The sequence below is a fragment of the Hibiscus syriacus genome, unplaced genomic scaffold, assembly GCF_006381635.1.
Source record: "Hibiscus syriacus cultivar Baekdansim isolate YM2019G1 unplaced genomic scaffold, ASM638163v2 tig00110945_pilon, whole genome shotgun sequence".
Classification (NCBI taxonomy): Eukaryota; Viridiplantae; Streptophyta; class Magnoliopsida; order Malvales; family Malvaceae; genus Hibiscus; species Hibiscus syriacus.
In genome coordinates this window covers 2528997-2601085 of record NW_024062926.1, presented here as the reverse complement: position 1 = coordinate 2601085, position 72089 = coordinate 2528997, and the positions used below count along the sequence as shown (strand labels likewise).

General features: G+C 34.6%; 4 protein-coding genes and 1 long non-coding RNA gene across 5 annotated transcripts; 1 reads left to right on the top strand and 4 right to left on the bottom strand.

Annotated features, from left to right (window-relative positions):
• The first annotated feature begins 27772 nt into the window (after positions 1-27772).
• On the top strand, positions 27773-32655 carry LOC120147932. The gene is made up of 3 exons (XR_005518327.1): positions 27773-27856; positions 27948-27983; positions 32490-32655. It is a non-coding gene; the product is annotated as an uncharacterized LOC120147932 (long non-coding RNA).
• A 114-nt stretch (positions 32656-32769) lies between these two features.
• Positions 32770-33833, bottom strand: LOC120147924 (receptor-like protein 9a). The gene is made up of 2 exons (XM_039161157.1): positions 33432-33833; positions 32770-33348 (listed from the first exon to the last, which is right to left on the bottom strand). The coding sequence occupies exons 1-2, from the start codon at positions 33831-33833 to the stop codon at positions 32770-32772; spliced, it is 981 nt and encodes a 326-aa protein (XP_039017088.1).
• Positions 33834-41812: 7979 nt separating this feature from the next.
• On the bottom strand, positions 41813-42732 carry LOC120147923 (receptor-like protein 9a). Its single transcript, XM_039161156.1, has one exon. It carries the CDS (start codon positions 42641-42643, stop codon positions 41813-41815), a length of 831 nt encoding a protein of 276 aa, XP_039017087.1. The 5' UTR covers positions 42644-42732.
• A 66-nt stretch (positions 42733-42798) lies between these two features.
• LOC120147922 (receptor-like protein 52) lies at positions 42799-54823 on the bottom strand. Its single transcript, XM_039161155.1, has 11 exons — positions 54641-54823; positions 54459-54533; positions 54070-54225; positions 53925-53990; positions 53408-53515; positions 53159-53314; positions 45315-45380; positions 44935-45039; positions 44697-44849; positions 42985-43993; positions 42799-42853 (listed from the first exon to the last, which is right to left on the bottom strand). The coding sequence occupies exons 1-11, from the start codon at positions 54777-54779 to the stop codon at positions 42799-42801; spliced, it is 2088 nt and encodes a 695-aa protein (XP_039017086.1). The 5' UTR covers positions 54780-54823.
• A 4434-nt stretch (positions 54824-59257) lies between these two features.
• Positions 59258-60082, bottom strand: LOC120147921 (receptor-like protein 9a). Its single transcript, XM_039161154.1, has 2 exons — positions 59787-60082; positions 59258-59726 (listed from the first exon to the last, which is right to left on the bottom strand). Exons 1-2 carry the CDS (start codon positions 60080-60082, stop codon positions 59258-59260), a joined length of 765 nt encoding a protein of 254 aa, XP_039017085.1.
• Between the last annotated feature and the right edge of the window lie 12007 nt (positions 60083-72089).

Sequence of the window (72089 nt, the reverse complement as noted above, 5' to 3'; positions counted from 1 at the left end):
ATGTCATGGCATAATACTACGCTAATGCTATCATGCATATGTCCTAGCAATAACACTACCTCCCCCAAACTTAAGGGAAGCATTGTCCTCAATGCTTAAAGAGAACTAAATATAAACTAAATGTCATGCAATGAAATGCAAACTAAATGAAAATGAATGCAAGTGAGGTACCTCAATGTTTATGTGGTGGTGTTGCCTTGGAGGTGCTAGCAGCTCCTCGCTTAGTGCGCTTGCGAAGGGGTGCTGGGCTGGATTATGAGGAAGTAGAGTAATAATGCGTAATATTCTTACGTCCAGCCGTGGTCTTGGTGCGTCGACCAGTACGTGGTGCAGGAACGGGACTGGGTGTTTCCTCGACAGGGACAGTGGGCAGATATTCAGGGGTGTCAGAACGGTGCTGATCAGGAGTCGGGTTATCAACTGGAGGATCTTCTTCATCTTGTTCGGGCTCTGGAGATGCCTCGGCATTGAATGCCGGCATAATTTCTTCTGGGAAGCCAGGGAAATTCCGTTGACCGTGGGGAAAAATTTCTTGAAACATCGATTCCACCACAGCATCTCTATGCTTCACATACCCAAAGAAATTGTGGATATCACCGTGTAAAGCATGCATATGATTCTGAGTCTGCATCATAGCTTCCTCGAGAGCAAGTAACTTTGCCTTAACATTAGTTTCATCGTATTGTGAGAAGTAGGCATGAGTTTGTGCTTAAGGAAGTGATTCCATAACTTAGCGTACGGCTGAAGATGCTCTCTGTTGACCGAGTATCTACTTGTTTGGTGCCCATTCCACTCAATGTTTTCGAAGCATAAGTCCTCAAGGATTTCATCGTAGGTGGTGCTATCGGCTTCATCCTCGAACTGGGCATGTCGGTCCACCACATCCTGTAAATGATAATATTGATTAATTGCAGTGGGTGTAAAACGAATTTGTTTACCTCGCACGAAAATGGCATGTTGGTTTAGCTTGGAAATATTTACATAAAATTCCTTAACCAACGAGGCATTTACTGAACCCGGATGGCGTGCGAACTTCTTCCACTTGAGTGGCATAACAATGTCCATTACGTCGGGTCCCAAGCCACCATCGGTCTCCTCGGTAAAAATAAAACCTAACTCAAAGAAGAGTTTTCAGTTCTTAAAGTTTTGGAACCGAGCCTTGGCCTCCTCGTTCTCAAACTGTTGGAACTTGGAACCTTCAGGTGCAGCCGGTCTTGTGCGCACCATTTTCAACAGTTGTGAAGTAAGAAAGATGAAAAATGAAGTAGCTTTCAAAAGCTTTGTAGAGTTTTGGCTATGGAGAGAAGAGTGAAGAAGATGAAGAATATGAGAGATAAAAAGTAAAAGTTAAAAAATGAAATAGAAAAGTTAAGGAAGAAAGAAAAAAGAAAAAGTTAAAAGTTTAGGAGGGAAAAGGGGTGATAGGACGGTTAAGAGAGAAATTAGTGGGTGGATGCGTATATGGGGAAGGAAAAACTGCCAAAAGAAATGATGGTGATGGGACAAAACTGTGGAGAGAGAAAAGAAATGTCAGAAATAAAATAAATTAAAAAGAAACAAAATCAAAGAATATCTCTCCCATTAATGCTCTGTCATTTTCTCCATTTGGGTAACCGCTCCCTGCACGGTTTGCAGCAATGTGGTCCCTACAAATCATATCAAAAATTAATTAAAAAACAAAACAAAATAAAATGAAAGAAAAACTTAAATTTTAAATTTTATTTATGCACAGACACAAATTCAATGCCGTGGCATCGAATTTTAGTTCTCCTCTTAGCACGCTTCAACATCGTGTAGACGTAACACGTCCTTGTTGTGCGGTGGTGGAACTTCATTGTAAGCTTTCAGACGCAGGCCATTGACCTTGAAGATCGTCCCATTGTCTATTCTCTTGATGTCAACAGCTCCATGGGGGTAAACATAATGCACCTCAAACGGCCCTGACCATCGAGATTTGAGCTTCCCAGGGAAGAGTTTGAGTATGGAGTTGTAAAGCAAGACTTGTTGTCCCACATGAAAATGTCGTGGCATCAGTTTCTGGTTATGCCACTTCTTGGTTTTCTCCTTGTAGATATGAGCATTCTCATATGTTTGTGCTCTAAACTCTTTCATTCCATTAAGTTCCAGTAATCTTTGTTCCCCAGTTACTTGAGCATAAATTCAATCGCTTGATGGCCCAATATGCCTTATGCTCGAGTTCAACCGGGAGATGACAAGCTTTACCATACACTAGCTTGAATGGTGACATTCCCAAGGGAGTTTTGAACGTTGTTCTGTACGCCCAAAGTGTTTCATCCAACTTTGGCGACCAATCTTTATGCCTTGGGTTCACCACTTTCTCTAAAATATGCTTGATCTCTCGATTGGATATCTCTGCTTGGCCATTTGTCTGCGGATAATATGCCGTGGCAATCTTGTGTAGAACTCCATATCTCTTCAATGCCTTGGCAATTAACTTGTTATCAAAGTGGGTTCCTTCGTCACTAATAATAGCTCGAGGTACTCCAAACAGAGTGAATATATACTTGTGCAAAAACTTGAGTACGGTCTTGGAGTCATTCCTTGATGTCGCTATTGCTTCTACCCACTTTGACATATAATCCACAGCAAATAAGATATATAATTTTCCTTCAGAAGATGGGAATGGTCCCATGAAATCGATGCCCCACACATCAAACAATTCTATCTCCAAGATATTTTGCAGCGGCATCTCATGTCATCTAGAGATGTTTCCAGTCTGTTGGCATCGATCTCAAGCTTTGTAAAATGCTTGGGCGTCTTTAAACAGAGTTGGCCAGTAAAAGCCTGATTGCAGGACCTTAGCATGAGTACTTGCTCCACTAAAATGACCTCCACTTGGGGCCGAATGAAAATAGTACAAAATGTCGCGCTGTTCCTCTTCAGGTACACATTGTCTACTGAGCTGATCGGCACAATGCTTGAACAAATATGGCTCGTTCCAAAAATAGTGCCTTGCATCGTGCTTGAACTTCATTTTAGCCTGACTATCTAAATTAAAAGGCAAAATTCCACTAACAAGAAAATTAACAAGGTCAGCGTACCGCGGAATTGCCGCGACATATAAAAGTTTCTCATCAGGAAATTCCTCTTGGATATCTACAGTGCCATGGCATTCAGAATTTTTCTCTAGCCTAGATAAGTGATCAACAACTTGATTTTTAGTTCCTTTTCTATCTACCACCTCTAAGTCAAAATTCTTGTAAAAGTAAGATCCACCTAATAAGTCTAGGCTTGGCATCCTTTTTGTTCACTAGGTATTTTATAGTCGAATGATCAGTGTGAACAATAACTCTTGTGCCTATTAGGTAAGGTCTAAATTTATCAAAAGCAAATATCACGGCAAGTAATTCTTTTTCAGTGGTGGTGTAGTTCAATTGTGCTTCATTTAAAGTGCGGCTAAAGTAATAAATAACATGAAAAATTTTACCTCGGTATTGCCCCAAAACAGCTCCTATGGCATAATCGCTTGCATCACACATCAGCTCAAATGGTGATGTCTAATCGGGAGGAACTACAATGGGTGCCGAGATCAGTTGTCTTTTTAGCTCAGTAAATGCGCCGAGGCATAACTCATCAAACACAAAGGGTTGGTTTTGTTGAAGCAATGTGCACAAGGGATTAGAAATCTTGGAGAAGTCTTTGATAAACCTTTTATAGAATCCAGCATGTCCAAGAAAACTTCTTATCCCCTTGACTGAAGTTGGTGGTGGCAACTTTTCAATCACCTTAATCTTCACCTTATCCACCTCAATACCCTTGTATGAAATTTTGTGGCCTAATACAATGCCTTCAGTCACCATGAAGTGACATTTCTCCCAATTTAAGACCAACTCAGCCTCTTCGCATCTTTTGATAACTTTTGCTAGATTGCCGAGACATCATTCAAAATCATCCCCACAAACAGAAAAGTCATCCATGAAGTTCTACAGAAAATCCTCAACCATGTCGGAAAATATAGCTTGCATACAGCGCTGAAATGTTACCGGGGCATTACAGAGTCCAAAGAGCATCCTCCTAAAGGAAAAAGTGTCATAGGGACAAGTGAATGTAGTCTTTTCTTGGTCCTCTAGTACGATGGCAATTTGATTGTACCCCGAGTACCCATCCAAAAAGCAATAGAATGCTTTGCCGACCAATCGATCCAAAATTTGTTCGATGAAAGGTAGAGGAAAATAGTCCTTCTTCGTAGCTTTGTTGAGCTTTCTATAGTCCATGTATATCCTCTATCCGGTAACAGTGCGAGTAGGTAATAGCTCATTATCCTCATTAGTAACCACAGTCGTGCCTCCTTTCTTTGGAATACACTAGACAGGGCTCACCCATGAGCTATTGGAGATAGGGTAAATCACTCCAGCATCAAGCCATTTCAGAATTTCTTTCATCACCACTTTCTTTATAACAGGGTGGAGTCTTCTTTGTGGTTCAATTGAATTGTCGTGGCAATCTTCAAGCAGAATCTTGTGCATGCAGATCGTGGGACTAATGCCTTTCAAGTCAGCCATAGTCCAACCAATTGCTTTCTTATGCTGCATCAAAACACTTAACAAACTTTGTTCTTGATTAGAGTAAGGTTAGCGGAAATAATCACCGGTAAAGTCTCATCGGTACCTAAGTAAACATATTTAAGATGCTCCGGCAAAGTCTTAATCTCTAAAGTTGGTGCATGCAATAATGAAGGCTTAGGATGAATAAATTCATCAAAATTCAGATGGTCAAAATTCATACATGGTCTAGCTTTTAGTAAGCTAGATTACTCCTCCAAAATTGGAAAGTCGTCGGACTCCACTAAGCTTTCATCATCCACCAAATATTCCTTTTCTGCTAGCTGAATGAAATTGTTCTGGCAAAGATGTTCAATTTCTTCTTCAATCACTGATTTCAGTTCAGAAATGCCTTGGCATTCTTCATTGTCATCAACATATTTGAGCATTCGAAACACATTGACAGTCACACACTGATCATCCACTCTTATGGTGAGTTCACCTTTTTCACAGTCTATCAATATACGTCCAGTGGCTAGGAAAGGTCTTCCAAAAATAATTTGTGCCTTGGCATCAACTTCGCAATCCAGAATTAAGAATTCGACTGGACACAAACTTATCCACCCTCACTATGACATCCTCGACTCTCCTTTCAGGTTTAACATGAGATCTATCGGCAAGTTGTAAAATAACCGAGGTGGGTCTTATATCTCCTATGCCAAGCTTCAAGAATATAGATTTTGGCATTAAGTTGACACTTGAGCCAAGATCACATAATGCCTTTCCAACGAAATTAGTTCCAATCGAACAAGGAATAATAAAGCTGCCCGGATCATTTTTCTTTGGCGGCAACTTACTCAATGAAGAACAAAATTCTGTTGTTGTGGCAACAATCTCTACTTTCCTCTTCTTGGTACAGATTTCCTTCAGAAATTTGGCATACATCGGCATCTGTTCAATATTTTCCAAGAGAGGTACATTGATATGGAGCTGATCAAGAATGTCCACGAACTTTTTGAACTGAACTTCATCATTATGCTTCTTCAATCTTTGAGGGAAAGGTGGTGGAGGTCAATCTTCCTTAACTGCAGTAGTAGGAATAGCTTTTGTCGTGGCATCAGAATCTGGTGCCTTAGTAGAATCATCCTCCTTGTCCTTCTCAGAAATATTATCATCATGTAATTCAGCTTCACCATTTTCATTAGTGGGAGTAGATTCATCATGTTGTGCCCCACTAGCTTTAACTTGTTGATTGATTTGTATTCTACTCCTAAGAGTTAACATATTACAATGCTCCATTCCATGCCCTTTAGTGACTTCAGTATCACTTGGCAATCATCCTTGCTGTCGCTCTTGCAATGTCGTAGCAATCTGACCAACTTGAACTTCCAAAGCTCTTAAAGACAAGCTATGGCTTTGAAGTAAGGCGCCTTGATTATGAAGTAAAGCTCCTTGATTCTTAATTGAAGTAGAATGGTCTTGCAGCATTGTCTTCGTAGTAGATATGAACTCTTGAATTGTAGCTTCCAAGGAACTCATGCTTACTGAAGTTGAAGCTCATTTGTTAGTATTATGACATGGCATAGAATTCTGGTAACTTTGAGACTCATTGTGATTCTGCTACCGAGTAGAGTGATTAGCATTGTGGGCTTCTTAATTTCCCCAAAAGAAATTGGGTGTTGACACCATCCAGCATTATAAGTGTTAGAGTAAGGATTGTTGTTGCCTCGATTATAATTGCCTACAAAGTTGATGGACTCGTGATTGCTCGGGCATTCGCTCTCATGATGATTGCCTTGGCATAACAGACATACCAAGCTAGTTGCTTTCACTTCCTTTACCTCAGTAAAGCGTTGTAAGTTTTTCAGCATATTAGTGATAGTTGAGAGTTGAGCGGATATCGAATCCTTGGTATCTAACTCAAATGCTCCAAGTGCTCTTCTCCCACTCCCAAGTCTTGAGGAAGGAAATTGATAATCATTGTTAGCAATTTTGTCCAAGATAGCAAACGCCTCAGCAGGTGATTTATCCAGCAATGTCCCATTTACCGAGGCATCCAGTAACATCCTCGTGGGTGTATTTACTCCATTATAGAACATGACTACTTGAGTCTAATCGTGAAAACCATGATTTGAACACTTTCAAAGCAAACTCTTATAACGATCCCAACACTCATACATGGATTCGTCGTCGCCCTGGCGAAAAGATGATATATCATTCCTTAGTTGGGTATTCATATTTAGTGGGTTGTACCTCAATAAGAAACTCTTGCAAAGATCAGTCCATGATTTCATCGAACCGGCTGGTACACCACTCAACCAAGCCCTTGATCGGTCATGCAATGAATACGGGAACAACTTTAACTTCAGAAAATCCTCATGTACTCCCTCTTGGCGAAAAGAATCACAAACTTCTAGAAAATTATGAATGTGTTGTCTGTCATCTTCATTTGGCATAGCCCCAAACTGCCCAATAGAATTCAACATGTTGAACATGACTGGTTTCAGCTCGAAATGTGCAGCTTGAATTTCGGGTGCCACGATTCCAGGATTCAGATCATCCAGCATCGGATTTAAGTGATCACGAATAACGCGTGACCTAACAGCAGGATCATCATTGTCTAATACCGCAACATTCTAATTTCCGTCATCCTGACCAATGCCTTGGTTTCCAATCTGATACATGTTTCCTCTAGCGCGTTGAGCACGTCTCCTTTGTCTAAAGAGTCTTTCAATTTTAGGTTCTATCGGTTCCAAAGGCTCTTCAGAATTTCTTCTAGGCATACACTAAATAAACCTGAAAAATAAAACAAAAATATGAAGTAAACTATACAAAAAATAAAAATTCAAAACAAAATAAAATGCTCTGGCAAAACTAAATAACTTCAGGCTGCCAATCCCCGACAACGACGCCAAAAACTTGTTCGCGTGTGTGAGTACTATAAAATATGCGCAGATAATGTGAAAGTATACACAATCGTTCAAGTAATATAATGATGAGTGAGTATCGTCTCCACAGGGATTGGGCGAAATTACAAAAGTCTGACCAAAGCTAAGTTTTAATCTATCTATGTATAGTTAGTCTTTATATATACAAGTGTCACGTCAAATGAAAATATGTATGAAGGTGGATGCAGATGAATGGTTTGATGGTGTAGCATATGGAAATGCAGTGGCAAGATAAGATGTTTAGTGTTGAAAATGGTGCAATGTCAAGGAAATGGAAGATGATAAATAAACAGTAAACAGACAGCAAGTGAAATGAAAAGAAGATAATCCTCACGTGACAAGCTTCCAATGGAATGAATGATAAGGATTGATTTAAGGATGCTAAACTTATTTCTCATGCATATTTAAGCTATTTAATCTTTACTTGCTCGTCAGGGCTTTCCTGAAATGTTCTCAAATGAACCTAACAGAATAGGATGCCAAGGCATCTGCTCTCACTCAACGATGTTGGCCAGCCTACCCTATTGATAAAAACACCCTTTTTAGTCGTTGAAATCCTATCCTAGTCTCTCCCGGGATCTAAGGGATTAGGTTATAATATCTCTAGGCCGGTTCAAAGCCCCTTGAAAATATTATAACCCATTGCTTATGAGGATATTGTCTTGCGGTTCTCTCGAATACTTACAAGTTTTTTTAGCTTAGATTTCTCCCGAATACCTAAACTTCATCTAAGAAATAGATATTTCCATGCCTCTTACAAGCCTAGATGGTGAAGCATTCATAAGCAAAGCAAATAAAAACCAAGATAAACTTAAATATACCATTAAAATAAAGTCTAAACATCCATTAAACCAACCACCACCAAATAAGTTAGTTCATGGTGGGGTTCGAAATATCCAAACACAAAGTCATGCAAATATTCGTTCCAACAACCCACAAATAAATATAAAAATAGTAGAAAAAAGAGAAGTGAGAAGTAGCCTTCGACACGCCACTAGAGGTCTCCTCGGCCACCACGAACCACCTTATCTTGCTAGCTCCTCTCGGCACCTAGCTCGCCACTCCTTGGAGCTTAATCAATGGAGAAAACCCCAAGGAAGAAGAAGGAAAAAGAAAATAAAAATCTTATTTTTTTTTCTGCTCTATGCATATGCCTCTTCACGTTCTCTCCCTTATTGTCTCCCTTGAGGTCTAATATATAATAAAAATATCTAGGGGTAATGATGAGGTTGTTGGGTGCAAAATACCCCTCATACCCCTAGAATCACATGTAGTGCGTGAGCCTTATCCTCCAGGTGGCAGTGGTCCCATAGCAGCTCTGGCAGGCGGTTACAGCAATCATTTCACGTACAGAGCCAGCTATCCTTGTACAGCTGTATCTTTTTATCATTTTCAGCACCAAAAATGCCAAGGCATTTTAACCTGCTTCAGCAACATGTGATGTCGCGACATTACTTCCCATCTAGTCCTTTTTGCTTGCTATTCCCTGCACACTACAGACAAATTGCACATTTCCTTCAAGCAACATCATTAAGAAATAAAATAGCACTACCACCACAAATGCAACTATATGCAACTACATGATCCTAAAATGCCTAAAATGAGCTTTTAAACAAACAATAACTTAACTGAAAAAGGCCTTAAAAGTAGCCTTTTTTAGGAAGTTAACACTAAGGACACCAGGTGAGTGCATATTTAATTTGTATTTATGTTATCGAATAAACATTGGCTTGTGATGAGCCAGTGACAGAGTTTCTATGGTAATAAGTGACTTTTTATTTATGCATATATGTGTGTTTGGTGAGCTAATAGAGTTAGTGAATAAGCTGAAAATGCAAATTGGTGAAATCTGCCTAGATTTGTGATCTAAACAGTAAGTTTAGAAAATCACCATAAATTCTAAAGAAATTATTAGAGGATGATTTTTATACCTTTGGATTCTTATATCAGTCTAGTTTTGTTTAAAACAAACGGCTATTGATTTCGAGGAGTTTACCAAAAGATATGAATTTTTAATCGAGGATAGGTCAAAAAAATAAGTTTAGATTTGTATTCGAGTCTAGTTTCTATTGGTATAAACGGAATAATTTTTTAGCTTGTGGATTAATAGATAATAATATTTCTTTGATGGTAGTGCAAATTGCCAAAATATGAAATTGTGATAAATTTTGGGATCGAACCAAATTGAAAGCAACGAATCAAGTTAAAGCTTAGTGAGGCTTATAATTTGACTTGTATATAAAGTGTCAAAGTGAGCGCAATGTATGCATGATATTATACATGGATATTTTATACATCATTAGGAATACTCGCGACGAGTCTACTTGTTCGTATTGACATGATATTTATGTCATTTGTCATATGATTAACATATTCTAAATATGTCAAAGGTTGAATATAAAATGCATTGATCACTGGTTGTTATATATAATGTTTATCATGAATATATATAATGATTATTATGAAAGTTATTTCAGATATGAATTGCCTAATGCGAAACTATACAAATATACTTTGCCATGAATAGATTAAATAAATATAGACTATATGTCTAAGTAAGTCATTAAGGGACAGGGTATAGTTGGCATGCCATAGAGTCCCAGTAGCTGCAGATGGTGGGCACGATCTTATGTGTCATATCCGAATCAGTACTAGAGTGTAAACTTAGTGCAGGTGGTGGGAATGACCTTATGTGTCATATCCGGGTCAACACTAGAGTGTAAACATAGTGCATGAGGTGAGGACGACCTTATGTGCAAGCACTTCGGTGCATATTTGACTCGAGTACCCAGGGTCTTCATAGGTTTATATTTGGGCTATGGTTTATTGGTTAATATATGATAAACATTTGAATAAGTTATTAAGCTTATGGTATAAATGGCAAGTATATTGATAAGAAATTTTATATGTGATTCATATCATGTTAATATTAACATCATGATTGAAATTATAGGTAAAGTGATCGTATTACATTAATTGTTGTTACTCATTTAGTAAAATGGTCATAATGCCTTAAACATTGTTACTCAATTTCATTTATGTGTTGCATTGCCTTGAATATTTCTATTGCTTGCCTCACTAAGTGTATATTTAGTGTGTGATGATGTTCACGCGTAGGTAAAAGAAAACAATAGGAGTAAGGAGCTGAGCTTGGCATTAATCACCAAGGAATATTTTTGTGTATTAGTGATGACATCCTACTATTGTTTTGGATTTCTAGTTGGCATGTATACGAGTAGAAGAAGTCTGTAATACTTTTTTATATTACTTTTCGATGTTACGCGATTAAATTATTAATGTTAAATTATCTTATTTCTAAAGAAACAAACTTTTACTAGTTTTCAAATGTAGATTGTTTGTAAATGTTTTGTGACATCCCTGACTCATGTTTGGGGTCGGGTATGGGAAAGGGGTGTTACACCATAAGCCACACCGCCACCACCATTTGAACCACCGTGCTATTTCGATCAAAACCCAACCATTCGACAACGACGATGACGACCGAAGACCGTTTGGGTTAATAAATTGAAATTGGGAATTAGGGATTAGGGATTTGGATATTAGAGATTTTAGATTTAGGAATTTTGGGTGACGGTAAAGAGGACGATTGATTAATGGGTGGGTGGCGACCGGTGGGTGACCGTTCAGCGATGACGATGGTGGCCAAAGATTGCCGGCGACGATTGGTAATGGGGGGTGAGATGAGAGATTTTAGTTTTTAGGGTTTTTTTATAATTTCAGTAAAAAAACTGAGTTTTTATAAATAAATTAAGCTTTTTTAATTAAATTTTTTTATTATTAAAAATTAAAAAATAAACGATAGACACCTAAAAGTATAACCGAGATACACATATTTTAACGAAAAATTCTTTAGGCAGTAAAATGTTTTTCAAGGCATAATTTGAGCATTTATTTTTGTATTAAGCCTTTTAAAAATGGCTATGAATATATGTCATTATAATTAATATATTGTTGCATGTAATTAGCCAAAACATAGATATGGTTAAATTGAGAAAAATGACATAGTAAAAGCTTGTAAATAAATTATCAAAATGTCTAAAGGAATATGCCAAGTTTGTTAGGATAATATTTCTTGACAGGTAGCTTTTAAGATAAGATCACTAAAAATTTTGTGGGAAAATATAATAATATAAAAATTCATTATTTAGGGGCGGATGCACTAATTCGCTAGGGGGCAAGTGCATCCCTATTATTTAGGAAAAAATGTGAAATTTAATTTAATATGTTAAGGGGAAAAATAAAAAAATTTGCAAACTCATTATTTTTAAGAAATTGATATTAAAATTTTGGATTCTTATTCTTAATTTTCTGGTTCCATCACTAATTTGTATATGTGTAAAATTTAAATGTTTAGTTTAATAATAGTTGCATCTACTTCTTCAAACATGCATGTACCTCGTGCTTAAAGAAATGAAAGCGTCACTTTTAATTTTGGGTTAGAATTGAGAATTTTGGATGATGCACTATATTTTTCTACACACATGTTTAATACTAACATATAGTAGAGTGCTTTTCTTTTCTTTTCTTTTTAAAGGATAAAATATAATATAACAAAATAAAATTAAGGTATTTTACATATTGATCTTCTACATGAAAGTTCTTTTTTTAATAGATAATAATAATAATATTATTATTATTATTATCTCTAGAATTTCAATTTAAATTCAAATATAAATTCTATTTCAAAAATACAATATATTAATGATATTTGTTGATAATTATTTATATTATTTTTAAAAATTACAATGTGTGAAACAATTGACTATTACATTAACTTTTACTTTCACACCCATATTCTAAAAAGACGATCTAAATTGGAAAACAAGCTTGATTTAGTGATTTAATTAAAAATAATCGTCAATAATTATTTTTGTGAACCGAATGCAAACGGAATGGACATTTATCATTGGGAAACTACTTTCCCATTGCAGGGAAATTTCTGAATTGAGCAAAACAAGACAAGGCAATGAAAACGACATCGTGTAACAAAACATATAGCCAATCAACGCAACCTAGTTGTGCCTAGGATTGTGCTTTACCTAAATTCGTGAACAGACTTTTTTATTGTTTTTTTATTTTAAATTTTGACGTGGCAATTAATTATTCGTATAAATCTAGATGGACGTAGTTTACACGCATCGTGTGCATGGTTTTCTTATCGTAAAACCTAAAAACTTTTTATATTAACATTAGATTTTACTATTTTGATAAAAAATATTATTTTAATCTTAATTAATAGTAAATATTAAAATCCACATTTACATCTTTTGTTAAAAATGAAAAAAATGGAAATGATGGGATATATTTGGGATATAAATTTTCTTTTTTATGATTTATTTATTTTTGAATTAAGGTATGAAATTATAAATTGCATTAAGCTATCAATCATATAACATACAAAGAGGTCTATAACCATAAAATAATTCATATGTGGAGAGGATGAGATCTGGACCCTTCACCCAAAGTGGATGGCAGCCTCCTAGCAAACCAGCTCATTTTGTACGAATTTCTATTAATTGAATTTATAAAATCGATACCTAATAATTATATACACAATATGATCATATGATGCAAATGCCAAATATGTCAATGTATTAAAAATTATGTCGTAAACTATTAAAAATATTAAAATTGATATATAAATATGGAGCATTTTTTAATAGTTTAGAGATATTACAACGTAGTATATGTACAAAAAAAATTTAGTCATTAATAACACATATAACTATAAACGCGACTGCTTAAACTTAAAATATCTAAAAAGAATAATATTCTCTTTAATCACTGAAGTCACTTGATGAATTTAAATATGTAACACTTTAAATACAACTACAACATATGAAATGTGATTAAATTTTAAGATAAGATACACAAATGGTCTCCCGACTATAAGGTATTCTATTAAGTCCCTTGACTATGAAAAGTTACAAAATAATCCTTTGACTATAGAGTGTTGCTTTGTTGAGTCTCTCGACTATCAAACATTAAAAAATGGTCAACTGACTATTCATTATGTCCTAAATTTGTCCTTTTACATTAAAAATTGGTGGTTTTTTAAGTTGGATGTTAACATGATGATTGGAATGTGATAGTCGTTTGAGATTATGAGATCATATATTATCATATCACAATCAACAAGTTAAAGTTTAGCTTAGAATAACGTCAATTTTTAATGGAAAATGACTTGGACCATAATAAATAATGGGGGTGCCCATTTTGTAACATTTGATAGTTGAGGGACTCAACAAAGCAACACTCTATAGCCGAAAGATTATTTTATAACTTTTAACAGTCAATGGACTTAATAAAGTAGTACCCTATAGTCAAGGGACCATTTTGTTCTTTACCCTAAGTTTTAAACCTTTAATATTTAAGGGTTAATTGAAATTTTTATGAATCTTTGATGATTATCCGTGAATTCTCGAAAAATGTAGGGATAAACTAAATAATTAACTCTAAATTTAGGATATTAATAAATTTTGGCAAAAGGGTACGTAGGACCTTCTACTTAAAAAAACCAATGTAGCCGTCGTACTTTTTACACCGAAAATGACACTCAAACTTAGCAACATATCCAATGTTATCCTTTGATCAATAGTTTTTGTCGTTGACAGTTACAATGTTGATGTGGCACTTCATGGTGCTGACGTGGCAATTCACGATGGCTTGTGACATAGTTGATGATATGACAAATGGGCTAAATCGGTTTTTTTTAATAAAAAAACATTCAAGGACTTATTTATTTTTTAGAAAAATAAAAATATTTCCAATTTAAAATACAAAATTATTCAAAAAATTAAATAAAAAATATAAAAAAATTAAATTACTAAAAGTTAAAAATATATTATTATATTTTACCTCGAACTTAACCTGATTTTTATTTATATAAACATGAAATTGTCCATCCTATACAATTTTTATTCTATTTTAAACATTTATCTATAATTATCTTAAACTCTAAATGGTTTTCTAATTTGATTTCACTATTTTTTTTTATAAAATTGAACTAAATAAATATTATAAAGTCTTATAAAAAGTAAAATTTAAAAGTTAAAAAATTAAAATTTATGTATAAATATTTATAGAATTAAAAAAGTATTTTAGTGAATATAACATGATAAAGGAAAATAAAATTCATTAAATATGTAATCCACGTATTTGAGATTTTTTCGTTATCCTAATGTTTTTTCAATTTTTCAAGGAATAGAAAACTCATCTCTATAAAATAAAAATAAAATAAAACTCACATTAAAATTGACATGTATGAACATAATAATATAATTATATTGTTAAATAAAATAAAATTCATATTAAAATTTATCTTTTGATTGAACTAATCATTTAACAATATTTCAATCACTCTGGTTAATATATATATATATATATATATTTAATAATTTAATTTTTATTTTAATATTTAATATTAATTTTTTTTCAATATTTATATTGCTTAAATTAAAATTTTAATTTTTAAAATAATTTTTTAGATAATGAAATAAGCCCTTGAATTTTTAAGAAATCAATTTGACTTTAGAATTCAACCAAAAAAAATCAATTTAGTCAATCTTCCACATCACCAATTACCTCATCAGTCACCGTGGATTGTCACATCAATATCATGAAGTGTCACGTTAATATTGTAACGGTCAATAATAAAAATTATTAGTCAAATAACCACATTAGATTAGATGTAAAAAAATTATGAGGACGGAGGGCCACATTAACTTTTATAAAATACTGAGGGCCTCGCACTCCCTTTTTCCATATATTATTCATTTTCTCATTTTTTTTCCCTTCTTTTCAAATACATATAATCTTTTGCTCTTTTTCCCTATTCAGAATTTTTTTTCTGGATTTGTCGTCGTTTGTCTTCGTACCGGCATGCTCTCCACGTTGTCCGTATACAATTGAACCTTGCACCGCATCCAATGTCGTCGTCATTTGCAGAATGTGGAAGGGAAACCTTTCGACCATCTTCAAACTCTTCTTTGCCACTCTACACCGTGAAATAATGTTGGTATGAGACTGCTCATCCCCTAAATTACAAATGTGGAGATCCACGTTGAATTTTGGGCTATTAAGGGCACCCTATATGCCGCACTCGTTGCATGTGTGAATGGGAATGTATTTCCTACTAATCCGGTTAAATCAATTTTATTTTTAAATTAGTTTAACTTGAACCAGACTTGATCCGTGATCGATTCATTGATAGTTGATCATTTACTTTTTCTATTAACCTCTGATTTATATTTTTGACTTGTTAAATCCACTTTTGTAGTTTATTTCTCCAAATTCGGACCCCAAAAGTCCCATTTTGCATCTTGTGATGCATTAAATGAAATTTATGTCAAGTATATTATGAAATTAAAGGTTTTATTCTTTGATTTTATGTTACGAAGGTGACCAGATGTCTTGTATCGCTTCTCAACAATTTAGGACCATTCTCATTTAATCCAGCTCAACTTTTGTTCATTTAACTCGGGTTACATTTAAGTATTATTAATTGAATTAGTGGATTTCTTTCATTTAAGTATAGTGTTTTAGTGATAAAGTATTATGTTACCGTAGGTTTCCACACCACATGACTTAGTATTATTGATCGTGGGAAGTTTATTATTAGTCTCGAAATGTTAGCTGATAAAGGTATGTTTAATTTTTTTCGCTTTTTGAGTGTGTTTTGTGGAAAATCAATCATAGGAGAAGAAAGAGGAGTGAAAAACAAATGTTTTGGAACTGATCTTACCACAGAATGTGACTGATAACGGGTAATGTTTGGCTACCAGTGACGTTCGAAAAGTGCAGTGCTAAAAAGGAAAATTATTTAAAATTTAGTAGTAAAATCGACACACTCCTAAAATTTAGTGTCTAAAATGACGTCATTTTAGGCATCCGAATGGTAGAACCAAAATGAAATTGTTTTGGTGTGGTAAGCGACTTCAACAACTGTTACCCATGTCATCTTCTGATTACTGACTTAACTAACGGGTTCGTATAATTAAATGTAAAACTAAAGTTCAGTATTATAACTGATAAACTTGAAAGTTCAATGGTACAAACAAGTCAGCAAATAAAGTTCAGTGATATTTAAAGTAATTTTTCCATAAATTTACTTTAAATATAATAATCTATATTCATATTTATTATGATTATCACCAACAACAGATATAGGATTTTATGTTTAGGGACAAACTTCCAAAATTTGAAAGGGATATGAACTTATAAAATTCTAAAAGACGAAAGCATGTTATCAATAAAAATTACAAAGAAAATATCTAAAATATATTACATTTTGACATTTTCAATAGGAGCGATTATTTCCATACACTTTTTCATCCAGTGGCGGATCTAGAAATTTAAGAATGGAGGTCCAAAATTTTAATAATCTTTTCTTACAAATAATGGATATGTAAAATTTTTATTTTTTTATTAACATATTAAATTAAATTTCACAATTTTCCCAAAATAATGGGATACACTTAACCCCTATAGGACTTAATGCATCATCCCATTGGTACATCCCTTAAGTATCAATCAATACGATAATACTTTGAAACACAATTACGACATTTAGAGCACTTATAATAAAACATGCTAAAGTAACGACAAACACAAACAAATTAAGTCCTCAAATCCCGGGAAGTTAAGCGCCACCGCACCACCTTCACACTTCTCCCAAGCATTGGATGCTTAAATATTCTTTTTTTGAGGATTAAAGTTTCCCGGCACATAACTTTTATTTGTAAATTTAAATCTCTTTCCATTTTATTAAAAATAATGGGTGTACAAAATTTTTTATTTTTCCTATTTTTTAAATATATTATATTAAATTTTACTTTTTTTCTAAATAATAGAGATATACTTAATCCCTTAAGAGATTTAATGCACCCGCCCCTGCTTTCCCCTTTGAAATAATTTAAACTTAAACTTGCATATTTATTTTCTTTAACGATCCAAATTAAACGATTCAGCATTTTATGAAGAAATGAAAATGGTTCATATTTATTAAATAATTTTAATGATTATCTTTAAACTTTACCGTGTCTCTATATATAGATGACATGTACTCCAATAGAAGAAGAAAACACCATAGATGATTGACAAATACTATTGGACAATTGATCTTATTTTTCAGATCACTGAATCTCATGAAAGGTAGCAAGAACATGGCACAAACTCATTGAGCAAATGTCGCATTCACCTTTAATAAAAAACTATATTATATATATTCTGAAACGACGCTCCAAATCCATGCCAGATAACCAATCACAGATTCATCGATTTTTAAAATTAAAATATGTACAAAATTCAGATTTGTTAAATTGTCATTCTGTTTTGGATCCAATCAGGAAAAACATTAAAAATGAAAAAAAAGAAAATCTATGAATTTTTAAGGTGTAGCGGGCACCAAATGACAATGATATATTTTAAAATAAACACCAATAACAAGAAAGGATCAAAGATGGGGTTTGCTACCCATTTTAACAATGTTTTGTTTTAAACATTGATGTCGGCAATTACATCCATAATTTTCAGGTAACTTGATTATAACATGGTGATTTGTTGAGTTCTTCGATTATTAAAACTTAAGAAATAGTCATCTGACTATAGAATATATTTTTTGTTAAGTTATTCGACTATTAAAAGTTACAAAATGGTCACTTGACTATTCATTATGTTCCAAACTCATCATTTTCTGTTAAAAAATAATAGTAGTATGAGCTGGACGTTAACCTACTGACTGAGATATAATAAAATCTAATCTCATAGTCTCAAACGACTATCATATCTCAGTTAACATGTTAACGTATAGCTCAGACGACAGATAATTTTTAACAGAAAATGATGGGTTTGGAACATAATGAATAGTCAGATGATCATTTTGTAACTTTTAATAGTTAAGGAACTCAACAAAACAATGACATATAATCGGATGATCATTTTGTAACAATTAATAGTTAAGATACTCAACAAAATAATATTTTATAGGCAAGAGATCATTTTTGTACTCTATCCTAATTTTTGTAACAATCGGATGACCACAAATGTACTGTTTTGGCTTGTTTTGGCTCAAGCCTTGCCTGCTCCAGATGTCATACTTTTGACTGTTGAGTTAATATATGTATGAAAAGAGAGATATTTTGTACCAAAAAGAGATGAGTATTAAGCTTTAGATTAGGCTTAAACTCGTCAGCATGAAAAATAATATGACTTTCGAAAGATAATTTTGATATATTATATATTTTACAAAAAAGCTATTCATTCAATAGAAAACATTATTATTAATAATAATTTAAATATAATATACTTTTTGACAAGATGCAAAGCAAAAATACCAATATCTTTTTGAGGTAAAGCGAGACAAGATCAATCCTAAAGTATAAGGATGAATTTGTTTAATACAAGTGCAAATTTGTTGAAAAGCAAACTGAAATAATTTATGCAAACCATCTAAACTAAAAGGGTTAGCTCACCCCCGGATATTGATATTTTATATTTCGAGTTATTGTTTATTTAATATTTTACTAATTTAATAAAAAAAATATACATATTATTTTTAAATATTTCTAATAATATAAATATAAATTTATGAATACTTGCTATAATATCGCATTTCTATAATTTTTCAATTAGGTCCTTAATTTATGTCGGGTCGGGTCGGTTTTATGCTCTAAAAATTAGGTTGAGTAGGATTCGGAGAAGTAGTATATATTATTCGAGTTGGATCAGATGAAAGATACATATTTTTCGGGTCAGACAGATTTAGGTAAAAGATATATATTTTTGGGTCGATTGAGTTGACCAAAAATTTGATTGAATCTTATCCTTTGCCATCTCTAGTTTTGATGTATATTGATTATGATTATCATTAAAAAGAGGATGTGAAACTCTGTATGGATTTTAAGTTTTGCTTGTTTATTTTTTTTAATAAACTAATAATCTAAATTAAGGCAAAACTGTTGATAAAATGGAAGGTTTCTAGTTCTACAGCTTTACAGGCCTTTTAAACAACAGAACAGATACTGGGTACCCAAAAAGCAGATCTTGATTTGAAGTCCTACACAAGCAGGTAAAAGTTAGAACTTGAGGCCCAAATCCAATGAATTGTCTTAATTAAAAGGTCTAAAATGAAAATTTGTCAACAGGGTTAGATGAATTGTTCAAGATTTAGTTCGTTGCAACTATCAGTGATTAACTCTTAATTACAATATTAATTGATGGATGATACTCAAGTACCACTTCCACTTGAGGGAGATTATTCTCAAATCTTGTATAAACTAACACGAGTATAGATGATTTTTCATTTTGAAGGAAAATTCTTTAGGCCAGAACTTAGAAATTATGGAGTTGGTGATGTGAGGTAGTTAGTGGCAGGTGTTCGTTTATTCTCTTACAATTTCCTTTCACCTCACGAAGATGTAAGAAACAGGGTCGGAGGTAGGCCAGGGCCCATCCCATGCCAAGAAAAAAAAATATTTTTTTTAATTTTAATTTTAATTATATTTCTATTTAATCAAAATTAAATTAACTAGAGTCCTACTTAATTTCAAAGTTAACTACAATTTTATCTCTAAGAGTTACTTTCTTATAATTTATATAATGTGATACTCTCTTTTTCTTATTTATTTATATTCATTATGTGCTTTTCAAATTTAAAAAATTATTTTTAAAACCTGAAGATAATCGAATATCTTAACTGAAATTTTAATTTTTTGACGTTCTTATGCAGTTTTTTTATTAATTCTTTATTTCTTTTTGAGTTTTCACTAGTTTTATTTTATTCTTTAATTGCTTATGAATTTTTCGTGTTATTAGTCGTTTATTTAGCAAGATTATAATAAAAATTTAAAAGGTACTCCTCGTATCTTATTTTATTCAATCAAAATTATTCAGTATTTTATTTGCCTCGATCATAGATGAATTTGGTTTTATGAAAAAAGAGTTATCTTAATCAATGAAAATATTATATTTCTAACTATGTATTTTTATAAATTTTAAGCTATTTTAGAATATATAATTATACTAATTTTAGTTATTAAATTTTTAAATTGAATGATTATATATATATATATATATATGAGTAATATTAAATAAAATTTTTATTATATTTATATTGACTCAGTCAATAACATTTTTCTGGATTCATCAGAAAACGACACTTCTAAGGAAAACCCAAAACGAAAATTGCAAGTCTCGAGAGAAATCTTGCTGACCGTACAGTTCCCGATACTCGAAATATTAAAGCTTCTGAGGTTTGTGTGATATTTTAGGCTGCTTACAAAAGCTCTATCTTTTAGTTTTACCATATTTGTTGTTTCTCTTAATCTCAAGTAATTATAATGGGAAAGAGAAAAATAAGTTCCAAGCATAATGATCTCGACCTTCCTTCTTCTTCGGGTACGTTTCCTTTTCTATTTATTGTTTCAATCAATTTTTTTTTATAGTTTAGGTGCATGAAAAGTGTTGGCTAATTTTGTAACAATTTGGTGCAATATTTCTTGAGCACATGATTAAAATTCTTAATATGTTTGCTGCTCAAGTATAAAGAAATGGCCAAATGGGGTTTCAGGTTTGTTGAAAGTTTTGAAGTTTCCTCTGTGTATTTCGTTTGGATCACTATGTTGTTTTCTATGTTGATTTCTCTTGGTTTTATGGTTCATTGAAGTAACTTTCTGTTACCCATTTGTATTGAGATGTTTCTTATAGATGTTCTTTTGTGACCATTTGACATGGAGTTTTTAATAAATTTGTGGAATTCCATGGATTAAGAGATTTGAAGGGTATAGAAAGTTCATTTTGCTAGTACGTAGGTTTGCCAATCTTATGATTGTATTTCAAGCGAATGCGGCTCCTTGTGCGGTTAGTGTTGTTGATATAGGTCTTTAAGGAGCTATTTGTTGAAATTCAAAGCCACCGGCTGCTTTGAATAAATGGTGGCTTAGAATTAAAATCATGGCCTGTTAAATATTTTATTATTTTGTAATAGATATAATTATAAAATTAAGTCATTGAACTTTAGGGTATTTTCAAAGATTAGTCCCTAAGTTTCAACTATAAATACCCTAGCTCATTTAGCTTTAATATCATCCCAAAAATCATTTCTTTCTCCCAATACTAGAGAGCTTTTTTGTGAGTAGTGAGTGTTTTGTAAACACCTGTAAAATTTCTCTCTTAGTAAAAGATCTGCAGCAGTCCGGAGACGTAAGCACAATTGGCTGAACTCCGTTATCAATTTTCAGGTAATATTTTTCCGTTTTTATTTCGCATTCTCACTAATCTGGTTATAGGGAAATTACTTGTACTCGGTTTATTTCCCAACAACTGGTATCATGAGCTTTTGGTTGTTAATTTTGCCAATTTTTCTGCGAGATTACTATTCACGTGAATAGTGAATTTCGTGAATAGTAAAATTTTGTCGGCGATACGAATTTGTCGACGGAGGTGTTCAAATACACGGTGGTACGCAGAAATTGTCAAAAACGATTCAAAGAAGCCAGATTCGAGTGGGAGCGATGGCTGCAGACGAAGGGAAGGTGAAAATTGAAAAGTTCGATGGTGCGGACTTTGGCTTTTGGAAGATGCAGATCGAAGATTTTCTGTACCAGAAAAATCTATATCAACCCCTCTCAGGAAAGCAACCAGAGGGCATGAAGGATGAAGATTGGGCTCTTCTCGACAGACAAGCCCTCGGAGTTATCCGACTGACGTTATCCCGCAATGTTGCTTTCAACATAGCAAAGGAAAAGACCACGGCGGGTCTTATGGCGGCTCTCTCCAGTATGTATGAGAAGCCATCGGCCTCAAACAAAGTTCATTTGATGAGGCGATTATTCAATTTGCGGATGACGGAAGGGGCATCGGTGGCACAACACCTAAATGAACTAAACACAATCACAACCCAGTTGAGTTTAGTGGAAATTGAGTTCGATGATGAAGTTCGAGCTTTAATTCTCTTATCATCTCTACCAGACAGTTGGAATGCTACTGTTACAACAGTCAGCAGCTCGTCGGGAAACAGCAAATTGAAATTCGACGATGTTCGGGATCTGGTATTGAGTGAAGAAATTCGACGGAGAGAATCGGGTGAAACATCAACTCCTCAGCCTTGCACACGGAGTCTAGAGGAAGAACTTCAGAAAGATATTAAAATCGTGGCAGATCAAAATCCAGATGGGAAAAATCCAGAACGGGAAAGAAAGATTTTACCTGTTATAATTATAGCAAGAAAGGTCACTTTAAAAGAGATTGTCGAGCACTGAAGAAAGATACCGGTGCACAGGAATATGCAAACGTGACAGAGGAGACAGGTGATGCCATGATTCTAAGCGTCAACAGTCCGATTGAATCATGGATCTTGGATTCAGGGGCATCTTTCCACTCCACCCCATGCCAAGAAATCATGGAGAACTATGTTAGTGGTGATTTTGGGAAGGTTCATCTTGCTGATGATGAAACCTTGAAGATCGTCGGAAAAGGAGATATCCGACTAAAGCTGCCAAACCATACCACCTGGAAGCTGACAGGAGTGAGACATATTCCTGGCCTCAAAAGAAATCTGATTTCTGTTGGACAGCTTGATGGAGAAGGATATAGTACAACCTTTTCAGGCTGTGAATGGAAGATTACCAAAGGAGCACTCGTCATTGCTCGTGGTAAGAAGACTGGTACTCTCTATGTAACCTCAAATTTAGAGAATATCATTGCAGTAGCATATGCTGATGGAAAATCAAACCTATGGCACCAAAGGCTTGGCCATATGAGCGAGAAAGGGATGAATACACTTTTGTCAAAAGGGAAGCTGCCGGATCTAAAGAATATAGATGTCGGACTATGCGAGGATTGCATCTTTGGCAAACAAAAGAAAGTCAGTTTTACAAAGATTGGCAAGACACCTAAGGTAGAAAGGTTAGAATTGATTCATAATGATGTATGGGGACCATCCCCAGTTCCATCTCTTGCAGGCTCACTATATTATGTCACATTCATCGATGATTCAACAAGGAAGGTGTGGGTTTATTTTCTGAAGAAGAAATCAGAAGTCTTTGATACCTTCAGAAAATGGAAGGCCATGGTGGAAAATGAGACTGGTTTGAAACTCAAGCGGTTGAGGTCTGACAATGGAGGAGAGTACAGAAACAGTAGATTCAGAGATTTCTGCGCAAACAATGGGATCAAGATGGAGACAACAGTTCCCATAACACCGCAACAGAATGGCGTAGCAGAGCGCATGAACAAAACTCTGAATGAACGTGCCAGAAGCATGAGGATACATGCCGGATTGCCCAAATTTCTATGGGCTGAAGCTATCAACACTGCAGCTTACCTGATCAACCGTGGGCCCTCAGTTCCTTTGGATGGCGGAATACCAGAGGAAGCTTGGAGCAAGAAAGAAATAAACCTTTCACACTTAAGAGTGTTTGGTTGTATTTCTTATGTACACATAAACTCTGCTGAAAGAAGTAAACTTGATGCCAAGTCCAACAAATGCGTCTTTGTTGGTTACGGTAGTGATGAGTTCGGTTACCGGTTTTGGGACTACGAAAATCGAAAGATCATCAGAAGCAGAGACGTCATTTTCAATGAAAATGTGATGTACAAAGACAGGTCAACCGCATAATCAAGTAATACCGAAGCTGAAACAAAGGAATTTACTAAGTTCGAGGAGATTTCTGGAAATGATGTTCAGATCAGTCCTGAAGCAGTTCAAGAGGAAGAACCAGACACACCAGAACTGAGACGCTCCTCCAGAATTCCTAAACCAACCCAACGGTATTCGCCTTCTTTGCACTACTTGTTGCTGACTGACAATGGTGAACCAGAGTGCTATGATGAAGCGATACAGGTGGATGATTCAATCAAGTGGGAGTCTTCCATGAAAGATGAGATGGACTCGCTTATGTCAAATCAGACGTGGGAATTAGCTGAATTAACACCAGGCAAGAAAGCACTCCATAACAAGTGGATTTACAGGATCAAAGAAGAGCACGATGGGAGAAAACGCTACAAAGCAAGATTGGTTGTCAAAGGTTTTCAGCAAAAAGAAGGTATTGACTACAATGAAATTTTCTCTCCAGTCGTAAAACTGTCTACAATCAGACTGGTGTTGAAAATTGTAGCTGCAGAGAATTTACATCTTGAGCAGTTAGATGTAAATACAGCTTTCCTTCATGGTGATTTGGAGGAAGAAATCTATATGAGGCAACCAGAAGGCTTCATAGAAGCAGGCAGGAAAAACCTGGTATGCAGGTTAAAGAAAAGCTTGTATGGTTTAAAACAAGCTCCTAGACAGTGGTACAAGAAGTTCGATAGCTTCATGAGTAGCAGTGGTTTTACCAGATGCCAAGCAGATCATTGTTGTTACATCAAGAGGTTCAACAACAGCTTCATTATTTTATTATTGTACGTTGATGACATGCTCATTGCAGGCTCAGACATGCAAGAGATTATACACTTGAAGCAAAAATTGTCGAAGCAGTTTGCTATGAAGGATCTGGGCGTTGCAAAGCAGATTCTTGGGATGAGGATCAAGAGAGACACAAAGTCGGGGACTTTGATGTTATCACAGGCTGAGTACATCAACAAAGTACTCTCCAGGTTCAACATGCAAGATGCTAAACCAGTAAGTACACCTTTAGGTGTTCATTTCAGACTCTCCAAAGAACAGTCACCAAAGACGGAGGAAGAACGTGCACACATGGTGAAGGTGCCGTATGCCTCAGCAAGTGGAAGTCTGATGTATGCCATGGTTTGTACTAGACCATATATTGCTCAAGCAGTGGGAGCTGTTAGCAGGTACATGAATAATCCAGGCAAAGTACACTGGGAAGCAGTCAAATGGATCCTCAGATATCTGCGAGGTACCACAAACAAAGCACTTTGTTTCAAAGGTGGAGATACGATACTGACAGGCTATGTAGATGCTGACTTAGCCGGAAATGTCGACATCAGAAGAAGCACTACAGTGTATGTCTATACTTTAGGAGGAACTGCAGTGAGTTGGGTTTCTCAACTACAGAAGATAGTTGCTCTTTCCACAACTGAAGCGGAATATGTCGCTATTACGGAAGCCAGCAATGAGATGGTTTGACTCCAAAGTTTCTTGGAAGAGTTAGGCAAGAAACAAGAAAACAATGTCTTGTACTGCGACAGTCAAAGTGTTATTCATCTAGCAAAGAATCCGTCTTTTCATTCCAGAACGAAGCACATACAATTGAGATATCATTTTATCCGGTCTTTTCTGGAAGATGGGATTTTGAAACTTGAAAAGATTAGTGGAGCTCAAAATCCGACAGACATGTTGACAAAGACGGTGACCATGGACAAACTGAAGTTGTGCTCAACTTCAGTTGGCATGCTAGAGTAATAAGACCAGAAATGCTGCTGCATTGATCGAGGTGTGAAGACAGATTAAAATCAGTCTTCAAGTGGGAGATTGTTGAAATTCAAAGCCACCGGCTGCTTTGAATAAATGGTGGCTTAGAATTAAAAACATGGGCTGCTAAATATTTTATTATTTTGTAATAGATATAATTACAAAATTGAGTCATTGAACTTTAGGGTATTTTCAAAGATTAGTCCCTAAGTTTCAACTATAAATACCCTAGCTCATTTAGCTTTAATATCATCCCAAAAATCATTTTTTTCTCTCAATACTAGAGAGATTTCTTGTGAGTAGTGAGTGTTTTGTAAACACCTGTAAATTTTCTCTCTTAGTAAAAGATCTGCAGCAATCCGGAGATGTAAGCACAATTGGCTGAACTCCGTTATCAATTTTCGAGTATTATTTTTCCGCTTTTATTTCGCATTCTCACTAATCTGGTTATAGGGAAATTACTTGTACTCGGTTTATTTCCCAACACTATTGTTTAGGGAGCTATGGTTATTAACACTTGATACCAGAAGAAAAAAGGCAAAAGTCTCAGTTGAAATTGGAAAAACCGAAATATGTTACAGAAGGCATGTTTATTAATTGCAGGTTACCATCTTTCAGACCTTTTTCTAATATTCTTATAGTGAATGTTGTGTCGTCAAGATGTTACATTGTATTTCAATCGAACAATCCTATTTCGGCTTTACTCTTTTATGACGTGTTGTGTTACATTGTATTTCCATCGTACAATCCTATTTTGGCTTGCTATTGTGGAACTCAGAGAATGATGTTGATGAATGTTGCAAAGTTTGTATGTCATTGTAGCTATGAATAACAAAACTTAGCATTTATGTTGAAATGATGATTGATCTAATACATTACAATAGACATATGTAGTGTTCATTATGACTTATGAGCTTTCGGTAACCCTCTTGGTTTCAGACTGTCGCTAGAAGTATGTTTCATGCAATAGATTGTTTTTGTAGGTTAGCTTTATATATAATCTGATATTGTGAAATAGCATGTGAATGCATATTTTGTTCCACTACAAATTTCCAATAAGAAACCGTCTGGGTAGAACATTGTCAAGCACAAAATAGTAACAGGAAGTGGTGACGGTTTTTGCATGATAGAACCAAGCTCGTCTCCAATAGGGATTCATGTACAACACAACAGGAACAACCAACAACATCACTGTGTAAGACACGATGAAAGTCACACGAAACACCCATATGTCGATTAAACTATAGGCTTCGTCATTGTCAATGAATTTATCTTTGGTGGTGATGATCCAATATCTTGTTATGGTTTTAGGTGAGTAGAAGAGAAATCGAGAAATAGGGAATAAGAATAGAGAAGAATTGAGAGTTTTCAGAGAAGAAATGGTTGTTCATTCATAACATGAGGAAAATACATCATCACAGTTTGTTTTATTTAGTTACAATACCAGAATCCTAAGGATGCCAGATGGCAATCCTTTGTAACAGAATCTAATAAATTCTTTCTTTCTCATTTATTTTGCAGATATGGGCTATTGGGCTGCTCTTGCTGCTTCAGATCCGTTCCACTTCTGATCCGCTCCAAAGGTAAATTGTCTTCATTTCCCTCTCGTTCCATAATTCCCAATCTATCATTCTCAATCCCTAACCCTCGTCTCATTTCCCCCAATTCTCCTTCATCCTCTTCGCGTTCACGCCCTTCTCCTCCCACCATGACAATACCCACCCCTCGAGAGGATCCTTGTCCCCAAGTATCAAAAGACGGAAATTGGCCTTGGAGCACTGAATAATCTTCCCAGGTGTCATGCGAGGCGTCCAGATTAGTCCATCGAACGAGTAACTGAGTAACTGGCCTGTTATTTCGATTTATAATTCTCCTTCCCAAAATTTGACTGGTTTCTATGCGAAACTGACCTTCTTCATCGACCACAGGAGGCTCTGTCGAAGATGTTGCGACTGGCCCAATATGCCTCTTCAACATACTGACGTGAAAGACTGGATGCAATCGAGAATTTTCAGGTAATTCTAACTTATACGCGACCTCTCCGATTCGTTCTGTAATTTTGTACGGCCCATAAAACTTGGCTGCTAACTTCAAATTCTTTCGTAGTGCAAGGGATGTTTGACGATAAGGTTGCAACTTCAGGTAAACCTTATCCCCTACTGCAAAACTTCTTTCTGAACGCTTTTTATCTGCCTGTTGCTTCATTCGGTTTGCAGCCTGTTCTAATTGTTGCTTCACCATTTGTCTGGTTTCTTCCCTGCTTTTCATTAGTTCACCCACAGAATAAACTGTAGCATCTGGTTGCCAAACCATTGTAGGAGGCTTATAACCATATAGAGCCTGAAAAGGTGTTAGGTTTAAGGCTGTGTGATAGGTAGTATTATACCACCACTCAGCATGAGCCAACCACTTAGCCCACTGTTTAGGTTGTAAAAAACAGAGGCCTCTTAAATACTGCTCAAGACATTGATTAACCCTTTCTGTCTGACCATATATTTCAGGATGGTAAGCAGTACTGAATAAAGTTGTAGTACCCAACTGCTTCATTAGCTCTCTCCAAAAGAGACTAGTGAATGTTTTATCTCTATCCGAAATAGCCATTTTAGGTTGACCATGGAGCTTGTAGACATTGTCTAGATATAGCTTAGCAACCTCAACTGCAGTGTAGGGATGAGACAATGCCATAAAATGGCTATATTTGGTAAACTTGTCTACTATCACCAATATACAATTTTTCCTTAAGGAAGTAGGTAAGCCTTCAATAAAATCCATAGTAATCACCTCCCAAGCCTATTGAGGAATAGGAAGGGGCTGTAGTAGTCCTGGTTTAGGTATATGCTCCACCTTAATTTGCTGACAAACTGTACAAGATTTAATATAAGTGACTACCATAGCCTTAAGCCTAGGCCAATAAAAATAGGATTTAATCCTTTGATAAGTAGCTTGAGTCCCAGAATGACCTCCATGAGGGGAATCATGTAAAATTTGAAGAATTTGTAGTCTAAGAAACCCAGTAGAACCAATGTAAACTCTGCCTTTAAATCTGAGTATTCCTTTTGAAAATTTCCAATTAGGATCAGCAGTAGGTGTCACAGTCAAAATATTGATCCAGTCAGCAGCTAATTTATCATCCTTATAGCTGTTTTCGACATCATGTACCCAGCTAGGAATAAGCAAAGTAGTTCCAATAGCTAGACATTTACCAGCATCTTCCCATTGCCTTGACAAAGCATCTGCTACAGTATTTGACTTACCTTTTCTGTACTGTATAGAATAGTCCAGCCTCAGTAATTTAGTTAACCCTTTCTTTTAGATTGTGGTTGTCAGTTTCTGCTCCAGTAGATACTTGAGAGGCTCATGATTAGTTTTAATAATAAAAGGCTTGCTCTCTAAGTAATGCCTCCACTTAGAAACTGGTAATAAAATAGCAAGATACTCCATTTCATTGATAGAGAGGGCAGTGTGTCTAGGACTTAGAGCCTTACTTAGATAAGCAATAGGTCTTCCCTCTTGAGATAGCACATCACCAATTCCTCCTGAACTCGCATCTGTTTCCAAACAGAAACTTTTACTGAAATCAGGTAAAGCTAAAACAGGAGCAACACACATAGCCTGTTTTAAATTCTCAAAAGCAGTCAAAGCTGTAGTAGTCCACTGAAAATTGTCCTTAGTAAGCAATTGAGTCAAAGGCTTACTTATGGACCCATAATTTTCAATAAACCTCCTGTAGTAACCCGTTAACCCCAAAAATCCACGCAGGGATTTTAAAGATTTAGGAAGAGGCCAATTCCTCATAGCTTCTACTTTTGTAGGATCTGTAGCTACTCCAACTGCTGAAATAATATGCCCCAAATATTCCACCTGAGTCTGTCCAAAGAAACATTTGGACAGCTTTGCAAATAACTGATTAACTTGCAAAACCTCCAAAACTAGTTGTAAATGAGTAATATGTTCTGTCATAGAATTGCTGTAAACTAAAATATCATCAAAGAACACCAAAACAAACTTTCTAAGAAATGATTTAAACAAATCATTCATTAATGCTTGAAATGTGGCAGGAGCATTAGTTAGACCAAAAGGCATTACCTTGAATTCATAATGCCATTGATGAGTTCTAAATGTTGTTTTGTAGATATCATCTTCTTTAATTCTGATTTGCCAATAGCCTGACCTTAAGTCAATCTTGGAAAAATAAACTGCACCATGTAGCTCATCCAATAGATCCTCCACAACCGGAATAGGGAACTTATCCTTCACTGTCAGATTATTTAATTGTCTATAATCAACACAAAACCGCCAAGTGCCATCCTTCTTCTTAATTAAAAGACATGGAGAAGCAAAGGGACTCTTGCTAGGTTGGATAATAGAAGAAGATAACATAGCAGCAATTTGTTGTTCCACTTTAGTTTTCTGGTTATGAGGAAATCTGTATGGTCTCAAATTAATGGGACTAGATCCATGTTTGAGAGGAATAGCATGATCATGAGCTCTTCTAGGTGGTAACCCCTTAGGTTCATCAAAAATAGAGTTGTACTTCTTTAAAAGAGGTTTATGAACTTGAGGAATGGTTTTAGGAGTCTCAGTCATACTCAGTAAAACCACATGTCCCAAAATAGGTGTATCTGAAGCTGTCATTTTCAGTAAGGTAGCACCTGAAATCTGCTGCAAAAGCAGTGAAGGTTGCTGCCCTTGTATAACAATATTCTCCCCTTGATGTTTAAAGCTCATTGTCATCTGATTAAAGTCCATCAAAATTGGACTAAATAATTTCATCCAATCCACCCCTAACACCATATCATTTCCTCCCAATTTAAGAAGTCTGAAATCATGTATGAAAGAGTGTCTTTGCATTTGCCATTCTACTTTGTTGCATCTAGCTGAACTAAATAGATGTTGACCATTAGCTACTGTAATAGCCAAAGGGTATGGAGTTAGGACTTGAATGCCAGCATCAGCCCATTGAGGTGTCAAAAAACTGTGTGTACTGCCACTGTAAATCAGTATGTTCAAGGGTTTGCCTTGAATTGTTCCTTGAATCCTCAATGTGTTATGACTAATGCACCCAGTGATTGCATTCATAGAAATTTCTAAGCTTTCCTCTTCTTGCATGATCTGTTGGTCTGAGTCAGGAGGAACAGATTCTGTAGGTATAGGACTTTCCTCTTCAATCATCATATTAAAGTTTCTTGTTTTACATTGATGCCCTGGCTGAAATTTCTCTCCACACTTAAAACAAAGATTATTCTGCCTTCTGTAATCAATAAGATTCTGTTTAGGATTGGAAATTGATGTGGATTTAGTAGGTAGGGGTACTGAAGTTGTCTTGGAAGTAATAATGGGGTTTGGGTAGGGTGGGACCTTAAAGGAAGGTCTCAACTTTCTGTTTTCAAACTCCACAGATAACTCATAGAGCTTAGCTTGTTTGCATGCTTCAGATAAATTTTTAGGATCTAAAGTTTTTACTCTATGTTTGATGTCTTCTCTCAATCCACTTATGAAAAGTGACACAAAGAAATCCTCCCCCAAAGTAGGATTCTGTAATAGCATGTGTGGTTGTAACTCCTCGAACCTTTCTTAATAATCTTCAACAGATCCTTTTTGAGTAAGTTTAGTGAATTCTTCCACAATGTCACAAAAAGACCTGTCACTAAATCTATGGCACAAATCAGCTTCAAACTCATGCCAAGTTACATGATGTTTCTGCATAATATAGCCATCAAACCATATTTCTGCTTTTCCTGTAAGATACATAGTAGCCACTTCTACCCTTTGATCTACAGGAACATTGCATAAGGAAAAATACTTGAGACACTTCTGAAGCCATCCCCTAGGATTTACCCCCTCAAAAAATGGCAACTCTATTTTGGGTCTATGCCACATAGTTCCCGAGCTGCTAAATGACCCCCCTGTTCCCCTGTTTTCAGTTTCCAGTCCCAGCATAACAGGTCTAATATTACTATTTTCACCCATTAAATTCTCATGCCTAGAACTGTTCTTAATGGCTAAACAAGCATCAGGCTTATCCTTCAAGATCCCCGGTTCATCAGTTTTATACGAAAATCTTGATTTATCCTTAACTACCGTCACCAAAACAAGATTTTTCTCCCCATTTTTAGAGTTATTAGGAGAGTATACCTGATCCCCTGCAGGCTGCTCTTGTTCACCATTTCTGCCAGTTAAGATCTTCAATATATCTTCCACATAGCTGTGATTCGTGGTCATTCTTGCCTCCAATGCAGTAATCCTATTTTCCTGAGTCTCCCACCATTTAGGTGGATTAGTCTCATTTTGACATTGTTTCACCAAAGCAGCAAGGTCTTCAATCTGTTTCTAAATCCCGGCCAAATCAGCTTCTGCCATCGATTGGTTCTTCTTTGGCATGCCCTCAAAAATCTTGCCAGAATCGTAGCTCTCGATACCAATTTGTTATGGTTTTAGGTGAGTAGAAGAGAAATCGAGAAATAGGGAATAAGAATAGAGAAGAATTGAGAGTTTTCAGAGAAGAAATGGTTGTTCATTCATAACATGAGGAAAATCCATCATCACAGTTTGTTTTATTTAGTTACAATACCAGAATCCTAAGGATGCCAGCTGGCAATCCTTTGTAACAGAATCTAACAAATTCTTTCTTTCTCATTTATTTTGCAGATATGGGCTATTGGGCTGCTCTTGCTGCTTCAGATCCGTTCCACTTCTGATCCGCTCCAAAGGTAAATTGTCTTCATTTCCCTCTCGTGCCATAATTCCCAATCTATCATTCTCAATCCCTAACCCTCGTCTCATTTCCCCCAATTCTCCTTCATCCTCTTCGCGTTCACGCCATTCTCCTCCCACCATGACATATCTCCACACTTTGGCAATGGTTCACCACAAAGAAAAGGATTTCCCAAGTAGCTGAATTCATTGAATGTTCCAAATTGAAAAACCCTTAATGGTGTCCTTCAGAGAAGTTATTGAACGACACATTGAAAACAACCATGAAACTTAACCCCACAAGTTGAGAAGGGATACTCCCACTCAATTTGTTGTAGGAAAGATCTACACTTTCGATTTTCCTGAGCTTATCAAATGTTGGTGGTATTGGTCCTGTCAAACTATTGTGAGATAGATTCAACCCAAGTATCTTGTGCAAGTTTCCAATTTGAGGAGGAATCTCACCGACCAGTTTGTTGCAAGAGAGATCGATTCCAGACACCAGTGATATGATTCTTCCCTTGTAAGAGTTGTACCCATTTTTCATTGAAAAATCTATCGGTACACTCAACAAGAATTCGCTAGGACCAGTCATAGTGACATTTACAAAGTCTAAATCCCCAAGGGTTGTAATTTTCAGGCAAGGGGGAATCTGACCAGAAAGATTGTTATGAGAAAGATCAATACACTCAAGTGATTCAACTTGCATAACTCCATTGGGATCTCGCCTTGGAAGATGTTGATGCTTAACAGAAGATAACTCAAGTTCGAAAGTCCACCAATCCAACTTGGAATGTTGCCACTTAAGTTCTCTCTGATATCCAATGTCACCAAGATAGAGTTGTTACGAAGTGCGTCTGGTAAAGTTTCTCGCAACCTATTTTTAGCCAAATGGACCTGTATGATTTGAGAAGGGTTGAAACAAGATGGTATACTCCCTAAGATATTATTAACCGAGAAGTCAACAAGTACAAGAAAATCAAGTTGACAAAACTCAATAGGGATTGATCCTTCAAGATGATTATTCGACAGAATAATTCTCTGTAAAGAAGACATATTTCCCATCCACCTTGGGATCCCTCCAGAAAGTGTGTTGTTGCTAACATCTAGTGCTAACAAAGGACTCTTGGACAATAAATCAGGGATCCTTTCAGAGAAGTTATTTCCATCTAATTTTAAGTCTCTCAAATTTAGTAATTTGAAATTTTCGGAGAAAATTTTACCCTCAAGTTTGTTTTTGGATAACTCCAAAACTCTCAATGAAGTCATACAGTTGAAAGATGAGGGAATGGTACCCATAAAGTGATTATTTGACATGCTTAGAAACTTTAATGATGGGTGTTGCTCTCCCGAGGAAATTGTTGGAGATGTCTAAAAATGACAAATGTATATGTGAAGCTAATGGTAGCTGAAGTGATCCCGATAGAGAGCTATTGGTGAGATATAGAGACTCTAATTTTGTGTTGTTTTCCAGCAACCATTTTGGGAATTGATTTCCTTTGAAGAAGATATTAGAGAGATCAAGATACAGCAAGTCCTGTTTATGGTAGAGAAATTCAGGATATGATACGTCTCCACAACACGATAAATCAATGTGTTTCAGTTGGAATCTTGGGGGCGAAGAAGGTATATGGGTTTCAACATATATGATATTGTTGCCTGCATATATGATCTCGAGTTTTGAAAGGTTGAACAAGGGTCCCAATAAGACAGGGATTTCAAAGTGATTATCTGATAGACTCAACTCTCGGAGAGTTAGACTTTTGATAGTATCAATATTTCCGGAAAATTGATTGGAAGAGAGGTCTAATCTTTCAAGAGATGTTAGAGTCTCAATGACATGTATATTTCCAAAGAATTGATTGTAAGAAAGATCCAAGTTATGTAGGGATGTGAGGTTAGAGAAGCACTCGAATTAACTAAATAAATAAAATTTAAACAAATAATTTAAAAAAAGAGTAGAGAAACAATAGTTAAAAAATAAAATGTATCATTTGTTTAAAATGTAGTAAACCATTAATAAACTAATTATATATTATTTTTTATTATAATTTAAGTAAAATAAAACGAATAAGTAGATGAATTTTAGAACTAGATTACCATGAAAGACTAAGAAGAACTTTGAGAAAATAAGCCTCAGAATTAACATTGTTTATTAACAAACCAACAATGTGTTTATATACATTATTCAATAGTTATATTCTACAAGTACTGCTCCTTTTGCATATTACATATATTTTTTTCAAAGATACAAATTATTTTAACTTTTATATAAAAGTTCAAATACTAATGTTCTTTGTCCACTTTTAAATCTTTTTCAAATTTTAAAATAATTTATCATGATTTTATTCTTTATTTTTAACATTAACAACCATGAAACAAGTTCATCAATAAAAAATAAAAATGAAAATTAAATATATACACAATTCTACATCTTAATATTAAATTCTGTAAAAAATATAATTAATAAACTTTGTCGAATGATCAGATTGTAATTTGATATAAGATTTAAATTTAGAGATGGAACAAATAAAATTAATGTTTAAAGTATAGAAAAAATTTGGTTTTATATTTCTTCGGAATATATAATTCAATTAACAGCTGATTTCTACTTTTAGATCCTCTAGCCACACTTCAGTCTTTATCATGTGTTTTAGGTGTTGAATTGTTTGATTTCCCGGTAATGCCTATTATGCATAATAATAATTGATTCTTTTATACTGTAATATTAGCTAGAATTGGAATATGAATTTACGTACAACATATATAATAATATTATTATTTTAAAAGATTGATTCAGATTAAAAGTAGTGTAGTACGGATATGATTAATTTAGTTCCAATTATCGAATAAAGTATGAGTTGAATATGGGATAACTTACGTTTTAGATCACTTCAACTTCAACTTTCATATGGCTTTTAAAATTTTAATTTCATCAAATTATATTATTTTTATTATTAATAATAAATTAAGCCTAGTCTTAAACAATGGCCGCTAATTGTTAGAATTTTATAAAATTATAGAAATCATTGTAGCTTTGGTCAAACACTATGATTGTCCACGAGTGTTGACATAGGTGGTTGAGATTCATGAATTTGAGTTTGTAAGTCTAAGTTTGAATCTTATCACCGTCACTCTTGGTGAGTAGTCTATAAATTTCTATATAAATTAAAATTAGATCTTGGGTATACTTTAACCTTAGACTGAGAGAACTACTCCTGACCTAAACTTTTTGTGACAAAAAACCACTATGATTAATAACAATGACCTCTTCTTTTTCGATGGAGATCATTACTATTTGTATTAATTTTGTTTTAACTATACCTGAGAGTGAAGACCTTCATGATAGCAAAATATTGACAGGTCCTCCAAGTGGGTCAGCATTTAGTTCTGAGTAGAATCACAAATATTTTTTTTAAAAATTAATTTAAATAAAACGTTATTTTCTTGATTTTAATTGAAGATAAACTAATCAAGAGGGAGCGGGCAATTGTACCTGTAAGATCTATTGATCCCTTGAAATTGCGGATTCCAAGATATAAAATCGTGAGATTTGAAAGCCTGCCAAGAGATGCCAATACGCTACTGTTGAACCGGTTGCCTTCCAAATAAAGTGATCTGAGGTTCATCAACCTTAGCTGAGCGTCATTATCTGTACAATAATACATTTCTTACCACTAACCATTGATAGGTTATAGCATTCTTTTGGCTTTTTTTTTGTTTACTGACTAATTAAATAATTAATCGTGTTTAGAATTAATTTGGTGGTAAACACACCATTTATGTGGTGAAAAGTGTCATTTAGATGATCATTACAGCTTCACCCACTTTTTATCTGATTTGGTTAGCTACTGTAACAAAATAAAAATATAAGCTTATTTATTGCATCCTTGTTAGGTGTGATTAACAAGTTGAGCAGTTCGTGAGTAGTTTAAACTCAATTCGGTCAAAACTCGATAAAAACCTCAGCTTGGGTTGGCTCGACTCGAACTCAACTCAAGACCTTAACGAGTTAAGTCGAGCAAAGTCTAACTCGACTCAATAAGTACGCAAACAACTTGTTAATTTTTTTTTATAACTTTTTAGTAGTTATCTTAAAAAAATACTCATTCAAAAAATTATTAATTTACAAACAGATAATAAAAAGATGATAAATTACTAGTATATTAATTTTATAATAAATAATAAAAATATAATTATTACACCCTAAAATTAAACTCTAATTATTATTTTATTATATTTTTGTGGATTACTATTTTGGAGTTTAGACTTCAATTTGTTTTATACAATCTTTTGATAATTTTTTGATTAAATTTATTAATTTATGTTAATATTAAGCTCAATATAATATCAGCAGGTTTTACCTATAGTTAAAAATAAGATAAAAATTTTGTTGAGATTAACGAACAACGAGCCTAACGAGCACAAATCAAACAATAAATTTTTAATAAGCCTAACGAGCAACGAGTCGAGTAACAAATTTTTTTAACGAGCACGAGTCGAGCATTGCCCGACTCGCAATCGACTCGCTCAATAACCACCTCTAATCCTTGTATGGTTTGCGATACCATAACCATTTTTTATAAGAGTAACATGGCTGAACAAAATTTGACTCGATTGATTTGAAAATTTCGAGTCACTTAAAAAATTAAAAATTTAGGTAAATATTTTGACAATTTTATAATTTATTTCTTGACTTCTTTATTCTTTCAATTCTTCTTTCATTTTAAGTTTATTTTTAGCAAATTTGAACCACATGCTCCTGAACTATCTTAGAATACATATGTACATTCCACTTCTCTTTTTGATATCAAGTATTATATATTTTTTAATTTAGCTCTTCAACTTTACATGGTTCCTAATTTCTTCAATTCTTCCTTCATTCTAAGTTCATTTTTTTCACCAAATTTAAATCACATGCTCCCATACCATTATAGAATACCTAGGTAACTTCAATTCTTATTTCTTACTAAAAATGTACTATTTTTTCCAACTTTGTCCATTAACTTTATATTTGATTGAATTTTGTCTTTTGACTGTAGTTTTTTTCCAAATTATTTATTTTCATCAATTCCTTGTTTCGTTTATACTCTCATCAAAACTTTACCCTCAAAATACCTTTAAAATATAATATTGTCAAAATATATATATATATATATATATATATATTGAAATAAGTTTTGTACCTTTTTTATTGAGATAAACATATACAAAACCCTCAAATGCAACCATTGGTCTCGTTAAAAAAATCTCCCTACGCCTAAATGGAGGAGAAAGAGTACACCATGGCTATAATATTGTAAATATATTTTTATAATTTTAAATTTATTTAATTTATTAAAGAGCACACCATGGCCACAGTAAGTGCAAGAGGCATTTCGATGGCTTAAAGGTAGGATGAAGATAGGATCAAGGTAGTGATGTTTAGCGAGAAGCCCAAGAGTCTAAGGATAGTGCTAGCTATTAGGGCACAAAATGATTTCTCTAGCGAAGGTTTTGTGGAGCAACCTTGGGGTTGAGGAAGTAGCTGGTTAGCGTGGAAGAGTATTAAGTTAGAGTAGAGCAGCAGAAGCATAGAGGTCGGCTTTAGTAGAAGTTTTGGCAAGTGCCATAAGGTTTCAGAGTTTTCTATGCCCATTGGATAGAGGAGGTTACCAGGTTGTACTATAAGTTAGCCCAAGTAAATAATGTTAGTAAAGAAAAGTTTTGGTGTTAGTAATGAGTTCGAGAGAGAGTTTCAGCCATTGGTCTTAAGACAGGGGTTAAAAGGTCCAATCTTCAAAGTTAGATGTTTTAGTGGTCGAGGTCTGTCGTAGATGCCCAGTAGAGTTTCAGTGTGACACCTTTCTCTAGGTAAATTTCGGGGATGAAATTTCTTGTAGGAGTGTAGAATTATAATACCCTGAATTTTGGGTCAACCCTGAATTTTGGGTTAACCCGAAACTCATAAGTCGAGCCCATTAGACTTCCCAAGCTAGTTTAGACCAGTTCAAAAGAGTAGTGTGCCTAATGTTGGGCCAAGAGTTAAGACAAGTGATGGTTTTAAGTAAAGGTAAAAAGGAAATGGACAAAAAGAGCAGTTTACCCATGTATGGTTTTAATAGATAAACCCCCCTTTAACCAATTGTTTTTTACGTAAACCTTACAAACCTTTCCTCTTCATTTATCTCTTCTTCTTCCGTCTTAAGAGTAAGATTTTTTTTAGAGATTTTGATATTTCAAGCCTAGATTGAAGAAACCAGGGTAAGAACCTTAATCTCTTTCTCTCAAGCTTTATTTCAAGCCCCAAATCTTAGATTTTGGGTGAGATTTTAGAAAATGGTTTTGAGAGGTTTAAAGGAGTTAAGTGATTTAAGCCTATTTTTAGTGAATTCAAGTTGATTAGAGTGTTTTAAACTTAGTTTCAAGCTCTAAACAAGTTAGTAACTCTTAGATTTTTGTATGATTAGATAAAGAGGTGAAAGAGAGTTTCAAAGCAAATGGTGAATCCTAGTTGATTCAAGACGAGTCTTAGTAGTCAAGGAGTCCAGGTAACACACTCACAACTCTTTTATACCCTTAGTGGGTCATTAGAAATACAAGATAGCTAGGAAGTTGAGTTTAAGCATGTTTAGCAAGTTTTCATGGTAAATTTCATGTTTGATGTTATTAGCATGTATTAAAGCCTTCTTCATGACCCCTAAGATCAAATAAGACTTAATAACTAATTGGGAAACCTCATGGTAGTAAAATTAGAGGGTTTAAGGAGTGAACTCATGCCTAAATAAGGCATGTTCAAGGTTGAGTATCGATACCGCAAGAAACAGTATCGATACGATTCATGTTTCATGCAGAAAATTAAGAGTTTTGAGGAGCAATATTGATACCACTTCAAGGAGTATTGATAATGAAGGTCTGGTATCTAGACCAGGGTGCTCGATATCGAGATCGGGATTCCAATAGCCATTTTTGGTATCGGTACTCAAGGGTGTATCGATACCCAAGGTCTCAAGTATCGATACTCCCTTAAGAGTATTGATACTTCCCCATTTAGTTTTAAAGAGAGAAAAAAAGTTACATGGGTTGGGCCCTGTAGACTGTAACCGGTGTGAGCCCTAAGGTAAAATCCTATTCAATGATCGGTTTAAATTAAGACAGAAGCTTTAGCCCAAGGTTGATTTTATTAATTGATTTTTTGTCTCTTAATTTCATCATACTCTTTCTTTTATTTGCTTAAATCTTTAATTGTTTTCATTTCCCATCGAACATTTCCCTCATTTTTGTTCTATTTGCACATCACGCCAAAATCAAAATCAAGAGCGAGGAATTCACCAGTCTCTTATTCCCTATGGATCGACCATTATTCTCACTATTTTACTTAATTCATTTCTTTTATTTAAGATTAAAGAACATTTTATTTTGACATCAAAACGATACGCTGTCAGGCAGTGATGAAGATGATTGGACAATTATGCATGAAATTCTTTTGGAAGGGTACGAATACCCCTGTGATCGGTACAAAGGTGAGTTGGAGCAAAATGTGTTCTCTCAAAGCTGAGGGTGGCCTTGGACTAAAGGACCTATCATTAGCTGGGCCTTTTCTTTTCGTCGGACGTGGAGATTGAATGTGGGCATTGTTCACACCTCAATTTATTTTTCATTTTAGGTATGAAGTTATTCCCACTGTTTTTATTTTCTTATTTCTGCAATTCAATGTATCCCCTTCAATTCATATTATAATATTTGTTCCAATTGAATTTTTCTTGTAATTTTGTCTTATAGAAATTTTAAATTTACTAAAATGGGCTCATAATTTTTAAAAATTTAGTTGGAAATGAGTATTTTTCTTTTTCTAATTCCAGCTTGTAATTTATGGTGATAATTTTTCTTACTATTATCAGCCAGTGGGGAATGTATGGAACTCTTTTCGAATTCGAATTTCTTTACGTTAATTGTACTCATGGTGTCCATTCTAAAACTTTATTAGTGCCCAGCCCCATATAAAATATTTTTGTTATTAATACACATGTGCCGACTCTAAAAAATATTTCTATATCTGCCATCGGCATATAATGGAAATTGTATTGGCATGAGGCCTAGCTTATAAATTATTAGCTGAGCTCTTTTTGGTGAAATTTCAGGAATGATGGAAGGTATTAGGGACTGGGTTTTCACTCAAGTTTGGGCTTCTTATAAACCACTGTCCGGCGGCACTGGTTTCTTTCCTGAAGCTCCTTTGTCTCAAGAATTCGAATCAGAAAATCAAGGTACTAGCTTTTCCACTTTCCTACATATATTTGGTAGTACTTTTTGACCCTCTTAGTCGAATTTACTTATTTCACTCACCAAAATTTCGTGAAGTGGAAGTGTGGGTGAGTTTGCAGATAAAATTGTGATTTAATATCTGAATGATGTTCTGATTTCAAGGGGTACTCTTAATTACATGACTAAATGCTCGACCTTGGTACTTGAATGGAGATGCATATTTGAATAAATTAAACCTTGAGAAAAGAAAGCTTGCTTATCTAACTGCAACAAACACAAATGCAACATTATATACTGTGGAGCTGCCTATTTCACGTATTACTTGGCAGTTGGCAGATTAATAGCTAGGAGTTTCTCTGCTTATAATCGAATCTTTATTGTAACTGTTCGGTAGCATTGTCGGTGCCACCTGATATATCTTTCTTTTCTGGTAATCTTCTGGTGAATATCCTGTTGTGGCGGTTCTAGTTTGCTGGCATTTATATCATGCAGATTGTTTGGAAGAGATAATAAACATCGAGTATAGGCATGACCCGCCTTGCCCTTTATGTTCAAGTCCATTACCACTGTTGATGGAAAGCAGTGGTTGCACATTCAAATAGGAGAAATCGACAAAACTAATCTTCAAGAAGCATAGGGAATACTTAAATTAGGGCATATAAATGTAGGTTGTATGTTAGGATGTAAGCTGAAGTTCTTGTAGGTTAGGATATTGACAATGCATTTGTATATGGACCCTTTGTTTTGTAAATTAGTTTAAACTTCCAGGCAATGAAGACCTCCCTTCAACTCGTACTATGTTTTGCTCTTTTGCTAAATGGAGCTGTTTCTCTCAAATGATTCTGCTAAAGATCATATTCAAAATAGAACTAAAGAACTTCAACTACAATCCCTTGAATGGGTGTAAAGATTATTGAATACATAATAATACAACAAAGCATTTTATTCGAATTTCCAACATAAAACTCAAGACACCAAAAAGGAAAAACCCCAACTTTATTTGGATACATGTGAAAGCGTATTTTGTTACACTACTAATTTCTACAATGAAACTGTCTGGGCAGAACATTGTCAAGCACAAAATAGTAGCAGGAAGTGGCGACCGTCTTTGCATAATAGAACCAGGCTCGTCTCCAATAGGGATTTATGTACAGCACAATAGGAACAACCAAAAACATCACTGTGTAAGACGCGATGACAGTCACACGAAACGCCCCCATGTCGATTAAACCATAGTCATCATCATTTTCAGTTGTTGAATTTGGCTTTGGTGGTGGTGATCCAGTATCCGCGCACTTTGCCAATGGTTCACCACAAAGAAAAGGATTTCCCAAGTAGCTGAATACATCGAATGTTCCAAATTGTGCAACTCTTGATGGTATCCTTCCAGATAAGTTGTTGAACGACACATTGAAAGTAGACATGAAAGTTAACCCCACAAGTTGAGAAGGGATATTCCCAGTCAATTTGTTGTAGGAAAGATCTACACTTTCGATTTGCTTCAAATTAGCAAATGTTGGTGGGATTGATCCTGTCAAACTGTTGTGAGATAGATTCAACCCAAGCATCTTGTGAAAGTTTCCAATTTGAGGAGGAATCTCACCAACCAGTTTGTTGCAAGAGAGATCGATTCCAGACACCAGTGGTATGATTCTTCCCTTGTAAGAGTTGTACCCATTTTTCATTAAAAAATCTATTGGTACATTCAAGGAGAATACACTAGATCCAGACATAGTGACAATAACATAGTCTAAATCCCTAAGGGTGGTAAGTTTTAGGCAAGGGGGAATCTGACCAGAAAGATTGTTATGAGAAAGATCAATCACACTTAAGTGTTTCAAGTTGCATAACTCCATTGGGATCATCCCTTGGAAGTTGTTGCTTAACAGAAGATAACTCAAGTTTGAAAGTCCACCAATCCAACTCGGAATACTACCAGTCAATAAGTTCTCTGATATCCAGTGTCACCAAGGTAGAGCTATTACGAAGCTCGTCGGGTAAAGTTCCTCGTAACCTATTTTTAGCCAAATGAACTTGTATGATCTGAGAAGAGTTGAAACAAGATGGTATACTGCCTGAGATATTATTAACCGAGAGGTCAACAAGTACAAGAAAATCAAGTTTACAAAGCTCAACAGGGATTGTGCCTTCTAGATGATTATTGGACAGAATAATTCTCTGTAAAAAGGACATATTTCCTATCCACCTTGGGATCCTACCAGAAAGTGTGTTGTTAACATCTAGTGCTAACAAAAAAGCGCTCTTGGATAATATATCAGGGATCCTTCTAGAGAAGTTGTTTCCATCCAATTTCAACACTCTAAAGTTTGGTAATTTAAGATTTCCGGAGAAAATTTTTCCCTCAAGTTTATTTTTGGATAAGTCCAAGACTCTCAATGAAGTCATATGGCCGAAAGACAAGGGAATGGTACCAATAAAATGAGTTTTTGACATGTTTAGATACTCCAACCATGGTAGTTTCTCTCCAATTTCTGGTGGGATGCTGCCATTGAAGAAATTGTCGGAGATGTCTAAATATGACAAATGTACATGTGAAGCTAATGGTAGCTCAAGTGGTCCCGACAGAGAGCTATTGGAAAGAACTAGCTTCTCTAGTTTTGTGTTGTTGTCCAACAACCAATTTGGGAATTGATTTCCTTTGAAGAAGATATTAGAGAGATCAAGAGACCGCAAATCTTGTTTATGATAGAGAAATTCAGGAAACGATCCAGCTTCTCCACAACACGACAAACTAATATCTTTCAATTGGAACCTTGGGACGGAAGAAAGTATCCGAGTTTCAGCATATATGATATTGTTGCCTGCATTTATGCTCATGAGTTTTGAAAGGTTGGACAAGGGTGCTAATGAGATAGGGATTTCAAAGTGATTGTCGGATAAACTCAATCCTCGGAGAGATGCTAGATTCTTAAGAGCATCTATATTTCCAGAAAATTGATTGGAAGAAAGAAATAATTCTTCAATAGATGTTAAATTCTCAAGAACATGTATATTTTCAGAAAATTGACTGGAAGAGAGATCTATTATTTTAAGAGATGTTAGACCCTCAAGGACAGATATATTCCCAGAAAATTGATTGAAAGAAAGATCCAAGTTGCGAAGGGATGCGAGGTTAGAGAAGCAATCGGGCAGACTACCCTTTAAATTATTAAAATCGAGATCCAACTCTTCAAGATTTGTCATTTCACACAAACCTGTTATATAAAAAAAATAACTAAAGTAAGTGAGATTTAAACAAAAAATACATAAACAATAGTCTAATAAAATAAGTATATCATTTGTTCTTTACTCTGAAAAGAAGTCCTGTAATTTTGAATGAATGCTTATTGGTGTTGCCAGTTAATATATGTCTCGCATTTAATAAATAGAATCGTATAGCTTTGTTTTTATAGCTTATTACAATTATATTATACGAATGTAATGAAATATAATTTCATAGCTTTGTTTTGTGGCCTTTTCTGATATGCTGGGTGGATTGAAAAATGAAATGATAAACACTTAAAGAGGGTAGATAACGTGTAACTACATCGTAACTAAGAAGAGTCAAATGAAATGAGAAGAAGTTACACAAGAATTTCGGGAAAATCATTTTGAATATTACACTTTTTTTTTTCAAATATACAAATTCTTTAATTTTTATATTAAATTTCAAATACTCCTTTCATCTTAGTCTTTTTAACATTAAAAAAAGCATGAAACAAGTTCATGAATATATAAATATAAATCAAATATAGAAAAATCCATGCCTTAATATTAAATTTTGTAGAAATAAAAGATTAATAATTTATATGGATTGATGTAATTATAATTTAATATAAAATGATAAATTTAAATACGAAGCAAATAAAACTAATATTTTCATGTAGAAAAATTTAAAAGAAATAGCAAATTACTTACCTTCAAGGATATTCAAATTTTCATTCATCTCACATCTATCCAAATCCAAATGCTTCAAAGAAATAAATTGTCCAATGCTTCCAAGAGCGTTGGTTTGGAGAAAAGAACCATACACCTCTAACTCTTCCAATTTCGAAAAGTTATGCCATTTATCTATTCACCAATTTAAAGGTAATGAATAAAAATATGTGAAAATAGGACAAAGTGAGAAAAAAAAGTGTTATATTTACAAACTTACTTTGGGAAGTCATTATGGCTCTTTCAATATTAAATCTTCCCAAATCAGCAGTCTTTAACGAAGGGAACAAGAGAAGTGATTGTAGTGGAAGGCTACAATGGTTACCTGTTCACATGAATTATGAATCAATGCATTTGTGTTTGTTTATATAGTTAATTGGATCATATAATTAAATTAGTTAGTAATTTGTTCTTTTAAGTCTCTCAGTATAAAAATTCTTTTCGACGGTAAATAAGTAAAACCATAAATCATTTAAATAAATAAATAAAACTTTTTATCTATGTCCGTTGCTTATGTAAAATACTATCATTAATTAAATCAAACCAATAACAATCACACCGTTAAATGGATCAATCCTATTGATTTTATTTCAGCAATACCTGTGGCTGTGTCATCGTAATAGCAAGATAATGACAGTTGTTCCAAGTGTGTCAAGGCAGTTAACTCTGTTGGGAATCACAAATATAATTACTTGAAATTAAATAAAACGTTATTTTCTTGACTTCAATTTATGAGAAACTAATACAATAGTGAAGGAAGGGTAATTCAAATTAAATTAGGATAAATTATACAAATGATCTCCCGACTATAAGATACTATTTTATTAAGTCCGTCAACTATTAAAAGTTACAAAATGATCATCTAACTATAAAATATTGATTTGTTGAGTCCATTGACTACAATATTCACCCGATTATTCATTTTCTTCCAAACTCGTCATTTTTCGTTAAAAAATTAACAATATTCTGAGTTGGAACGTTAACATGCTAGTTGTAATATGATAAAATTTGATCTTAGAAGCTCAAAAGATTATCATATCTCGATCATCTTATTAACGTCCAGCTTAGACAACTACCAATTTTTTAATGGAAAATGATGAGTTTAGAACATAATGAATAGTCAGATGACCATTTGTGACTTTTAATAGTCAAGAGGCTTAACAAAACAATAATCTATTGTCAGAAGATTATTTTGTAACTTTTAATAGTCGATGAACTTAATAAAGTAGTACCCTATAGTCGAGGATCATTTGTGTACTTTACCCATTAAATTATTGTGTCATTCATCTATCCATTCAACAAATTAAAACAATAAATTTAAATAAGCTAAACTAAGAAAATAGAAAAGAAAATTTATGACTATTACTCCAGGATGGGTATCATAGTAAAAATCTCGTTACAAGAAGACAACGAGATCAAGATCTTGGTTCAATGCTAAAGTTACAAGTCTAAAATTTTTGAGGTTTCAAGTTTAAATTCTATTCTTTATGTAAAGAAAAGGCAGAATTTTATTGTAGCTTTCCAATCAAGGGGTTATTGAGTTTAAAGTATGTTTAGGCAAGGAATGGAAGAGAAAGGGACAATATCACTGTTCGTGGACAACCAACCGTTGGAGTTACACCGGAAGGGACTATGGTAGATTTTCGATAGACAAGGGGAAGTCAGGAACGTTTTTATAGCTAACAAGAGGAGTAGAAGGGGGACTAGATTCGGATTCGTCAGTACGGGAAGCAGAAATGATGATTCAAGAATGATCCAGAGGCTAAATGGACTGAAGGTATATGGAAGCAGAATAATGGCAACGCTTGCGAGAATCATCAAAAGTCCATTGTGTAGAAAAAGACAGCCATGTAAATTGGTATGAAGACCCAAACATGTGGAGTTGACAAAAAGTTCAAAAGCAAAGGAAGAGACAGTTCTCATAAGGTCGAGGTGAGAAAGAGCATAGAAGGCCATATTGAAGATGAAGATTTATGGAAGGTCAGAAGATGTTTTAAACCAACAAATGATTTTGATATAACATGAAAATTTTAAATATTTTAAGTTGTTACAATTTACAATTTACGATTTGTTTTATAGCTCAAAACAATTGAAATAAGTTAAAAATCCTTGTCAGTCTTGAGACCAACATTCCAGTCTCGATGTCAATATTCCAGTGTGCAATGTGGTATTGATACCATGGTGTTGGTTTCAATACTAGTGGGTGGGTATCGATATTTTTTGAATGACTATCGATACTAAGGGTTCAATAGCTATTAATTTGACGGTTAGGATGGTCGGTCTCTATACCAATTTCCCGGTATCGATACCAAATGTACAGGTAAGTATTAAATGCTCAAAATTGATGAATCTAACGGCTCTATTCAATCCCCAACAGCTCCAAACTGCTAGAATGATGTTAGAAGACATAAAAGGTATCAAGATTCAAATGGAGAATAAAAAGAAAGTTAATTGCAAGATCAAACCGACATCAGTCGAGGTTTAGAGCCAAAATTACCATATTCTTTGTAATACACTTGTGAATTTCTTGTTTATTCTTGCTCAGGTGTAATTTAGGTGTGTATTTAATATGTTACAAACTACTTTGCCTTTGTGAGGTTTTCTTTTGTTTGCTAAATTTGTAATTCCTCTTATGGAGAATGTGTAAACAAGATTTTGGGTTATGAACCTTGTGTGTCATTGTAAGCCTACACCTTGTCCTCAAAGGTTAGCAAATCTAGTGGATTTGAGAAATATTTAGTGTGGATGTTAAGATAGTGGATGTAGACTTGGTTTAGAAGTCGAACCACTCTAAATTCTTTGTGCAAAATTTTATTTTTCGATTGCTTCCACTGTAATATTTTCAAAGGCTAATTCACCCCTCTTGATGGTTTTCGATTATTCATAAGAGCTAACAAGATGTCTGATCAGATAATCGGCTACAATAACCAACATCAATAGTATAGAGGAAAGACTCAATGAATGGGGTTTAGGGGACATCAAAGTGCATAGGCTAGGTGATATACCTTCTCACTATCAAGGATTAAGACCTCTTTTTATTACTAGAGGACCTTCTATGGTCATACCTTAAAGAAATATTTACAGAGGAAAGATTATGATCAGAAGAGCTTCAACCGGTGAAACAGTCGACCTTGTTGGAAGTAATCGGATTGCTCATTCATTGCTGGAATGGCATAACCTTGACAAGGATAGCAGAGTTACGGGGTAAACTCGAACTGTTTAGTGAGAATCTAGATCATCAACTAGATTGCGAAAAGGTCTCGTTACTGATGTGTTGACTAATCAAGAGTCATGAATAGAGGAGGTAGTCGATATAATTGTAAGAAGAATGAAATATAGGGTCAGCGTGGTAGAACAAGGCTTTCGTGATAATTTGATTATTCAGAAGATTGTTGAAGGAGCACTGGAAACAAAAGAATTTGTTTCTCCTCAAATTCCACATGATGATTTCTCTAGGGAGTCTCAGGTGAACTCGATGCCAGTGCAATGCGAAGATATTGGTTTATCCCTTAAAATGATGGACAATACGGATGTTAATTATGGTGAAGGCGATTTTCAAGACTGCGAGAAATAAAACAGGATCCATATCGATGGAAAGACTTCGGACCTTAAATCAGATAGTCACCGTCGAACTTAAGAGACAATCTTATTGGTTGTGATGAAGAAATTAACTTAGTGAGCGGGAGTAAGCTAGACAATAATCATGAGGTGTCCATGGCATTGGAGGGTATAAGAACACATGGGGATAAAGATTTAGTGGGACCTATTCAAGTGGAAACTTATTTCGCTTTAGTGTCCAAGAAAAGAAATAACAGGGAGAGTGCTGAGGTTGTAACCGAACCAGTAGAAGACAAAACGTTGTTGGAAAAGGGATAATTCTAATGAAGACTTAGTGGATGTAACGGTACTGACAGATCCATTACTTAAAAACCCATCTTCAGGAAGGGCCTTGGAAGATCTGAAATCGATGGGTTTTCTGTTAGATGACTTAATAAAAGCATGTGCTCAATAGAAGCAGTTACTGGGCCGGGTTCAGACAGTTGTCCAAGTCAGCCCAACTAAGGTGTCTAACGATGGTACATGTTTGAAAAAGGGAGAACCCAACGATTACAGAAGAAAACTAATTCTATGCAGAAAGCGGTTGTCGAGGATTTAGAACAAAGGACATTGACAAAATCTATGGAAAAAGCTACATCTTAGAGTTACCGAGCTTCAGACCATAAATAAAAAATCAAGAAAAATTAGGCCCGCTTCACTCCAGAATAACCAAAGAGCTTATCTTAAACATTCTCGAGTTAAAGATTTAGAGCATGGGGAGCAAGAAGGTAACTCAATCTCGGGCTCAGATCTTCAGGCAAGATGGTTGAAAAGTTTAAAGGAAGCAAAAGTGGTTATCTCACTGGGCAACGAATTGGGCATCAGATTTAGGGGAACAAACAGGTAATGGTTGAGGAGATTGCTACCCTTGAGTTGACGAACCAAAATAATCCCGTTCAAGAATCGAATGCTAGCTGTCAAGAAGAGATATGAGAGTTGCATCTTTGGAATATTAGAGGACTGGGGTCAGATGTCAAAATTTCAGTGGTGAGGAAATTTACTAGTAAGCAAAGGTGGGATTGCTATTTTTACAAGAAACGAAGGTGGAAACGCTGGATGAAGGTATGGTAAGCAGATTGTGGTATGATGATGAATTTGAGTGTTCGATTTCAAATGCTACAGGAAGATCCGGAGGCTTAATCTCGATTTGGGATAAGAGCAAATTTATTAAGGAAAAATGCCAGATTAATTCGAGGTATATTCTCCTTGCTGATAGGTGGGTAGAGGAGAGTTTGATATAGTCTGTATAAACATTTATGTGCCTTGTGACACTCAATCTCAACTAGCCTTACGAGAGGAGTCATTATTGTTGAAAATATGTTGAAATCAAACTTGGGTGGAGACAAGGGACTTCAATGCGATGCTTTACTGAATAGTTTGGGTTGTGTGTTAATGCAAGAGGGTCAAGTGGTTGCATTGTATATATGTCCTGACAACTTAAATCGCAAGAACATAATTATCCCACTCATGACTTAGAACTTTTAAAGATTTGAAGGCATTACCTCTTCGGAGAAAAATGTTACATCTTTACTGACTACAAGAGTTTAAAGTATTTACTCATGTCAAATGAGTTAAATTTAAGGCAGTGACATTGGGTGAAGTTGATTAAGTATTATGATTGTGTGATCGATTACAACCTGGGTAAAGAGAATGTGGTGGTTGACGCTCTGAGTCAAATCACAATGTCCGATCTCAGAGCCTTGCTTGCACGTTTGAGTTTGACTTTCGATGGTGGATTATTAGTGGAGTTGCAGGTTGAACCCGATTTAGTTGAGGAAACGAGGGAGCATCAAAGTACTAGTGACCTCTTGATTGCTAGGTCTAGACAAGCTCGTCGAGGTGAGGTGCCAGGTTTTGAGATGAATAATAGTGATGTATTATATTTTTAGGGTCATTTGTGTGTTCCGTCGAGCAATGAGTTGCGAACCAAGATCCTTAGCGAGGCGTATTGTAGTCTGTTTTCAGTTCATCCTGGAGGAAACAAAAATGTATCAAGACCTTCATCAGTTCTATTGGTGGCCAGGTATGAAAAGAGAAAGATATGAGTTCGTGTCTAGGTGCTTGGCATGTCAACAAGTAAAATCAGAACATCAAGTTCCATCGGGGTTGCTTCAGCCCATTCAGATTCTGCAATGGAAGTGGGATAAGGTGACTATGGACTTTTTGACGAGGTTGTCGATGATGCGAAAAAAGTATGAAGTAATTGGGTAGTAGTCCATAGATTAACCAAGTATGCCCATTTTATGTCGGTTCACATAGATTTCACCCTAGAGAGGTTAATTAGACTGGACATTCAAGAGATAGTGAGATTACGTAGAGTATCGACGTCGATTATCTACGACCGAGATTTGAGTTTCACATCGAGGTTTTGAAAAGCACTTAATGAGGCCTTGTGTACCTGACTACATTTTAGTACTGCCTTTCACTCGTAGACTGACGACCAATCCGAGCGTATGATTCAGATTTTAAAGGACATGCTTAGATGTTGCGTGTTAAACCTTGAGGGTAGTTGAGGGAATCACCTTTTGTTAGTCGAGTTTGCATACAACAACTACCAGTCAAGTATTCAGATGACTCCCTATGAAGTATTGTATGGAAGGAAATGTAGGACGCCTTTATGTTGGACAAAGCTTAGCGAGAGACATTTGATTAGCCCCAATCTAATCAAGGAAGCTGAAGAGAAAATTTGATTGATTTAGAGTAATTTAAAAGAAGCTCTTGACCGGAAAATATTCTACGCAAACTTGAAGCGTAAGGACATAAGATTCGAATTGGGCGACAAGGCATTCCTAAAGGTATCACCTTAGAAGAGAGTGTTTAGGTTTGGGTGCAAAGAAAAGCTAACACCACGTTTCATTGGGCCTTATGAGATCATCGAGAGAGTCACGCCTGTAGCCTACCGACTAGCCTTGCCGCCAGAGATGGAGCGCATTCACAACGTGTTCCATGTGTCGATGCTTATGAGGTATCATTCTGACCCTTCCCATGTAGCAAATTGAAGTAAGTCAAGATATGGCCTATGAAGAGGAACTGATAAGGATTCTGGATCGAGAGGTCAAGGAATTGAGAAACAAGCAGATTCATTTAATGAAGGTCTTATAGAGGAACCATGGGGTCGATGAGGCAACTTGAGAGGCTGAGGAAGGTATGCAACTCTAGTATCTACATATGTTCTACTCAAGTAAATTTCGAGGATGAAATTTCTTCTTAGGAGGGGAGAGTTGTTACGTCTCGTTCTCAAGATACTAGGTTCAGGCAAACCTGATAAAGAGTTAATAAACACATTAGGCTTGTGAGGAGCCCTTGTCCAATTATGGAGTAGTTTGAGCTTGAATTGAGCCTATTATGGTTTAAAAGGGTATTTTTAAAATAACGATATAAGAGGAATGACCAAAACACCAATTGACCCCTTTTGTTTTCGAAGGTTAAAAATATTTAATTGCATGAGGTCACCCACATAGAAAAACTCTCATATCTCTTTTTCAAACACCAATTGACCCCTGTTGTACTGATGCTATGTGACCCAAACACGTTCCAAGTGCTCTAAAGGAGTAGACTAGCTTGGCTAGACACCGATTCTACATGACCTGGACCTAGTCTAGGGTAATGCAAGATGTTGATGCTATGTGACTCAAATCTTACCTAAGGTACCCTTAGCAAACAAGTAGGGGTGTGAGTTCCGTGATGTTGTAGTGACCCCAAGCTACACCATAATGCTTACTTTTGTTGCATGATATATGTACACATGATTCATAATTATGCATGTAGCATGCTCATCTATTGAATGCATGTAGCATAGTTGGGTTATTTTTGTGACACTGAGCTTGTGAGCTCAGCGTATGAAATGTGTTTCTGTGAGCAAGTTCTTAGGTATCAGTTCGAGGAGCTCGTTGCGGATTCCAGGATTTCCAAACTCGATCTTTTATCAGAGTATGTCTCGAGTATTGTTGTGGGCATGTATAATTATGGACCCTATTATCTTATTGAGTTGTAACTCTATTTTGACTTATGTATTTTTGGAGACTATTGTTGGGAGCTTCCCCATATATTGTAATCGTAGTTATAATGACACTTTATTATGTTTTTGAATGTTTAGATTTGTTAAATGTTTTAAAAAAAATGGTTAGTCACTAAGTGGTTCCATGTAATACACTAATCCTCCATATTTCAGGTAAGATCGGATTAGGGTGTTACAATGACGTTGTTTCAAGAGAGGGTAATGCAGGTGGCATTGGAGGTGTACTTAGAAATTTTAAAGGAAATTGTTTGCTTCCTTCTCAAAAGCCGTTGGCCAAGGTCCTCCCATTCTAGCAAAGTTATTAGCAATCAAATTCGGTCTGTCCTTTTTCTCTCTAAGTGCTCATGAGAAGGAACGTTTGATCATAGAAAGCAATTGCAAGGTAGCATTGGATTGGATCTCAGATCCCGATTCTTGTCCTGCACTGTTCTCCCCAATCGTTCGAGAAATCGTCTCAGTTGTACTGGAGCGAGACATAATCTTTCGCCTTGTTCAGAGAAGTGTTAATTCGAGGGCTGATGAACTGGTAAAACAAGGGATTGGTTGACTCCATCGGGGTGCTATTTGCTTGATGACTCTATTATGTTTTACTGTTTTGGTTTGTATGAGACCTATTGTAAGCTTGTTTGGATCACTACCTTTTATCGTTAATAAAATTTATGAGGTATTCCTTTTCTTCTTCAGCTATTCGATGATTTACCTTGTCATAAATCGATGGATATGAAGCAGGTTTTTTAACGAGACCTCCAATTCTTATAAAAAAATAGGTGACCTAAATAAAATTAATCTTTTAGTGAGGAAAATTTGAAAGAAACAACAAATTACGTACCTTCAAGAGTACTCAGGCTTGTATTCATCTTACATTCCCTTAAAGTCAAACTTTTGAGAGAAGTAAATTGTCCGATGCTTCTAAAAAAGTTGGTTTGGAGAAAGGAATCGAACACGTATAACTCCTCCAAGTTTGTAAAATTACAATGCCATTCATCTATTTATTCAACAAATTATAAATAATTAATCAAAATGTGTGAAAATAGGAAAGAGTAGAGAGAAAAATATCAATCCACACTTGCAAGCTTACTTTGGGAAGCCATTTCGGTTCCTTCAATATTAAATCCGCCCAAAGAAACAGTCTTTAACGATGGAAACAAGCCAAGTGATTGTATTGAAAGGTTACCACAATTGCTATCTGTACAAGGGAAACAATACATTTGTGTTTGATTTTATATTTTATTTGGAATATATAATTAAATCTTCACTTTCTAGGCGAAATGTAGGTACATAAAATGCTTTCCTTCGCGTGATTCCATCGTTATACCCATATATTGCAGTAAGTAAGAATGGACTATAGGAATACAACTTAGCAATAGGGTTGTCAATAGATTGGATATTACTAATCTTTCTCTTTGTAATTCTTAGGGTATTGTATGATTTTTTGTGAATCTTGCCACCCCTTTTTTATTCTTGTTTGTTTGTATTGGATTTGAAGCAATTCTGCTTCCATTGGGTAATAATAATCTAATTATCCAAAAATAAATAAAATGCTTTCCCCACCACCAAATTAATTCAATAAGACTGAAGTGTGGGATTAGCAATACCCGTGTCTGTGACTGAAAAAGAGCAAGATAATGACAGGTCCTCCAAGTGGGTCAAAGCATTTAGTTCTGAGGAAAATCATAAATAGATTTGTTTATAATTAAATTAAACTAAACACTATTTTTTTTACTTTAATTTAAGACAAACCTGTAAGATCTATTGATCCTGTGAAATTGGAGCCTGCAACATTTAAAGACTTGAGATTTGAAAGCCTACCAAGAGATGCCAATACACTACTGTTGAACTGGTTGTTACCCAAACGAAGCGTTTTGAGGTTCATCAACCTTAGTTGAGTTTCATTATCTGTAGAACAATAGATTTCATTAACACTCACAATTAACAGTTATAAAACCTTCATTTGACTTTTTTTTATTAATATTAATTATACTTTCATATAATTTAATTAACTTTAATATTGATTACTTGCATTAATTAAATGGAATCAAATATTTTATTAAAAATTAATTATCTAATATAATCTGGTGCAGCAGGTGTGATGACAAAAACTAATAAAATTAAATAGACGTGTATATTACCTTGAGATGGAACAAAATTGGTCACTTTATTTCCCCACATGGACAGCTCCTCTAAGCTGCTCAAAGCGTTCAATTCTGAATAAAAAATGTCGATAACAATAATTATTAATACATTCTATGAATCACAATTATGGTAACTTGTTATGGAATGGGGGGAAAGGTTTTAACAAAAGTAGATTTACCTTTAATATGTATAGCCCCTTCCAATTTGTTCTCGACTATATTCAAAGACTTCAAATTTGGGAGCGTACCAAGGAACGAGAGTATGCTGCTATTGAAGAGATTGTCACTTAAATCGATCACTTCTAGTTTGATCAACATGGGTTCCCCTTTTTCTATAAAGGTCAAGATAATTATTATGCTTATATAAAAATAAATAAAGATCAAAGGTGTTCAAACAATTAATTTAGTCATTAATCAAATCAAATTAGTTAAAACCGAATTAATTAAACTGTTAATCGAACTGAATAAAGTTTGATTAATATGGTCAGTGATTAAATTAATCGGAATTTTTTATAAAATAATAAATAAAATAAGACAGTTAAATAATCAATTTATAGAAGCGAAATAAAAGTTTAAATTAAGATGAGCAACATAGTAATAAAAATGAATTAAAGGCTTGGAATTTGGAAAGAATTAAAGTGAAAGCGAAATAACCTTGGTGGTGAACAAAACCAGCTATGCGGTTTCCGCTCAAATGAAGACTGGTTAATTCCTGAAAGGGAAGAAATAAAGAAACATCGAGATACCATTGTTTCCTCTGTCTTCGATCAATAAGTGCATCTTCCACCATAGAGTCTTCAAAGAAATCGTGTACAAGTTGACCGCCGCCATAACTAAGGAAAAGTTGAATGACTCGTCCAGTGGAGTCATTACATACAACCCTTTCCCATTTGCAACAATCTCCCTCTTCCTCTCCCTCCCCCCACTTGTTTACACCATGGATATAATCACTGAAGTAAGGCTTGAGGTGCATGAGAGCAGCTTTCTCGTGATCCCAGCAGCCATCACAAGGAGACCACCAACATCCTCCTAAGAAGAACACCACCCACAACAGTTTCCAACCCATCGATCCCTTCAAATTCATTTCTAATACTCAGGCGCCACTCAGTAATATGGTTTTGCAGCAGGCTCTCTTGGGCCTTTTATACTAGCACTAGTTGCCTGTGCATGTAAAGTAGGCATCCCTGTTTCCATGAAATGCATTCATAGGACACACTCCCCTCAAGAAAATTCCTACAAATCGTCTTTGTTGAATACATTAAGCAGAAACTTCAAAAAGTCCTAATCATCTTCGATTTTCTTTTGTATATTTATTTATTTTTCTCTTTACGTTTTCATGCCTATTTATGTGTCTGCTCTCTGTTATAATACATCAAAGCAATCTCTTTATTTATGTAATAATATCCTTTTTCAATACATTGTTGGAAATTATAGTAAAACTATATATTTTTTCAATTGATGTTTTACTATAAATAATTCATTAATATTAAAAACTATGTGGACGTCAGTGTCAGTCCAAAACCAAAGGTGCGGGGCTATTGTAGAATTCCATAGCAATATCAATTATTCAACATCAAAGGGGAGAAACTTTGAGCCATTGAATTTGTCTGTAGTTGAAACTTTCCAATCAGCTTTCGCGGAAGTTGAACGCAAGTGCATTATTTCTTAGACCTTCACTTAAGAGTAAATATAATTAATTCTATGATCTCATTTGATTTTTTTTTAAATATAATTGATTGAAAATTAAATATATTTATGTGTTTCAATTTTTTATTAAGTGTGGTTTAATTTTTTAAATAGATTTGATAATATAAAATAAAAATTATATATAAAATAAAATATTAATATTATTTTTTAAAGTTAATTTGTTAGATATTAAAAATGCAAAAGATTAAAAGTATAAAAAGTATTAATAATAGTCAAACATAACAATGAAATCTATTTGGCGTGTTATTTTTTTTTATTAATATTGGGTAAGCACAAGATAATATTTGTTTATATATTACTTTCAATCTTTCGACATTGAACGTTCACACCTCTGACATTTATAATGCTTGAACCTGGATCTTCAATAAATAATAATAATTCATTTACTACGAATGCCACTTGGTTTCTATTATTTGACCTGTTGGTTGTGGTTTAAGGTCTTCTATGAACTCCTTGTCAAATGGGATAAGCTCATTCTCAACAAAACCCCTACTTTGGTTTTGATTTTCTTTTCACTCATAAATGTCGAAACGATGATATATCGTTGAAGTTTCACTTACGCTATCGGATTTTTATAATTATTAATAAGAAGAAAGATGCGAAAATAAAGGGAAAAATCTTATATTATTAACTTAATATAAATTGTCTACAACATGTTCTCTAAATCTATATTTATAGACACAATATATATCATATAGAGCTATAATTCTAACATATATTAAAGTCTTAATAATAAAGTATACTAAAGTCATATTTAATACATAATATTCTAATCATAATAAACATCCTTATAAATAAATATTCACGACACTCTTTCTTGAACGTCTATAAAGCTAATTTACCCCGTTAAAACCTTATTAAGATAAAAACTATGTGGAAAAAATATTAATATAAAAAAGATTATACATATCTTTAATACACACAACATGATATCTCATTAAAAGTCTTACAAGAAAAATTTAGTGGAAAAAATATCGATTAAGAAAAAAAGAGTACAACATGTAATTACTCCATTCATGGCAATATCACAAGATCTCTGAGTATTTACAATTAAATTTTAAATATAATTTTCCAATTTTGACTTATATTGAATTTAGTTTAAAAATATAAATCTATTTTATTTTATTTAAAAATATAAAAATATTAAAAGTTAAATATTATTTTTTAAAGTGAATTAAATATCATTTAAATATTTTATTTCTATTTTTATCATTAATAATATTATGAGATAAATAGATATTAGTATAACTAATCAATAGAATGAAACATTTGGTTTAGTGGTTTGAATACTATATGTGTAATTATACTAATTTTATTAATTGTCATGTCAACAATTTGTTAAATATTCATAGAAAGTGACTTGATTGAAAACATTTAAATAATTAAGTGGCTTTATTAATAAAATTTAGAAATCAATGGTCAAAATGAAAAGAAATAATAATTAAGTGACCATATGTATTATTTAACCTAAAATAAATATAAATTAAAGACCAAATATTTCATTAAACCTTCTTATATTACTATTAAAGAAAATACCTGATATTAATATAGACTACAAAATTTAAACCTAACACAAAATCCAAATTTAAGAACCAAAATGTAAAGGGTAAAATACATAATTTTTCATTGAACTTTACTTTCTCTCCTATTTTACTTACTGTACTTTTAGTTTTACTAATTTACTCACTGAATTTTTGAATTGTTCCTATTTTGATCACCATGAATTATTTTATTATTATTTTCATATGACGTGATAATTTTTTATTATTTAATATAAAAATAATTTAAAATATAAAATGAAAATAGGTGATCGGAATCAATCGGCGACCATCGTAGATGGTGGTTGTTCGATCCCAAATTTAATGGGTCGGTTCACCTCGACCCCTGAATCAAAATATAGTGATTGTTTCACAGAAAAATGTCCCAAAACCCGTGAATCTCAACTAAAATATTTTGGCTTCCTCACTTTTGATCTCCAATTGATGGACTTCGGAGCAAGTACCAATAAAATGGAGGCTAGATTCGGATTCAGGGTGTCGAGGTGAAGTTACCTATGAAATTTGGGACCGAACGGTTACCATCTACTGCAGTCGAGGACGACCAACGATGATATCCGACCATCTTCTATTTTTATTTTTTATTTTATATTATTTTTATATTAAATAATAAAAAGTCACATTGTACAAAAATAATAATAAAATAATTCAGAGTGATCAAAACACAAACAATTCGAAAGTTCAGTGAGTAAATTAGAAAATTGAAAGGATAATGAGTAAAATAGGAGAGAGAGTAAAGTTAATTGAGGAATGTTGTAATTTACCCAAAAAGAAAATTCCAAGCCCAAAAAAATCATTTGGAAAATTAATCAATGTCGTGAAGCACGATAGTCCTGGTCGTACTCGATTACGATGCCCAATCATTAGGTTACTCACAGACTAGCTGTTCAGTAGCATTGTCAGAGCCTCCCGATATATCATCCTGTTGTGGTAGTCTTCTGGTGAACACCATGTTGTGGCAGTTCTAGTTTGCGAGCATTTATATAATGCAGATTGTTTGACATCGAGTATAAGCATGACCCGCCTTGCCCTTTATGTTCAAGTCTATTACCACTGTTGATGAAAAGCATTGGTTGAACGTTCAAATCAGAGAAACCGACAAACACTAATCTTAAATAAGCATAGGCAATACTTAATTAGGGAAAAAATGTAGGTTGTATGTTAGGATGTAAGCTGAAGTTCTTGCAGGTTAGAACATTGACAATGCATTTGTATATGGACCCTTTGTTTTGGAAATTAGTTTAATTTGTTCTAGTGAACTTCCACGCAATGAAGACCTCGCTTCAACTCGTACTATGTATTGCTCATTTGCTAAATGGACCTGTTTCTCTCAAATGATTCTGCTAAAGATCATATTCAAAACGGAATCGAAGAACTTCAACTACAAGCCCTTGAATGGGTGTAAACATTGTTGAATAGCTAATAATACAACAAAGAATTTTATTCGAGTTCCAAACATATATAAAACTCAAGAAATCAAAAAGGAAAAACGCCAAATTTATTTGGATACATGTGAATGCATATTTTGTTTCACTACAAATTTCTACAATGAAACCGTCTCGGGAGAACATTGTCTAGCACAAAATAGTAGTAGAAAGTGGCAGCGGTCATTACATGATAGAACCAAGCTCGTCTCCAATAGGGATTTATGTGTAGCACGACAGGAACAACCAACAATATCATTATGTAAGACGTGATGAAAGTCAAACGAAATGCCCTCATGTATATTAAACCATAGTCTTCATCATTGTTAGTTGTTGAATTTGGCTTTGGTGGTGATGATCCAGTATCTGCGCACTTTGGCAATGGTTCACCAAAAAGAAAAGGATTTCCCAAGTAGTTGAATTCATCGAATGTTCCAAATTGTGCAACTCTTGATGGTGTCCTTCCAGATAAGTTGTTGAGCGACACATTGAAAGTAGACATGAAACTTAACCCCACAAGTTGAGAAGGGATATTTCCACTCAATTTGTTGTAGGAAAGATCCACACTTTCGATTTTCCTGAGATTAGAAAATGATGGTGGGATTGGTCATTTCAAACTATTGTGAGATAGGTTCAACCCAAGTATCTTGTGCAAGTTTCCAATTTGAGGAGGAATCTCACCGACCAGTTTGCTGCAAGAGAGATCGATTCCAAATACCAGTGGTATGATTCTTCCCCTGTAAGAGTTGTACCCATTTTTCATTGAAAAATCTATCGATACATTCAACGAGAATACGCTATAGCCAATCATTTTGGCATTAACATAGTCTAAATCCCCAAGGGTGGTGAATTTTAGGCAAGGGGGAACCTGACCAGAAAGATTTCTACGAGAAAGATCAATCACACTCAAGTGATTCAACTTGCATAACTCCATTGGGATGTTCCCTTGGAAGTTGTTGTTGCTTAACAGAAGATAACTCAAGTTTGAAAGTCCACCAATCCAGCTCGTAATGCTTCCACTCAATAAGTTCTCTCTGATATCCAGTGTCAGCTAGGTAGAACTATTACTAAGCGCATCCGGTAAAGTTCCTCGTAACCTATTTTTAGCGAAATGGATTTGTATTACCCGGGAACGGATGAAACAAGATGGTATACGCCCTGAGATATTATTAACCGAGAGGTCAACAAGTACCGAAAGATCAAGTTGACAAAACTCGATAGGGATTGTGCCTTGAAGATGATTATTGGACAGAGTAATTCTCTGTAAAGAAGACATATTTCCCATCCAACTGGGGATCATACCAGAAAGTGTATTGTTGCTAACATCTAGTGCTATCAAAAGGGGGCTTTTGGACAATAGATCGGGGATCCTTCCGGAGAAGTTATTTCCATCCTATTTTAACACTATTAAGTTTTGTAATTTGAGATTTCCATAGAAAATTTTACCCTCAAATTTATTGTTGGATAAGTCCAAGACTCTTAATGAATTCATATGGCTGAAAGAGGAGGGAATGGTACCAATAAAATGATTTTTTTGACATGTTCAGAAGCATCAATGATGGTAGTTGCTCTCCGATTTCTAGTGAGATGCTGCCATTGAAGAAATTGTTGGAGACATCTAAACATGAAAAATGTATATGTGAAGCTAATTGTAGCTCAAGAGTCCTGAGAGATGGGTATTGGTGAGATATATGGACTCTAATTTTGTCTTGTTGTGCAACAACCAATTTGGGAATTGGTTTCCTTTGAAGAATATATTAGAGAGATGAAAAGAAATCAAGTCATGTTGATGGTAGAGAAATTCAGGAAATGATCCAGCTTCTCCACAACACGACAAACTAATGACTTTCGATTGGAACCTTGGGGCCGGGAGAAGGTATTTGAGTTTCATCATATATTATATTGTTATCCTCAAATAGGCCCTTGAGTTTTGAGAGGTTGAACAAGGGTCCCAATGAGACAGGGATTTGAAAGTTGTTATTTGATAGGCACTAGTCTTGGAAAGATGCTAGACTCTTAAGAGCATCAATATTTCCAGAAAATTGATTGGAAGAGAGATCTAATGTTTCAAGAGATGTTTGACTTTTAAGAGCATCTATATTTATAGAAAGTTGATTGGAATAGATAGATAATGTTTCAAGAGATGTTAGACTCTCAAGGACAGATATATTTCCAGAAAATTGATTGAAAGAAAGATCCATGTTAAGAAGGGATGTGAGGTTAGAGAAGCACTCCGGCAGGCTACTCTTGAAATTATTAAAATTGAGATTCAACTGTTGAAGATTCGTCATTTCACACAAACTTGTTTATCCCATACAAGAAGAAGCAGAAGACTATATGAGTTAGTACTACTCAAACTCAAATTTAAATAGAGTGATGATACTATGTTACAGTGTTGAAGTAAATGACGTACCTTCAAGGATATTCAGGCTTCCATTCATCTCACATTAATACAATTTCAAACGCTTGAGAGAAGTAAATTGTCCAATGCTTCCAAGAATGTTGGTTTGGAGAAAAGAATAACCTACGCATAACTCTTCCAAGTTTGTAAAATCATTACGCCATTCATCTGCCATTCAACAGATCAAAAGCAAATAATATAAATATGTGAAAATAAGAAAGAGTTGGAGAGAAAAATGTTAATCCACATTCGCAAACTTACTTTGGGAAGCCATTATGGTTTCTTCAATATTCAATCCTGACAAATGAACAGTCTTTAAGTGGTTTATCTAAAACTATTGAAAAAGCTCGAACATAAGGCGTATTGGGCTATTAAAATATTGAATTTTGATGCTCAGTTAGCTAGGGAACAGAGATTACTATAACTTAATGAGTTGGAAGAGTTTAGTGCAAAGACATATGAGAATGCAAGGATATACAAGGAAAATACAAAGAAGTGGCATGACCAAAAACTGATGCCACAACATTTTCATGTTGGCCAACAAGTGTTGCATTACAATTCCAGACTTAAACTTTTCCTGGGAAGCTCAAATCTCGATGGTCAGGACCATTTGAGGTGCATTATGTCTATCCCCATGGAGCAGTTGACATCAAGAACATAGATGATGGGATGATCTTCAAAGTCAACGGCTAGCGTCTGAAAATTTACAATGGAGCTCCACCTGTGTGCGACTAATCGATGCTTCACTTGCAATACGCTAAAGTGTGATTGCCTGAAAACCAAGTTTCAATGCAACGACATTGAATTTCGTTGAATGTGCATAAATAATAAGTTTATTCTTCCCTTTTATTTTTAGTTTATCCTGTGAATAATTACATTTTGTTTTGTTTTGTAGGGACCCACCAATACTGCAGTCATACGTTAGAGCATTACCAAGGAGGAAAAAGACAAAGTAATGAAAAAAAGGAAATATATTTTTATTATTTCTTTCTTTACTTTATTTTATTTCCATTTTTTTATTTTTCTTTTCATATCTCATTTATTACTTGTAGTTACTTTTTCACCTACCCATTTACCCCCATCCACTCATTTTCTCTTAACCTTCCACTCACTCCATCTCTCCCATTATTTCTTTTAATTTTTTTCTTCATCTCTTTCATATCTCATTTTTCCTTCAAAGCCGAAGCCACTAAAGCCAAACAAAGTTCTCAACTTTTTTTCATTTCACTCTTAAACCGGCACAAAAATGGTATGAACGAGACCTATGGAGGTCGAAACCTATATTCCTCAACAGTTTATTGACGACGCGGCAAAGCAAAGATTTCAAAACTTCAAAAACCATAATATTTTCTTTAAGTTGGGGTATATTTTCACTGATGAACAATATGGAGGTTTTGGACCAGACGTAATGGATATAGTCGAACCCCACAAGTGGAACAAGTTTGCAAGGCACCCCGGTTCTGTGAATGCATCGTTGGTGAAAGAGTTCAATATTTCTAAACCAGACCAACATGCAGTTTACATTTGAGGTAAATACATTCGATTAACATCGTCTGTCATTAATAGGAATTTTCATTTGCAGGGTGTTGAAGATCAACATGCAAACTTTGAGAAAGACGCCAACAATGCCACATATGATGGAGTCTTAGAGGATTTATGTTTTTAAAACACGACTTAGAACGGCTAACAGACCAGTCGTTACTCTGTAAATCGCGAATGTCTCTAACCACGCCACGCTCAAAGCTTTGGGACCATTTCATGAAGCATAAGCTCATGCCAACTACCCACAACACAACAGTATTTTTCCCCGGTTAATGCTTTTACAATCTATTATGGTCACATGTTCTATTGATGTAGGTAAAATTATTGTTGAGCAAGTGCATGAATGCTTGGGTAATAAAACTAGTGCTTTGGTTTTTCCAAATCTTATTATTGCTTTGTATCGAAAGAAAAAATTTTGTGAGAGTTCTTTTGTTGAAGTTTTTTCTGGTGTTTCAGGTATAACTAGGGCTAGATTGCCATTACTGTTGGGTTTGGAGAACCCAAAGTCTGAGGCAACTATTAATGAAGAGTATGTGGATGATACACTATCCAATGCCGAGGCAAGAATGGTTGCTCTCGAATAAGCTATCCAGAAGACACATACTCATTTGCATGCTTTACATGGTGATATAACAATTTTCTTTGGTTATGTTAAGCATAGTGATGCTGTGGTGGAAGCCATATTTCAAGAAATACTTCCTCACATTGAACGAAATTTCCCGGGGTTCCCCGATGAAATTTTCCAGCATTTAATGTCGAAGCATCTCTTGAGCCTGATAATGTTAACCCTTCTGTTGATGAGCCAATTCCATAATCCCCACAGTCTCCGACTCCAAACTCTCTTGTGATACAAGTTGAAAAAACCCCAGTCTCATTCCTGCACCTAAACCTTCTCATGCTCGTAGAAGTAGACGTCGTACAAAGACCTCGATCGAACGTGTTAATATCGCCCATTACTATTCAACTTCTTCTGATTCCAGTCCTGCACCACTCTACAAGAGGATAAGACGAGGAGCTGCTAGCACCTCCACTGCAACACCACCACCGAAAGAATGAGGTATCTCAATTTGCATTCATTTTGCATTTCATAGCATGTCATTTAGTTTTATTTCTTAATTAGTTCTCTTTAAGCATTGAGGACAATGTGTCCTTTAAGTTTGGGGGAGGTAGTGTTCTTTGCAGAACAATTGCATAATAGTATTAGCATAACAATATGACATAGAATCAGTAAATGGTATGACAGTTAGATGAAATGTTTTGGTGATACCCAATGATGATGAACTTTTAGGCTAGAAATTGAATGTAAATGACTATTGAAAATGAAAAAACTAACTTTGAGGCTTGATGCTTTGTAAATTATTTGCACACGATTTGTATACTCTCTATACTTAAGAAATTTAGGAAATTTTTATGAAGAAACTCTGGTTAGCCTTGGCATTGAAATTTGGTATTGTGCTAAAATGATAAATTAATGAGAACTCCCTTATATCTAAAATTGTGAATAAATACTTCGGCATAGTTGTAGAGGGTCACTCCTATTTGTCGTGGCAGTGCCTGGAACTTTCTTTAGTAAATGGAAGTTATGTGCAAATAAGTGAATGAAAGCATTCACAGGATGACTCTACTTGACTAGCTTGGGGGTGAAAGGTATGCTCTCTTTCACCTAGAGTGTGGGATAATAGGTGTGATGGGCTGACTTTCCTCGTAGAAGCATTATAAAAATATTAAGTAAAAATGGAGTATAAATGTGCTAAATGAATAAGTGATGTTGGAGCAAAACTAGGGAACTTAATTAGAAATTGCTTAAATTTGTTAAGTATAGATTGGATACAATCATGCACACCCACACCCACAAAGAATCTTGACCTAGGGATTAGTATTTGAATTTTTTATATGTCTAGCATGTTGGAGCCTAATTTTTTTAGGGTTGAAATTTGATTTTTGTCTTGACTATCTTGCTATTAGAAATTTCCATGACATTTTGTTTGTGTTAATTAATATCCATTGCTTGAGGACAAATAATAGCTTAAGTTTAGGGGTGTGATAACTCCCTAAAAAGGCTACTTTCAAGACCTTTTTCACTTAAGTTATTGTTTGTTTAAGGTATCATTTAGGTCATTTTAGACGCATGTAAATGCATATCATTGCATTAGTGGTGGTTGTGTTACTTTATGTTGTTAAGGTGTTGTATGGGGAAGAAGGTGTGGTTTTTAGTGATGTATAGGAAAACAACAAGAAAAGGGGCGAGCTAGGAAGGAAAGTCGTGGCATCACATGTTGCTGAAGCAGATAAAAATGTCTTGGCATTTTTGGCGTAGAAAATGACAAAAAGATATTGTTACAAATTGACAATCGGCTTGGCACGTGTCTGATGGTTATAACTGCTTGTTGGGGACCGCTGCCACCTGTGAGGATAGACATCACGCCCAAGGAGTGACTCTAGGGGTATGATGGGTATTTTGGAATGCTAAATCCCATGAATACCCTTAGATATTTTTATTATTTAATATACCTCACATAAGAGAGGAGAGAGGTTACACACTCACACTCGGCAGCTTGAATTTCTTCATCTTCTCTACCGTTTTCTTCCCTCCATCTTCTTGGTGGTGTTCCTCCATTGGTGGAGCTCAAGGAAGTGGTGAGCTAGGCGTTCGAGAGAAGCTAGCGAGATAAGGCAATTCGTGGTGGCTGAGGGGAGCTCCGACAGCGTGCGTCGAAGGCTTCTTCCTCCTTCCTCTTTGCTGTTATTTATCATTATTTGGGTTGTTGGAACAAATGATTTTTATGAACTTTTTTCATGGATGATTCGAACTCCATCATGAACTAACCTTATTTATTGGGGTTGATTTTATGGATGCTTGATTTTTTTATAGTAGATTGAAGTTTATCTTTTGCATTTACTTGTTTTAATTATGAAGGCTTCATCTTCTAAGTTTGAAGGAGGGATGAGAGTGTCCATTACTTAGATGAAGAAGGCTCAGTGTTCGAGAGAAACTTAGTCATTAATGCTTGGAGTATTCGAGAGAAACACAAGTAAGATCCACATAAGCAATGGAGTGTAATAGTTTACTTAAGCTTAAACCCGGCATAGTAGTACTATATCCTCATCCCTTAGTGCTTAAGAGAGACTAAGATAGGATTTCAATGACTAAGAGGGATAGTTTTTATCAATAGCGTAGGCTGCCATAGTTGTGACTAAGAGAAGATACCATGGAATTCTATTCTATTAGGTTCTTTTGACTAGATAGTGGGAGCACATTCAGCAAACTCCATCGAGCAAGTGAAGCTTAGATAGATTAAATCTCCTAGAGAGATAAATTTTAGGATCCTTAAATCATTCCCCATCACTCATTCCTGAAGTAGTTTCCCTTGTGAGGATTGTTAAATCATTTTATTTATTTGCTGTTTTTGCCATTTTGTGTTGCCTTGGTACTATTATTATTTTTACCTTTTAATTTTCTCTTTTGCCACTACATTTACTTCCATTTTGCCTCAACATTACCATTTGCTACCACATCATACCATCATTCCATCCCCACCAATATCTATTGCCTTGACATCCATCATTAGTGCATACCATTACTAACTATACTTAGATATAGTCATGTTTTTCTTTGGTTAAACTTTGTAATTTCCATCAATCTCTGTGGAGACGATACTCACTCATCACTTTATTACTTGTTTGATTGTGTATACTTGCACATATTTCACGTCCATATTTAGTACTCACAAAACGTGAACACCTGTCAAAGTGACCATCTTGGTTGCGAATACTTTGGGTCTGATCTCCTTAGTGTAAAGTGAATTCCTTTTGACGTTTGGTATGTTCAGTAAAGTAGTATACTCTTCGAGGGTAGGGGTCATGTCTACTTTGCCAAAGGTGAAGCAGCGATACGCGAGATTCCAACATTTAGCCAAAGCTCGAACGACGATTATGCCAATCAGTACTCTTAATAAATCTAATGCATCTCCATAGACTTCTCTGAACAGCATTTTCTCGGTCTCATCCCAACTAGCCCAGATTCTTGACAACTCTTCCCAATGTGTTTGCTTGACACCAATAATAACCTTCTCTGGCATCACATATTCTTCACAAGCTACAATATTATCTCCAAACTGTGCTTGTCCATACTCTGACCAAGTCTGAACATTTATCACATTCTCGATTCTATTAGAAGACATTGCTGCCTCAAGCCCTTTTAATAGTAAATAGATAATTCAGGAATCAATATCCTCTATGTAATGTTATGAAATGAGAATAACATGCAAATAAGAGACAAAAGAGATAAGTTAGTAACGTTTAATTAATTCAAAGAATTCAAAGAATAATAAATGCTAATTAGTAAAGTTAAATTAATTCAAATAATTTGAATGCTAATTACGGACATAAAGCGAACAAAGGAAATTAAAACCCTAACCACATGCATTCTAATTCTCTTAGGTTTTCCATATGGCTCTAGGGGTAGATCTATTAAATTCTCTATATGAGGTTGGGTTCTAGCAAAAGGTTGTGAAGCTGTCCTTATAACCTACTAAGACTAACAAGAACTCCGATTTTGGCTCATTATAGACTTGCAAATCAGATTCAACTCAGGGGATCACATCACTAAAAGCGTATCTCGGAACTGATATCTTGACAGGTAACTTAGAAAGCTTTCTAGTGGTAGTTTGTCAGAACCACACGAAGAATCTACAGAATCCTAAATATAGGGTAACCAACTCGTGGCTCGAGTCTTAAATTTTTTTAGAAACAAAAATGTCCCCAGCGGAGTCGCCAAGCTGTCGACAACGTTTTTCGCCCGGGTGGGAAAAAACCAGTACGACTTGGGGTTTTCTTTGAATATTTTTTGGAAATGTGAGGAGTCACCACCAATCATTTTAAGGTGCGATCGAACACCATAAAAATCGGGTGATTTTTAGTAAAACATTTTATTTTTATCAAAATACCAAGTTTAGGGTCTACAAAAACTATAAAATAGGTTCGGGAGTCAGTTATGCGTGGGGAAGGATTAGCACCCCCACAACGCCCAAAAATTGGTACCTAGTTGATTACCCTATATTTAGATTTGAAAATTTGTAAGTTCAAACTTTATCTAATTAAAATCATTACGAATGCAAAGTTAAAAAGAGTATTCGTTTATTAAATCCAATAGCATTCGCCCCTAGCATGAATGCGTGAGATCAATTATTGTGCCCAATAACCATATATTTCCACAAGATTTTAGAAATCATGATGGGTTTTAAAAACGATGTCGACCTATTTCGGGAATCACCAGTAGTCACCCCCTGAGCATACTTGCGGAAGATATACGATTGACTAATAAGTGAACACTGCCTTGTGTTTGAAAATATATGTAATCAATCAGTCAATCGATTTATAATCCTAATTTTACTAGGTGAGTTTATTAAAGGATTTCTAGCCTAAAAGTTGTCAAATTATGTAATTAAAGAATCTATAGGACTAAACCTAAAAATGTAGGTTCTAATATTAATCTTATTTTATTTTAACTTGCTATTAAATCAAATAATCGATATGGTCCCTTGAGCATTTAGGTTACGGTCAACTCAGATTACTCCTTAAATTAAAATATTAGATTGAAATCTAATTAAAAACGGAGGCTCTAATTAATAACCTATTCAATTATGTTAATTCAAGATTCTAATTAAAAAATTTAAGGACTAAAATGCTAGGAATCTGAAGTCCAGAGACCTAAATGTAAAAAAATCTAAATTTTAAGGTCATAAGTGTAAATGAACTAAAGTAGAAAGTCTAATTCTATAATATCTAAAGATTAAGGACTAATAAATAAATCAAGGCTCTAATAATTAACTATTGACAATTAAGAAACTAAACATAGTAGGCTTTAAAATTAGTTAATGATTAACCATTAGTGGTTTCGAACAATCGACTCAAGTAATATAGCATTTTATGTGAAAATTTGAATCTAATTGCTCCCTAATTAAAACTAAGGTGAACCCCTAATTACCAAATCAAATTTTGTGGTAGAAGATCTAATATAAGGACAATTTCTAAAAAATGACTAGTTAGAAAACTAGAAATACCATTTAATTATACCAATTAAAATGAAAGTAAAAAAACAAGACTAATTAAACATAAAATGAACCAACTAATTAAATTAAATGGAAGAAATGTTAGTCATACAAACTCAAACAAAATAAATACATTAAGATTAAGAAATAAATAATGAAACATGTATTTTAATCAAAATCTAGCGAATTAAGTATAAAGGACTAAATCAAATTGCCATTAAATTATAGAGGATTAGAAAATAAATTAGACATGTAAATAAGATAAAAGAAAGAAAGGGACCGAATTAAAATAAAATAAAAATTGGTCATGTAAAACAGCAAGCAAACTCGGGACTTAAGTGCAAAACCACGCTAAAATTAGAGGGACTAAATGGTAATTTTACTTTTTAATAAGCCAAATATGCATTAATAAACAAAAATGTGAAAATTACACAATTAGGCTAACAAAATTAAAATTAAATTAAATAATTATTGCGTGTGACCATAATGTAAAAACACACTAAAATTAGGGGGACATGAACGCAATTATACCAATCAATACATAACAAGCGTGAAAAAGGGGAGATAACGAGTATGGTGAAATAAAGAAAAGGGTAAATAACAAATTTGGTCCTCACAGGTGACCAAAACGTAAAAACACATAAATCTTAGGGGGAGTTAGACGCGATTTCACCCTAAACTTCAACTATAAAACACAAATTTACTCGCATTTTTTATTTTTAAACCTATTTCAGAAAAGAAAAAAACTAATATAAAAACTCACTCAACTCTCCCTTTGGTCTCTCGGCCGACCCCTTGTCGGCCCTTCACGCCCTCGTCCCGACTGTCTTTTTGGTCACTACACATGGTGGTATGAGTTTCTAAACCGACCCCAAACACCCCTATACACATTATTTCACACTCCTAAGCCCTGACTTGGGGTTAAAATCACAAAATATTGCTTCTAAGTACCCTAAAAACCCTTCGACGTTTTGGTTCCCCTATCTCCAGACACCGCTAAGATGAACCAACCCCTCGATTCGACTACCCCTTCTCAGGTAACTCTTTAAATTCCTCTTTTTTTTTTATAAATATAAAATATATATATTTTTATATTCGAAACTAAAAAGAAAAAAAGCAAAAAGGTTTTACCTTTAAAGTTTTTTTCCTACTACTTTCTAAAAATAATGGGGATCCCTTTTACAAACCGAGTTTCGGGTTTTATACCCAAGATTACAGAGCTTTTTTTCAATAAAAAACTAAATCTAATCCTACTTGCTTCTGATAGTTATTGTGTATGGTTGTTGATGATGGGTATGAGTGGCAGGGAAGGCATGGCTTCCTTGATCAGTTAGTGAGGTATTAAATGCCTTGGATTTTGTTGAGATCTCATCCGGCTTGGCTTGGTGGCTCCGACGATCAGAGTGGACGTGGGACGAGTTCGGTCGGCGGCTGTGGGGCTTAACTTTGGCGGCGGCAGTGGTTGAAGATATGTGTTAGGGTTAGAGTTAGATTAGATGTTTAGGTGTTGGGCTAGGATTTTAGTTTGGGCCCGGGTTTGGATTTGGATGTTGGGTATTATAAATGGGTTTAGGTTTAAAAATAATAATATTTTATAATAATAATATTAATAATAATAATAATAATAAAAATAATAATGGTTGAAAAATGGTGATTACAGTGATCGACAAAACCAGCTATTTTGTTGCTGCTCAAAGAAAATGTGTTTAATTCCTGAAAGGGAAGAAACAATGAGATATAGAGATACCATTGCTCCCTCTCTCCCCAACCAAAAAATGCATCTTCCGCCATAGAATCATCAAAGAAACAGCTTTCTCGTCATCCCAGTAGCCATCACAATGAGACTACCACCTCCCTCTGAAGAAAAAGACCACCCGCAGCAGTTTTCGACCCATCGAAACTCGGAGACCACTCGATATTAATTATGGTTTTTATACTACTTCTGCCTTGGGCCTTTTATACTAGCACCAGTGCATGTAAAGCAGACAGCCCTGTTTCCATGAAATGCATTACATAGGATCATTCCTGTTTATGAGATTTTGGTGGTCCAGGGTGAATTTTAAAATGGGGCCTTTAAAATAAATATTAAAAAAAATAAAGTATAAAAGATTATTTTATTTCTAAATTATATTTTATTACACTCAACAAACTATCTAATAAATACATCAAATTTCACATAAAAACATCAAGAAAATTTATTGAACACCCAATTATTACATAAAACAATTTCTACGAGCATTTTTAGATGCAGAATCACTAAAAATAGTGTCTATATCAATATGATCTAACATATTTTTCTCAATACATAAAATGGCTAGACTATTCAATCTTTCTTGTGACATTGACAGCCTCAAATAGGTTTTCAACAATTTTAACTTTGAAATACTTCGTTTAGCTGATGCAACTGTCACCGACATAGTTAATAGAATTCGGTAAGCAATTGAAACATTTGGATAGCAATCCACAACTTTGATAAACTTGAGAATTTTAAATGCTGACATTAACTCATTTGGCAGTCATTTGTAACATTTTAATTCTGAAAAAAAAGATCTTCTGCATCAATATCAGACAAATCATTATGAGAAAAAACAGTCTTCAAGTTCATGCAAGATTTTCGTAATTCATCATTGCCCAAACATTTTAATCTTTTTGAATCAAATAAAAATCCAAAAATATTGTCAAATAATTCCAGTTGTTCAAATCTATTTTTCAAAGAAGTTATAGCTGAATCCACAATCACAAGAAAATAATAAACTCTAAAAGATTCTACGGGTGATTGTACTTCTTAATTATCATTCTCATCAAATTGTCTTTTTCTAAACACATGACATTTTGTTGGAAGTGTTGGTTCTATATTCATATCAAATGCCATGCCTTGGCAATATCCATGCAAAACTCAAATCGTTCATTTCTATATTTCTCAAAGAATAGCATTACACTTTCTACTT

What these genes read in the sequence shown, in the direction of transcription:
- LOC120147922 (XM_039161155.1), bottom strand. Translation starts at nt 54,779, where the DNA reads ATGTTGATCAAACTAGAAGTGATCGATTTAAGTGACAATCTCTTCAAT. An exon ending in CAATTTTGTTCCATCTCAAG is followed by an intron (nt 54,226 to 54,458) that starts GTAATATACACG and finishes ATTGTTCTACAG; the next exon opens with ATAATGAAACTCAACTAAGG. An exon ending in AAGCCTGAGTACTCTTGAAG is followed by an intron (nt 45,381 to 53,158) that starts GTACGTAATTTG and finishes GATTCCCAACAG; the next exon opens with AGTTAACTGCCTTGACACAC.
- LOC120147921 (XM_039161154.1), bottom strand. Translation starts at nt 60,082, where the DNA reads ATGGAGTTATGCAAGTTGAATCACTTGAGTGTGATTGATCTTTCTCGT. An exon ending in AACTTGCACAAGATACTTGG is followed by an intron (nt 59,727 to 59,786) that starts GTTGAACCTATC and finishes TTCTAATCTCAG; the next exon opens with GAAAATCGAAAGTGTGGATC.
- LOC120147923 (XM_039161156.1), bottom strand. Translation starts at nt 42,643, where the DNA reads ATGATCCCAATGGAGTTATGCAACTTGAAACACTTAAGTGTGATTGAT.
- LOC120147924 (XM_039161157.1), bottom strand. Translation starts at nt 33,833, where the DNA reads ATGGGTACCATTCCCTCATCTTTCAACTGTATGACTTCATTGAGAGTT. An exon ending in ACCCTTCTCAAATCATACAG is followed by an intron (nt 33,349 to 33,431) that starts GTCCATTTGGCT and finishes ATTGGATATCAG; the next exon opens with AGAGAACTTAAGTGGCAACA.